We start from the raw sequence: 72089 nt of genomic DNA, 5'->3' as shown, positions 1-72089 counted from the left end.
TTATTTCCTTATTTAAAAGAAAACTTAATCATTTGAATCATTTCTAAAAGAATTCAAGGATGATACTATGGTTTGAATTTTAGTATTTTCTCCAAAATTCATTTTGAAACTTAATCTCCAATGCAGCAGTATTAAGAAATGCAGCCTTTGGGGTGCCTTTGCAGAACACTCATTAATGGGATTAGCATCCTTAAAACTGGGATTGAAGTTGGAGTTCTCTCTTGTCCTTCCGCCTTTCAACATTTGAGGACACAGGAACAAGTTGTTATCTTGGAGGGAGAAAGCAGTCCTCACCAGACACTATTGTCAGCACCTTGATCTTGGACTTCCCAGCCACCAGAACTACAAGAAATATATTTCTGTTCTTTAGAAACTATCCAGTCTGTGGCATTTTCTTGTAGCAGCAAAAAATAAATAAATAAATAAATAATAAAAATAATAATAATAATAAGACAAATTATTATCCATTTTCCCCTGATTAAGTTAGGAGTTGCTTTATTTATTCAAGAACATTTAAGTCTATTCTCCCATGAGCCAAATGCCCTCTTGAGAATTAGGATATAGGCAAGGTGCCGTGGCTCATACCTGTGATCCCAGCACTTTGGGAGGCTGAAGCAGGTGGATCACTTGAGGTCAGGAGTTTGAGACCAGCCCGGCCATCACGGTGAAACCCTGTCTCTATTAGAAATACAAAAATTAGCCAGGCATGGTTGAGTGTGCCTATAGTCCCAGCTACTTGGGAGGCTAAGGCAGAATAATAGCTTGAACCTGGGAGATAGAGGCTGCAGTAAGCCGAGATCATGCCACTGCACTCCCCTGGGCAGTAGAGTGAGACTGTCTTAAAAAAAAAAAAAAAAAAAGACAGAATTAGGATATATAAAATGGCCTACACATTGACCTGCTATTTCCCATTCTTGCCAGTGATAAACTTAATTGCAAAGAAGAGATTTCTGTATTTGAATTTATGTAACTGAATAGAACTCTCCTCTTTAACGAGGCATTTGTCTGACACATCCAAGATAAAGACCCAGCTGGCTAATCTAAGCTCATTGCAAACAATCTAGAGGAAGACAGGAATATCACAGTTAAAAGGGTATTTGCACAATATGGAAAAAGGCTTTGTAGGCAAAATCTTTTCGCACTACAGAGAAGTTTTTGCATTGGATTCCAAGTTCTAAACTACTAACATTTCTTATTCTCTTCTGCTAAATGTCTTACATTTTGAATGAGTTCTTAGAATGGATTCCAAACTCCTCCATAGCATGGTTTAGCCCCTGCTTATCTCTCTTACTGCATTTCATACCACCCTCCTCTCTGTTCTTATATACCAGTTACACTGACCCCCTTTTTTTCCTTCAGTTATACAAGGCAAGCTCATTGCTCCTCAGTTCCTTGACAAATGCTTTACCCTTGGGTCTTCCCTTTATAAGGATGACTCCTTCTCAGTTTGCAGGGATCAGCTCAAACCATATATCCTTCAGAGAGGCCTTCTCTATCTTACCTAAATTATAAAATAATGCAGATCACTTGTATTTTCCCCTTGTAGAGCTACACAAAAATATATCTTAATAACTTATTTTATTGATGTATTACTTGTTTACCCAAACAGAATGTAACCTCCTTGAGTTCAGAGGACTCATCTGAATGGTTCACCGATGTGTCCCCAGAACCAAAAGCAAAGCCTGGCATATGTCATGCTCTCTACAAATGTTTTCTAAGTGGCTGAATAAATGAAAGGATTTATCTGGATTTATATTTCAGCTTCATCACCTTCTATAAGTCGTGTGGTCTCAAGCAAGTAATTGAACTTCTATATACCAGTTTTTTTCACCAGTGAAGTAAAAATACAATAGCTACCCTAGAATGTTGTCTGGAGAAAACAGGGTATTAGCAAAAATGTTAGTTAATAATATCTAGTATTCTAATTTGTACTAGTGATATTAAAGCTAAAACAAATTCCGTAAAGCCATAAAGCTAAACTAATAAAAGTTGTCAAGATAATAAAATATTTCCCCTGACCAACAAATGGAAAAGGAGAAACTCAATATTGCAAAGGCATATTCCTCTCCCCATTCCAAGTCACTATCAGGCTTCATTATTGGGATAGATAACTTCCCAAACACAGACTCTCTTCCATCGGGAAATTGCCAAAGTGAATTTCTTATGTCTACATTTTTCTCAAGTATATTGTGGGCAAAAAGTTCGCTTGAACAGTTACTTTCAACGTGTTTTATTTCTTTGTTTTTTTTTTTTTATTGCTTCTTTCTTCCTTAATCAAATCTTACTATAAATGCCATACTTACTACCCTTCATATTTTAGTCTTTACAATGTTACTTTCTCAGTCTCTACTATTAAGTAAATTAGATAAATCTGCATATTAAAATTCTTGATAATGTTTGGCCTGGTGCAATTGTGCTGCAATTTCATGTATCAAATGGTTGTTTTGCCTTGTGCCTTGTACCTCTATTACCAGGAAAAATTATAAAGAGAAAGGAACAAGTCTTTTTCTCTTTTCATTAAACACAAAAGCACTGCTTTGGATAAAGTGTAATAATGCCAACTCAAGTCAAATTCTTACTAAACACAAGTATTTTAAAACATCTTTTAAGAAGTTGGCTGTTTTAGGCTCTCCTTATATTACTTCCATTAAAATATAAATTCTTAGAAACCATCTATCAATAATATCAATATTAAGTCTGCCTCAAAGGAGTCAAAATACTTGGATACTAGGCTTAGCTCAATTTATTTAAAAGTTGTGAAATGTTGAGTAGGTTACTTACTCACCCTGAGCCTTAGATTCCTTACAAATAAGATTCCCAACTCATTTTAACTACCTCAAGGGGCTAGCTTGTAAAAATTTGATGCAAATTACAAAAACTATACAGTTGTAAATTATTTTTGTTTCTGTTTTCGCTATCATCATTGTTAATAAAGCCATGGGACTAACATAATATCTTAACTAGCTCTGTTTCTTGAATATGCATAAAAATAATAAAGTTGAGCCTAGAGAATATTATGTTAAGTGACATAATCCAGGCTCTGAGTGACAAATACCATATGATCCCATTTATAAATGGAATTTTAAAAAGCCAAATTCATAAAAGTAGAGGGTAGAGTATAGGTATCTAGAAACTTGGTGAGCAGTGTATAGACGGGAAATGGGAAGCATTGATCAAAGGGTACAGTTTCAGTTAGAAAGGAGGAATATATTCTGGCAATCTATTGCATAGCATGGTGACTACAGTCAATAATAATGTAGTGTATATTTCAAAATAGCTAAAAGAAAAGATTTTAAATATTGTCATCACAGAGAAATAAATATTTAAGGCAACAGATATAATATTTGAGGTTAAATTGATTTGATCATTTCACAATATATACGTGCACCAAAACATCACATTTTATCACGTAAATATATATTATTATTGGTCAATTAGAAATAAAATAAAACATTACAAAGTAAAGAAGCTGGGCATGGTGGCTCACACCTGTAATTCCAGGACTTTGGGAGGCCGAGGTGAGAGAATTTTGAGATCAGGCTGACCAACATGCTGTAAAACCATCTCTACTAAAAATACAAAAATTAACTGGGTGTGGTGGAGTGAGCCTGTAAACCCAGCTACTAGGGAGGCTGAGGTAAATAAGCAAGAAGTAAATAAGTAGAAGACAGCAAAGCTAAGTTTTTAATATTCAAAATGAAACTCTAATTCTATTAAATCAGATATGTTTCTGAGAACTTATAAATGAATTCTCATAGATGTGTGAGCAAGAGCTTCAGAAAAAATCTTCAATTCATGTCCCCATGGAAATAGTCACATATAAATCTTAACAAACGTTGCCTCTATTCATCCCACCTACCAACCCTCATTCAAGCAATTAATGAGGAAATATCTACTTGGAAGAGTTCCTCACCATTTGGCCTGTCATCACCTAAATTCAACAGTATTCTTTGTGTTATCATGAATAGTTATAGTATTCTTTAGACTTAATTAAAATTTTAAGTACAATTAAGTTATAGATTCACTCATTAGCAAATTATAGATAGCTGCTAATAAAAGACAAATGCTTAAATGCAAATCATATCTAAAAGTAAAAGACACTGGAACACATATCTGCTTTTCATGTGGTTAATCTCAGTTTTACAAAGGTTTTGGATAGGAGTTCCATTGTACTATGAGTATTGATAAATTGTAGATTTCATCTGCTACAAAACTCTTTTTTTTTTTTTTAATTTTGAGATGGAGTTTCACTCTTGTTACCCAGGCTGGAGTGCAATGGCGCGATCACGGCTCACCGCAACCTCCGCCTCCTGGGTTCAGGCAATTCTCCTGCCTCAGCCTCCTGAGTAGCTGGGATCACAGGCATGCGTCACCATGCCCAGCTAAATTTTTTGTATTTTTAGTGGAGACGGGGTTTCACCATGTTGACCAGCATGGTCTCCATCTCTTGACCTCGTGATCCACCCGCCTCGGCCTCCCAAAGTGCTGGGATTACAGGCTTGAGCCACCACGCCCAGCGCAAAACTCTTAATTAGAAATAGAACATTAAAACAAAGTTAACCTAAGCTATTTTGTACCAAAAAATAAAAAAATCAAATCAAATAGGAGTTTCCCTTTGTAAATAAATACATGTCTGTTTATGTTGACATCTTCAGGTTTCATGTCCAGTCAGAAGCAGCTTGGAACTTACTCAACCCAAATATCTAGCTAGTATGCAATGAGTTTGAATGTAGATATAATAGAAAAAAAAATCAAAGTTATTTCCTTTCTGCTAGGCAAATATCTGGGGCTTTCACAGTAGAAAATCCTATTCAGAATTTTTTATTAAGAAAGAAGCCTTAAACAACAATACCCTGGAAGAAGCAGTACAGTGGCTTTAATTGAAATAGCATTATCAGTTAATGCTACTGGCCACTTCCTTGAGAATAAGATGGGTTAGGTGACTTTGAGAAGAAAATAGGGATATGGGAGACAGAAGGGGAAAAAGCCCTAGAGACAGAATTGAACTGGAGAAGGAATATTATGACATCACCTAATTTATCTTCTTTAAAAACTTTTCTGGATCCGATCTTGCTTGTGCCTCTTGTTTCTTAAATTTCCCTGGAAAATTATTTTTATGGAGAATTCAAATTTATGCAGAATGCTTACAGAATGTAGTAGGTAACTCTGCTCCTCAAGAATCAAAGAAATAACCTGGCTATTACAAGATTTATGAGCTAAACTGTGAGTACAGAATGCTCACTGAAATATTAGGCTAATAGATGATGTTTGTTTTATCAAGAATTTTGAAGAAAGCAAAAGTTGTCCAACCAAATAAGTATTGCCTTTTTAAAGCCTTCTAAGGAGAAGCTCTGCCACTGTTTTTTGATATTTTTTAAATGACCTAAGTCTATAGGACATTCTTTAGAACATTCTCTTCACATGTTACTTTTTTTTTTTTTTTTTTTTTTTTTTGAGACGGAGTTTCGCTCTCGTTACCCAGGCTGGAGTGCAATGGCGCGATCTCGGCTCACCGCAACCTCCGTCTCCTGGGTTCAGGCAATTCTCCTGTCTCAGCCTCCTGAGTAGCTGGGATTACAGGCACGTGCCACCATGCCCAGCTAATTTTTTGTATTTTTAGTAGAGATGGGGTTTCACTATGTTGACCAGGATGGTCTCGATCTCTTGACCTCGTGATCCACCTGCCTCGGCCTCCCAAAGTGCTGGGATTACAGGCTTGAGCCACTGCGCCCGGCCCACATGTTACTTTTTCATCAGTTTTATTAGAAAATTCTAATTCCTCTCTGTAACCACTTCTGATTTTCTTATTTGAATAAGATGTTTATTCTAAATATCAAATGAAATGAATATATATTTAGACAGTAGCATCAATATGTCACAGTGGTAAGCAGAATGCCCAGAGGGGCACCTGCCAGATGCCAGTCAGAGCTCTCCTATATGCAGTATCTGTTGACCCCTGATGGGAAGTTTCTCCCAGTCAGGAGTGACAGGGGGCAGGGACCATCTTGAAGAGGCAGTCTGTCCCTTTGCACAGCTCCAGCACTGTACTAGGAGTTCTGAGACTGAGGATCAACTTAATGAAATAAAGCATGAAGATAAGATTAGAGAAAAAAAGAATGAAAAAGAACAAACAAAGCCTCCAAGAAATATAGAACTATGTGAAAACAGCAAACCTACATTTGATTAGCATACCTGAAAGTGACGAAGAGAATGGAACCAAGCTAGAAAATACACTTCAAGATATTATCCAGGAGAACGTCACCAACCTAGCAAGACAGGCCAACATTCAAATTCAGGAACTACAGAGAACACCACAAAGATACTCCTTGAGAAGAGCAACCCAAAGACACACAATCATGAGATTCACCAAGGTTGAAATGAAGGAAAAATGTTAAGGGCAGCCAGAGAGAAAGGTCAGATTATCCACAAAGGGAAGCCCATCAGACTCACAGTGGATCTCTCTGCAGAATCTCTACAAGGCAGAGGAGAGTAGGGGCCAATATTCAACATTCATAGAGAAAAGAATTTTTAACCCAGAATTTCATATCCAGCCAAACTAAGCTTCATAAGCAAAAGAGAAATAAAATCCTGTACAGACAGGCAAATGCTGAGAGATTTTGTCACCACCAGACCTGCCTTACAAGAGCACCTGAAGGAAGCACTAAATATGGAAAGTAAAAATTGATACCTGCCACTACAAAAACATACCAAAATGTAAAGACCATCAGCACTATGAAGAAACTGCATCAACTAATGTGCAAAATAACCAACTAGCATCATAATGACAGGATCAAATTCACACATAACAATATTAACCTTAAACGTAAATGAGCTAAATGCACCAATTAAAAGACAAGGACTGGCAAATTAGATAAAAAGTCAAGACTCATTGGTGTGTTATATTCAGAAGACCCATCTCACATGACACACAAAGGCTCAAAATAAAGGTATGGAAGAAGATTTACCAAGAAAATGGAAAGCAAAAGAAAGCAGGGTTGTAATCCTAGTCTCTAATAAAACAGACTTTAAACCAACAAATATCAAAAAGGACAAAGGAGGGCATTACAAAAATGGAAAAGGGATTAATACAAGAAGAAGAGCTAACTATTCTAAATATATATGCACATATATGCACCCAATAGAGGAACAACCAGATTCATAAAGCAAGTTCTTAATGACCTACAAAGAGACTTAGACTCCCACACAATAACAGTGAGATACTTTAACACCTCACTGTCAATATTAGGCAGATCAACAAAACAGAAAATTAACAAGGATATCCAGGACTTGAACTCAGCTCTGAACCAAAGAGACCTAATAGACATCTACAGAACTCTCCACCCAAAATCAACATAATATATTCTTCTCAGCACCCACATCACTCTTATTCTAAAATTGACCACATAATTGAAAGTAGAACACTCCTCAGCAAATGCAAAACAGTGGAAATCATAACTAACAGTCTCTCAGACCACAGTGCAGTCAAATTAGAACTCAGGATTAATAAATTCACTGAAACTGCACAACTACATGGAAACTGAACAACCTGCTCCTGAATGACTACTGAATAAATAACGAAATGAAGGCAGAAACAAATAAGTTCTTTGAAACTAATGAGAACAAAGATACAACATTCCAAGAATCTCTGGGACACAGTTAAGCAGGGCTTAGAGGAAAGTTTATAGTACTAAATGCCAAATGAGAAAGTGAGAAATATCTAAAATCGACACCCTAACATCACAATTAAAAGAACTATAGAAGCATGAGCAAACAAATTCAAAAGCTAGCAGAAGACAAGAAATAACTAAGATTAGAGAAGAACTGAAGGAGTCAGAGACATGAAAAACCTTCAAAGAATCAATGAATTTATAAGTTGTTTTTTGAAAATATTAACAAAATAGATAGACTACTACCAAGACTAATTAAGAAGAAAACCGAGAAGAGTCAAATAAACACAATAAAAAATGATAAAAGGGAAATCACCACTGACCCCACAAAAATACAAACTACCATCAGAGGATACTATAAACACCCCTACACACACACACACACACACACACACACACACACACACAACCCTAGAAAATCTAGAAGAAATGGATAAATTCCTGAACACATACACCCTCCCAAGACTAAACCAGGAAGAAGATGAATCTCTGAATAGACCAATAACAAGGTTTGAAGTAGAGGCAGCAATTAATAGCCTACCAACCAAAAAAAGCCCAGGTCCAGACGACAGCCAAATTCTAACAGAGGTACAAAGAGGAGCTGGCACCATTCCTTATGAAACTATTCCAAAAAACAGAAAAAGAGGGACTCCTCTCTAACTCATTTTATGAGGCCAGCATCATCCTGATACCAAAATCTGGCAGAAAAAAAGAAAAAAAAGAAGAAAATTTCAGGCAATATCTCTGATAAACATTGATGCGAAAATCCTCAGTAAAATACTAGCATACTGAATCCAGCAGCACCTTAAAAAGCTTATCACCATGATCAAGTCAGCTTTATCCCTGGGATGCAAGGCTGGTTTGACATATGCAAATCAAGAAATGTAATCCAACACATAAACAGAATCAATAACAATAACCATATGATTATCTCAATAGATGCAGAGAAGGCCTTTGATAAAATACAACACCCCTTCATCCTAAAAACACTCAATAAACTAGGTGTTGATGGAAACATAAGAGCTATTTATGACAATAATAATAGCTATTTATGACAAACCCACAGTAAATATCATACTCAATGGGCAAAAACTGAAAGCATTCCTTTGAAAACTGTCACAAGACAAGGATGCCCTCTCTCAGCACTCCTATTCAACATAGTATTAGAAGTTCTGGCCAGGGCAATCAGGCAAGAGAAATAAATAACAGTATTCAAATAGGAAGAGAGAAAGCTAAATTGTTTCTTTGCAGATGACATGATTGTATATTTAGAAACCCAATCTCTGAGCCCAAAAACTCATTCCATTGATAAGCAACTTCAGCAAAGTATCAGTATACAAATACAATGTGCAAACATCACAAGCATTCTTATACCACAATAATAGACAGAGAGCCAAATCATGAGTGAACTCTCATTCACAATTGCTACCAAAAAATAAAATAAAATACCTAGGAATACAACTTACAAGGAATGTAAAGGACCTCTTCAAAAAGAACTATAAACCACTGTTCAAGGAAATAAGAATGGACACAAGCAAATGAAAAAACATTCCATGCTCATGGATAGGATGAATTAATATCATGAAATTGGCCATACTGCCCAAAGTGATTTATGGATTCAATGCTACTCCCATCAAGCTACCATTGACTTTCTTCACAGAATTTTTTAAAAATCTACTTTAAATTTCATATGAAACCAAAAAAGAGCCTGACTTCAAACTATACTACAAGGCTACAGTAATCAAAACAGCATGGTACTGATACCAAAACAGATATATAGACCAATGGAACAGAACAGAGGCCTCAGAGGCAATGCCACACATCTACAACCATCTGCTCTTTGACAAATCTGACAAAAACAAGCAATGGGGAATGGATTCCCTGTTTAATAAATGGTGTTGGGAAAACTGGCTAGCCATGTGCAGAAAGCAGAAACTGGACCCTTTCCTGACACCTTACACTAAAATTAACTCCAGATGGATTAAAGACTTAAACATAAGACCTAATACCATAAAAATCCTAGAAGAAAACCTAGGCAAAACCATTCAGGACATAGGCACAGGCAAGGACTTCATGACCAAAACACTGAAAGCATTGGCAACAAAAGCCAAAATAGACAAATGGGATCTAATTAAACTCCAGATCTTCTGTACAGCAACAGAAACAATCATTAGAGTGAACCTGCAACCATCAGAATGGGAAAAAGTGCTCACCATCACTGGTCATTAGAAAGATTAGAGAAATGCACACCCAAACCATGTTGAGATACCATCTTACACCAGTTAGAATGGTGATCATTAAAAGTCAAGAAAGAAGAGATGCTGGAGAGGATGTGGAGAAATAGGAAAGCTCTTACAATGTTGGTGGGATTGTAAATTAGTTCATCCATTGTGGAAGACAGTGTGGCAGTTCCTCAAGGATCTAGAACAGGAAATATCATTTTACCCAGCAATCCCATTACTGGGTACAACCCAAAGCATTACAAATTATTTTACTATAAAGACACATACACATGTATGTTTACTGCAGCACTATTCACAATAGCAAAGACTCGGAACCAACTCAAATCCCCATCAATTATAGACTGGATAAAGAAAGTGTGGCACATATACACCATGGAATACTAAGCAGCCATAAAAAAGGATGAGTTCATGTTCTTTGCAGGGACATGGATGAAGCTGGAAATCATTATTATCAGCAAACTAACACAGGAACAGAAAACCAAACACCATGTGTTTTAACTCTCACTCAAGTGAGAGTTAAACAATGAGAAAACATGGACACATGAAACAACATCACACACTGGGGCCTGTCGGGGGATGGGGGGCTAGGGGAGGGACAGCATTAGGAGAAATACTTAATGTAGATGATGGGCTGATGGGTGCAGCAAACCACCATGGCATGCGCATACTATGTAACAAACCTGCATGTTCTGCTATGTATCCTAGAACTTAAAGTATAATTTAAAAAATCTGCAAAACAACAATAACAAAAATCCAGGTTGAAACACTTACAGCATTTTACTACCTTAAAATCCTTTTAATCTGATATGATAAATATTAATTTTTATCAAATTTTTGTTTAAATGGAAAATTGTGTTCAGATTCCTAGGGGTGAAAAGTCTATCATTTTAAATGTCACCTAATAACTTTAAGTAACAAAAATCCATAAAGAGGCCAGTGTTATGACATATAAAAGTTATGGCACATGTTCTAATAAATATGGTATTAGGCCTTGTACTTGTATCATCATGTTCATCCCTGTCTTTCACAGTGTTTTCTTACACTTTTCTCCCTTATTTGTTATTTATTATTGTTTACTCCGAGTAATACCCAAGGAATTGCTTAGCTAAACCAAGATCATTGATTAAAAAGACACCTGTTCACTGCAAGAATGCAATTAACTTCAAACTAGATATAGTGACTATATTCCATCTTGTTTCATGTAGTTCCAATGTAGTTCAATTGGTGTTGAAGATTCCACATGAAATTGGTTTCAAGGAAAAATACTATGTATTATTTCAGTCATAAATGTTAAATGTTTAAAATAAAGAACACCTCATGATGAATAAGGTTAAAATTAGAGGTAACCTCAGGAGGACATATGTATGCAGTCATATTTTAATAGAGACTGGGAGATGCACAAGTATTGGCTGGAATTGCCAGGCATAGGCAATATCAGTATGAAGACACTCAGCAAAGGAGGTCCCAAAGCAGCAAACCTTGAGTCCTTAGGACCCACTGATGTCTAGGGTTGTCATGGAGGACCAAGACAATGAGCCTGTAGGACAACAATTTCCTGTTTACCCAAAGTGAACTTCAAAGATGTGACTGTGAACCTCACTCAGGAGAATGAGACAATCCAGCACAGAGATGTGAAGCTGGAGAAACTCAGGGATTTGGTATCTTTGGAAGAAATCGTCAAAGTCTTGAGTACTATTCAATAAGCCAGGCCTCAGATTATAAACCAGACATGATATTCAAGTTAAAGCAAGAAGAAGAACTATGGAGAGAAAGAAGAAATTAATCTGGGTTCTAGAAATGATTATGTATCAGGAATTTCCCCCCATGAAAGAAAGAAATAAATGACTACTTATAATTTATTATGAATGGGGTCTGTGGAAATGAGGAATTTAAGAAAGAACAAGTCATCTCCCATAACAACTACCCAGCTTTTGCAACTAGTGTTGAAAGGAGACAGCTATCTTCTAAGCAGAGCAGTTTTTATAAATCCCTCTTTCTGAGTGAAAATAGTCAGATTGACAAGAGATGAACCCTTGTCATTGTCATGCAAAATTACCCAAGGGTGGTAGGATCAGTCAGAGAGGCACTGGGAATTTACGGGAAAGATGTTTGAAGGAAGTGCTACTTATCCAAATGAAAGCATTATCTCACACTTAAATCTGTAGAAAGGAGAAATTTAAGAAAAAGAATGGTATGATTTCCAGTCTTCCTGTATCCCATATACAGCAGACATTGGATACTCACAAGGATGAGAGAGTAGGGTGGTGGGGGTGGGGAATGAGAAATTACTTAATGGATACAATGCACATTATTTGAATAATGATTATACCAAAAGCCCAGACTTCACCTCTATGCAAAAGATACAGGCCTATTATTTTATAACTGATAACACTGACAAGAGATACTCATTTTACTGGAGTCATTATGTCAATATACTCTGAATCTCTGAGAACGCTTAACAAATATTTTCAATAAGTTTAAAGAAAAATCAAACAGATTTTTTCCCACCTGACCATGATAAGATAATTAATCTGGGTTCTACAAATTGTTTATCAGGTATTTTCTCCCAGTGAAAGAAAACAAATGAGTGTTTATAATTTATTATGGATTATCATAAAGCCCTAAAATATATTTAATACAAAAGTTGAAAAAAAAAACTCTAAAGAACAAAAGATGGTTTTAGAAACAACACTTTCTAGAAATGGCTATTTTTCAAAAAAGAAAAAGACTTCTAACCAATCTATGTGCTATCAAGTTAAGTGTTATTTCCTTGATCTCAGGAATGTTTCAACAAAATATTCATCAAAAAATAACAAAAGCAGAGATAAAATAGAATAGATAATCTGAAATAAAGCTAATAAAAGGAGGAAAATTGAAATTGTAAGTCAGAGCAAGAAGAATCAAATAATTGGAAATTGACAATTGAGATATGAAACACTGAAAAAGAAAGGTAAGTTACCATATTTTCTGACATGGTACAAAGGGCAATATTCAAAGCAGATGCAGGCAGCATTTTAATCAATCATTTGAAGATGAGCTTATAAATAAGAAAAGCAAGATAAAAAGAAACCCAAAAAGGTACTAACAAAAATTATGCAAAACTGGCTTTCAATATGCACTTAAAACTCTACTAACTTTCTTCAATTCTGAAAAGATTTTTAAAGTACACATTTCATCCAATACTGCATTTTTAAGTACATATTTTTCCACTACAAAACACCTGGAATAATAGCTGCACCTAGTGGGTACTCAATAAATATTTGACTGAAGAACGAATTTAGATGATCATTATACTTCACACATATATTCATTTAAGCAACAACTACCTGAGATATTTTCTTAATATCATTCTACTCATGCTGCCACAATCTGAATAATTATGTTCTTCGCATATCCATCAGCTCCAAAAAGGGTTGGTGTGTAGACTAGAAGAAGCACTACTTTATAATGTCTTTGATAAATTATTTAATGTATGTCTAAATCACAACAGTATTATGGTATTGATATAAAGGTTGTTTATTTTACTCTGTAGTTTTTAGAATATAACCTAATTACAGAAGCCTAAAAATCTTGAACAATCTTTGTTCTTTATACACAGAGATATTGCTGTTCAGTAGATGCTACATAAACAAGCCAAATAAAGTGTCTGAGGAGTTCTGTCATTGGCTTTCTGTGTAATCCCAGGTGACTTACTTAACCTGTCTCTGCTCCTCATTGGCTGATCAGCAAAATTAAGATTAATTAGGCTGTCCTAATTTGAGGTTATTTTGATACAGATGATGACCAAATACTTTTTCAAGATGAAGACTGAATACAACGCTGTGATTTTTCAATTCCTAATTTCAACTTAATTTAAATTAGGTCTAGTTTTTCAAATGCAAAGATGGGCATGAATTTCAAATGACTTTTAATGATAGTGTTGTGGGAAAACTTGAACATTTGTGGAAAGCAGCCCTGTTTTTCACATGATGAGAAAGTATGGGAGGGACATCAATTTTTATATGTTTATAAAACTCTTAGAAATATTTTAGTAATAAGCAAAGACTTCTGTTTTGTAACTTAACAACACAACGCCTACAGAATGAAGTTACCACAGAAATAATCTTTGTATCCATGGCAAAATCAGAGGTTCCTACCTCTGATCTTTGATCACAGACTTATTTTACTATGTGACTGAAGACAAGAAAAGAAATAAACCTCAATATTCCCTGTTTTGAGACGGTGTCTCGCCCTGTTGCCAGGCTGCAACACAGTCGCAGATCATGGCTCACTGCAACTTCAGACTCCCTGGTTCAAGCAATTCTCCTGCCTCAGCCTCCCTAGTAGCTGGGACTACAAGCAAACACCACCATGCCCAGCTAATTTTTGTATTTTTAGTAGAGATGGGGTTTCACCATGTTGACCAGAATGGTCTCAATCTCCTGACCATGTGATTCCCCTGCCTCAGACTCCCAAAGTGCTAGGATTACAGGCGTTAGCCACCATGACCAGCCATAAACCTCAATTTTCTTATTAACAACTGTATACATTAGATTTAATGGCTAGTTTTCATGACATATGCTTCTGAGCCGTAAGGCGATAAGGAGCCTATATGAGGTAAAGGGAGAAGAGATGCAGAAGGCCTGGTTTGTAGACAACGTAAAGTATCAATTATATTTATATTCCACTGCATTGCTCAGATTATCTTGTGGCCCAGTCCAGAACTCTCTCTTGTAAGAGAGTTCTGGGGAGAAGGGGTGGGGGAAGAAATATGTCAAAGGTCTGTGTCTTCAAAGTTTCTTCAGAATGAGACAGGAGAAAAAACACATGGAAACAAACAGGTTAAGAAAAGAAATGAAATATGATGTTTGTTGAAGTGGAGCAAAAGAATAAGCCAATTTCATCAGGAGCAAATTCTTACATCTGTCCTGATCTGGAAACCAACATGATGATGAAAGAGACACATGAAGAACAAATTCCGAAGTGAGCATAGTGACCAGAGAATGAAGGGATTAGGTTTTGAGTGGCAGAGGAAAAGGTAAAAATATAAGGTGGAAAAAATTGATAGTCACACTTGCTTGCAAGTACACTTTGACATTTGAGTTACTCCCTTGAACTAGTAAGGAAACACTGAAGTCTGCTATTTTCAGCTATTTTTGCCTGTGGCAGCTAAATCACAGAGATGCAATTCTACCATCATTATTATTACTCTATTATATGGAATAGCCAGAGAACAAGAAGCAAAGGCAGTAAGGACAAACTCTTCTCTTATTTTGAGGTTTTGCCCAGAGTGATTTGTTTACTTACCAGGTGGTATATAAAAATCATTATTTGGTACTGAGGCTCCGAGCCTCAAAAATGTAGGTTTTATCTTAATGACCAAATAAATCTAGGAAAGTTTTTTCTTCTTTTTTCTTTCTTATTTTGGTAAGGCATCTGCCTTGACTGCTGAATCTAAGAATAAAATAAACTTACCCAATTGTGAGTTCTCACAAGTCTATTTAGTTATACCTCCTAGTTCTTCAAACTAATTATCCTGAATTATAAAACCCAACTTCTATCAAGCCTGATGATTTAATATGCTTTATAATTAATTTTTCTACTTAGGCAATTGCCTCATCCTTTGAGAAAGAACAATTTAATGTAAGTGACAGAGGCTTTTCTCATGTGGCTCCTTTTAATGTCTGTGCCTGGATAACTCTTGCACTTCTTATCATTTCCACTACAGTAGTCAAATATCTGTGGAAATCTGATTTTTAATGAATTTAACAGGGACAGAGTTTGGAAAATAAATCAGTTTGACAAATGCATCTTTAATGGATTTTATGACCATATCCATAACTCTTCAGGAGATGGTCTTCAGGAGATAGAAGAAATAAGCAGAGAATAAATATACTATTAAAATTCAAATGCTGGATACTGAGTGAATATAAAACATCTAAGGGCTTGTACAAGTTGTGGAGAAGAGCAATAGAAATGAAAAAGATGAGAAAAGTCCTTGGAGCCTGTTATTAACAATAAGACAATTCATCAAGAGGATAACAAAGTAAGGATATACAAATTTAAGAAGAGATTCTCCTTTAAGATGCCACGTTTAAATTAAGCAAAACAAGTAACAACTGCCTTATATCCTCAAGTTCAACACTGATGGAGAATGACATCCAAAGAACTGATAGTATTTATAGTCAGCGCAGTTAAGAGTGTAACCTACCTCAAGATCAGATGGAAAACAAATGAAAATAAATGTTAGAACTCTCTACAGGGATAACCCAAGTCCCAAGCAGAGGAAACCTTCTATGTTATTTTCACACTGATAATCAAAAATGGCAGTACTGTTTTCCAAGTGGAAAGAAAACATTTGGTTTTGGTCACAGACTTGACTTATCCTTGAAGTAAAGCAAGAAAAGAAGAAAATTATTCTTTTATACTATGAAGGAATGAGTTGGTTGCTGAATTTTTATGGATCCCATGAAGATTTTCACATGAGCCAGATTCCCTTGCTTTCTGAAAATTTCCCTGTAGCTATTCACTTTGAACTATGTTTTGCATGACTACTCTAGAATTTCTTATGCTCACATGAGACTGTGCTATTAATTTAGACTATGCTAAGTCAGGCAATGTGAAGAATTTCTAACTTGAATTTTTAAAACTTCTCTGCTCAATCTATTTCTTGATCTTATCAAATTGTTTTTTTCTCTGTGAAAAAGTCAGTTTATACTGTTTTAACCTAATTATGTTTCTATTTTTGACCTTTTCAGAATGGATACAACAGACAAATCTAAATAGCTAATTGTGTATTTTTTATAAAAGCAGCTCATTTGTTTTCTTACATCATTTCAATCGGTAAATAATTCAACAATATTTTAAAAACACATTTTCCTCTTATTTATATCAGAAACATTGAAAACTTGTAAACTAATTTCTTTTGGGTTGAAAATTTTTATGCCCACCCAAGCAATTGATGGGGAAATATATATAACACAGGGCTATGGTGTGGATGTTTGTCCCCTCCAAATTACGTGTTGAAATTTGATGCCCAGTGGTTGAAGTAGGACCTAGTAAGAGGTGTTTGGAGTATGAGGACAGATCCTTCAGGAGTAGATTAATGTCCTCCCTTGGAGGTGAATGAGTTCTCGTTCTATTAGTTTCTGAGAGAACTGGTTGTTAAAAGGAACCTGGAACCTCACCTGTCTCTCTTGGTTCTTTCTCTCACCATATGATCTCCACAGACCCTGCTCCATTTCACCTTCTGGCTTAAGTGGAAGTAGCCTGAGGAATCTTGAACTTTCCAGTCATCAGAATTGCAAGCCAAATAAACTTTTTTTTATATATATAAATAAATTACCCAACTTCAAGTATCTCTTTATTGCTACAGAAAATGAACTAAAACACATAGCAAGAGAAAAACTAGCCACATTTGCATACAAATGAAGCTTTAACCTATGTGCTAGTAATTTTCTTGTGGTAAAGAAGAAAGACAACTGTTCTATATCTCCTTCATCTTTCAACTCTTACTACATAACAGCTAGTATGCCCTTCCAAAAGTAGGACTTTCTTTCATAGCTATCATCACAGTCTAAATTCTGATCAATTTTATCTGTACCATTCTCTTGCTCCTAGCAACAGCTGCTGCTCTCTGACAGTCTTGGTGCTGCTGGATAACTTAGCACTGCTACTTCTGCAAGAGAGTTTTCTTCTGCAAGCAAAAGAAAAACAACTGAATTGTAATGGAAAAGATCCTGCTTTTCAGTGAGTTCTGAAGTTATCCTTGCTAGGATTTATAATGTTGCTCTTGTAGAATCCTTAATTAATCTGAAGCACATGTTACTAAAATCTCTATAATCCTGGTTCCTTAAATACATGGTTCTATATTTTTTAATCTAACAGGAAAATAATTTTTCATGCTATTGCAGCTTTCGCTAATTGTAAATAACCATATCCAGTGTACAAGTTCCCCTGCTGTTTTAAGCTCCTTACCCTAGCATGATTTTATTCTACTTGCAGGAAATTGATACTTATTTGTATAAAAAGAACTCTCCAATGAAAAAGTAGTAGTCAATCTTTTAAATTTAGTTCCCAAAGTTGCAGAAAGCAAGCCAATCTTCTACGAGTGAATTTATCAAAAGTCAATTCATTCAATACCTACCCAGCTTCTGAAATAAACTTTCCTCTTGATCTTTTCCCCCAGATGAAGGACCCCCTTTCTCTGTCCCATCTTCCACCAAATTTGCCTGTGGGCCAATAATAGAGGCAAATGGAACAAACCTTACAACAAACCTTAAAAGGTTGTTAGTAAGATGAAATGAGAAACAGATAACTAAACATTACGGAGATCTTCAAAAGTACAAAAACTAAACAATCCAATAAAATTACTATAAATTTTATAAATATTTAAAGAAACCTGCAAATTTAGCTAATACATCATTCAGAAATTCTCTAATTGATAAACTGGATTTTGGCAAATTCTATGGTTTTTCCTTCTTTTCAACTTTTATTATAGGTTCAGGGGCACACATGCAGGTTTGTTACATGGGTAAATTGCATATCACTGAAATCTGTTGTACAAATAATCCCATCTCCCAGGTAGTAAGCGTAACACCCAATAGGCAGTTTTTTAACCTCTGTACTCCTTCCATCCTCTCCCCTCTAGTAATCCCCAGTGCCCATTGTCTACTGTTCCTATCTTTATGTACATATATATTCAATCTTTAGCTCCCACTGGTAAGTGAGATCATGCAATATTTTATTTATTGTTCTTGTGTTTCTTTGCTCAGGATAATAGCCTCCAGCTGCATCCACATTGCTGCAAAGAACATGATTTTATTCTTTTTATGGCTACATAGTATTCCATAGTGTATATATACCACATTTTTTAAACCCAGTCCACCACTGATAGACATCAAGGTTGATACCAGGACTTTGCTATTGTGAATAGTGTTGCAATGAACATGTGAGTGCATGTGCCTTTTTCGTAGAACAACTTGTTTTCCTTTGGGTATATACCCAGTAATGGGATTGCTGCGTCAACTGGTGGTCTAAGTTCTTCGAGAAATCTCCAAACTGCTTTCCTCAATGGCTGAACTAATTTACATTCCCACCAACTATGTTTAAGTGTTCCCTTTTCTCTGCAACCTCACTGACATCTGTTATTTTTGTCTTTTTAATAGTAGCTATTCTGACTGGTGTGAGATTGTATTTCATTGTAGTTTTGATTTGCATTTCTTTAATGATTAGTAATATTAAGACTTTTTCATATATTTGCTGACCACATGGATGTCTTCTTTTGAGAAGTGTCTCTTCATGGATTAGATTTTGGCAAATGGATTTATATTTGAGGCTTCAAGGTGTTGGTCAGGCACAGCTCAGAATTTGGGGGTTACCACTGTGCTATCAATAAAGTCATAGTAATGTGTCAAGGTGAGAGTAGGGTACTTGCCCTTTCTCTATACTTAGGGGAATACACAATCCATTTCCCCTATTATATGAAGACTAAGTTGAATTAGAATATTAATTTAATATGCATGGCCTGCTATCTATCTATCTATCTATCTATCGATCTATCTATCTATCTATATGCATGGCTTGCTCTGTTTTCCTAGTACATAAACAACACAGTTCACTTAGCTTCTAAGACAAGGCTCCTTTGAGTTAAAGCAGAATCAGTTGGAAGCCTTCTAGCTCAGTTGGGAGGCAGAGACCCTAACAGCCAATTGCACAGCTAATTTCTATAGCCTGATCCCTTTGGTTTATTTTAACTACTCCTCATCCTGGGCTTTTTCCCCTTCCTGGCTCTTCCCTGACTTCACTTCCACTTCTCTAGTGTATATAAATCTTAATTCATTATACCTCCAAATTATCTAGTAATAGGAATGCCATGTCCATTGCAGCTACAGATCTTACCAACCAGTGGCCCCTCAGTTGTCCTTCGCATAGCAAGGATACTTCATACTGAGCTCTTACGCTGTATTAATCCATTAATTTTGGGAAGTTGTAATAACATGGTTATTATCCATAAATGTTACTGCAAGAGAAATTTAACATTCAAGGGAATTCATCTCAACTCTTGTGAAAAACAGTAATTGCTACTATTGAGTAACTATGACCTAGTAGATGTACAAAGGAGAATCTTCATCTGGGATGAAAACAGGAGGGATTTGTGACAAATATGCTCCTGAGTTCTAATTAATGCTTTACAAAAGCAAAGTTAACCTGAAGATTATGATTGAAAGCTGTTAACCAGAGAGAGAGAGAAAAATAATTAGTCTCAAGTGCTATTAAGCTTTATCAAGAAAAACAAACAATTGAACCTTGTAAAAATTAGTCTTTGTTTCTTTGTTTGGAGAAGAAGATGAGTCAGAGGAACAAAGAGAAAGAAGCAATGAATATTAAACAGGTACTATTAGACCCAGCTTTGGGCAAAGGCTATGGCTATGGTTGGTGCAGTTCAAATTTTATTTATTTGTATAATATTTTGAAATTGAAGAATTACTATAATTGTATCAACCACAAAACATATTCATTGGAAAAAGAGAAATGCTCAGACCACCCTATCCTACATTATGACCAAAGCAGGAAATAGAAAGATGGTCTACTCCACTCCAAAAAATAAGTCTCTGTTGTGAGATCCTGGGTAATATTAGGGCTTAATTTGACTGGTTCCAGCATTTGGTTAGGGGTGGACAAACGTGATTCTCCTACTTCTGGGACAAGTATGTCTTTTTGGAACGAGGTATAGGGAATTTTTAAACTTCCTAGAGAGATCAAATCCAGGCTATCTTTAGTCCAACCAAAAATAAATTACCAAAGTGAGCCCTATAATGTTGGAATGACAAACTAATGAAATTACCACATGAAAATTAATATATAGAATTAAGCTAATGTAAGAGCAGATGCAAAAACTAACACCTGAAGTTCTTTTGGGTTTGCAGGTGCCTTTCATCTTACTCTCTCCTCACACTTATTTCCCTGAATAACTATGGAGAAATCAAGGAACAGCCAGGAATAATACCAAAAGCTTAATGCATATTAGATAATAATTATCCAAGATAAGTATTAGAGCCTCATTTGTAGATAACGTAACTACAACACAGGAAGGTTGGGTAGCTTTCCCTGGGTCACACAAGGAGTAAGAGCCAAAGTCCCTATTAGAAACTAGGTCTGAATGAATCCAAAGCCTGTAGTCTAAGCTTAGCTTTGGTCATCTCATTTGAGGTCCAGGACCATCTAACTGAGATCCTTTGTAGTCTTCCTCAACAATAAAGGCAAATATATTTAAGGCAAAGTTTCAAGATCTTTTTTCATCAAAAATATTATTATTTGCTTGTGTTACTGGCATCCATCTCCAGCTAATAAACAATTTCCCACTACTAGACTAATGTGAGCCTGCTGCCAGAAGACACATCAGTGGTTGAAATAGACTTGCATCTGAACATTTCACTTTCTTAAGGATCAAGTAATGCCTGTGGCTCTGATGGTGATAACTTGTCTGTTCTGACACTAAGAAAATGTCTTCCAATTCCTTCGTTGCTGCAGGTAAGGTAAAAGGTATTTAGTATACACAATGTGGAGCACAATGACCCCGAGAGAAAAAGGAGCTATTTGATTTCCATCAACATCAGTAACTGGAAATCTTAGAGACAAAAGCATGTTAAAAACATTATTTTCTGATCACTTTCTAAGACTATCATAAAATAGGCTTCACTTGGTGTTTCCAATTTCTCCCTGATTGTTTAAAGAGACTGCCATATTCCTCCCCAAAAGATAATCTGGAAATGCAAGGAGAGTCAGTAAATGTTGAGTTGTTATACAATTTCAGAACTCAAAGCTTTTGTTTTAGGTCATTTGTGAGTGAAAACAGTTCTTTCCTGACCTGTGCAATTGAAGCAGAAAATACTGTATGTTTGCATTGCGTCTTCTCTCTTCAAAACTGTTATTTAGGTAATATCAAAATACTACACAAACATTTCCATTCTTATTTCACTTACTGTGGACATGGGTTTCTCCTTAGGTCATGCTATTGAGTTCAAGTTTGATGATATATAATAAACTAGACAAATGTTACATGAGTAAGACACCAGTAGAATCCACAACTATCAACTCAGTCTTACAAAGTTACATCAACAGAAGAACTTCATCTAAATAGGCACAGTAACCTTACAAAATCCCTAAGATACCAGACGAAGGAGTAGGAAAAGTCCAGTTAAATGGACGTTTTATCAGACAGGAACAGAATATAAGTGTGGGAGTGTTCACAAATGTAGGAAGAAGAAGAGATAAAGAAAATTGGGTTAAAAGGGATGGGGAAATATTTAATTGAGGGAATTAGTGAATGACTCTCAATGAAAAAAAATAGTTCTTTATGTATTATAGAAATGATAAAACAATCATCTATAAATCCATTCCACTTACAGCTTTTCTCCCTTAGCCTGTAAACATGAGTGCTTTTCCCATCTTAAAAGCAAAAAAAAAAAAAAAAAAAAAAACTACATCCCTCATTTGTGAGGTTTCTTTATACTTAATGTCCTCTATCTTCTTCCCATTTGTTAAGCTTCTTGAGAAATATTTATCTGCACTTCTATTTCCAGCCCCTTTCCTGCTTGATTTACTTTCTTTCATCCTTAAGACCAATTCAAATTTCACGACTTCTACATGACCTCCCTCAGGCTCCCTGTAGAGTCATTTGCCACTCCCATAGGTAATACAGAGCACATTTTACATTGTATTAATCAAAATACCTTGGGTTCTAACTTTTGTTTGTAAGTCTATTACCTCCTAAACTGTGAACTATTTGGAAGCTGTGACTATCCCGTCATTATACCTATCACACCATGCATAGATGAAGCACTTGCAGACTGTTGGAGGAGAGAGATGCAAACAATCAAGCATAACACAATGCATTACAAGAGACAAATGCACTATTCCTGCATATTATGCAGCTAGTGCTTTTGTAACAGATATGGAGGGGCATAATTAAAAGTCACCCACTCTTCTCAGGAAAGTCACGCTTATGCTTACAGATCTCATATTTAAGGATAATAGTTCAACTGTTTTAAAACAAATAAACATGCACGGGCTTTCAAAGAAAAGAAAATTCAAGTGTGGAAAAAAGGAAACATGAGACAATCAGAAGTCTTTTAAGTCACTGTGGTGGCTGAAGCATAGATTGAGATGAGGAGAGGAGCAGGAGGCAGGAGGTCTATAAAAGGAGACCAGGACCTACTAGGTTTCTGACAGCATTGTAGGCCTGACAAGGAGTATGACTTCCTCCAAGAGGCAGTGAGAATTACTGAAAGACTAAGCAGGATAAAGACATGTGCCAGGTTTTGAGTGTTAGAAAGATCATTCTGGCAGCATTGTGGAGAATGGAGTGAAGAAGAGCAGGACTACAGACAGAGAGATGAGTAAAATATTTTTGTCTCATGAGGGTTTGAGCTAAACAGTAAAGCTTAGAATAAAAAGATTGATTACAGATATGAGAAGTTACTAAAGTCAGTCATCATTCTATTTATTATTTACATTAATTATTAGAAAAACTCACTGAAGTAGGAGATACTGTTTTCATTTTAAAACAAGAAACTTGGAGAGCTCTAAGTAAATTGCCAAATCAGAACTCTAACCCAAGAAAGCTAATAAATCTAAAGCCCAAATTACCTTAAGAATACCAGGGGAAATACTAATAGAATCAACAGGTCTTAATAACTGATTTGATTAGAGGTAATTTTAATAATTTCTGTTATACAAGTTGTTTTCAGAAGACAGTCTTTTCTGTGAATTTCACAACAAAATGTACCAATTCACTAACTCTACAGTTCAGTGGCAACCACTTTAATACCTAGAGAGAGAAGATGTAAAATTAGGACTCATTTGTCTGCTATATACGCTGTAAACACAGTAAAGTAAAAATAAAATAAAATGCACAGAACATGTGGGACTATGGTTGAGCTTGCCTAACTATAAACACTGGCCTGAAGCCTTTGTATGCCCTGCTCCTCCCTCCTTCCAGGAGCCAGTGCACAAATGAGTACTGCTCAAAGAGCCATTGCATTTCCAAAAGAATATATTTTAAATGAATTTTAACAAAAATGGTATTTACATAATGCATTATATTTCTGTCTCTACTTTTCACATACAGCATGCACTCCAGAACATTCAGAAAGATTATTTATTTTAAAATACTAAAAATGTTCAATTATATATATATATAAAATTTTATATATATATATATATATATATATATATATATATATGCACAGTAGCAAGTAATAAAATGCACACATGGGAAAATGCTAATAATAAGAACTTGTCTTCTAAATATTACTAGTTTAGCGTAGAACACCCTCCCACCGCAGGGTCTCATGCTCCATCACCTGGAAACACTGAACCAATGTGTGTTACACTTCGTGATGCAGCTGGGGAAGTCTAGCAATTCCATTTCCAGAAGATACCTCTTTTCTACAATTTATTGTTAATTAATTTTTTAATTTACTTTTTACAAAAGGGCATTTGCAAAATATTTACTGTACGTAGGCAACTTCTTTACATCTACAAGGAGGTAAAGAAGGATGAAAATGGAAACATGAAACAATCAGAAGTCTTGTAAGTCATTGTGGTGGCTGAAGCATAGGTTGAGAGGAAGAGAGGAACAGGAGACAGGTCAATAAAAGGAGACCAGGACCTACTAGGTCCTGGCCACATTTTCTTTATACAGTCTATCCTTGATAGGCATTTGGGTTGGTTCCAAGTCTTTGCTATTGTGAACAGTGCTACAATAAACATACAAGGGCATGTGTCTTTAGAGAAGAATGATTTATAATCCTTTGGGTATATACCCAGTAATGGGATTGCTGGGTCAAATGGTATTTTCAGTTCTGTATTTTTAGGAATTGCCACACTGTCTTCCACATTGGTTGAACTAATTCACACTCCCACTGTCAGTGTAAAAGTGTTCCTATTTTTCCACATCCTCTCCAGCATCTGTTGTCTCCTGACTTTTTAATGATTGCCGTTCTAACTGGTGTGAGATGGTACTTCATTGTGGTTTTGATTTGCATTTCTCTAATGACCATTGATAATCAGCTTTTTTTCATGTTTGTTGGCTGCATAAATGTCTTCTTTTAAGAAGTGTCTGTTCATATCCTTTGCCCACTTTTTGATGAGGTTTTTTTTTCTTGTAAATTTGTTTAAGTTCCTTGTTGATTCTGGATATTAGTCCTCTGTCAGATGGATAGATTGCAAAAATTTTCTCCTTTTCTGTAGGTTGCCTGTTCATTTTGATGATAGTTTCTTTTGCTGTGCAGAAGCTCTTTAATTAGATCCCATTTGTCAATTTTGCCCTGTGTTGCCAATGCTTTTGGTGTTTTAGTCATGAAGTCTTTGCCTGCCTATGTCCTGAATGGTATTGCCTACGTTTTCTTCTAAGGTTTTTACAGTTTTAATACGTTTTCTTTTTAAAAGGCTGGGGAGGAAGTTGACAGATACTTTTGCATAGCATGTACACAGGTCAGAAAATCTTTCCAAAGGCTGGTGGGCACTTACTGATGGCCATATGTGGTACTTTGCCCTTTCTTTCAATGTCAAGGTCCCATGGAACAAAGCCACTGGGTGCTGACCCAGTCACCTTCTGGGCTCCATTCACCCTCAGGCCCTGATGACGTCTTTGTCCATGGAAGTGGTATCTCTTCCAGTTGGAGCACATTGGTGGCCAGCCCCTCACACCTTCACAGGCGTTTGCAAGGCCCCATCTGCCTCTCCTGCCACATCGCAGCTAGGAGTATTCGGTATTCGGGTGGGAGATGTGTCCTAGGCTCTTGGAAGCCGCCGCCCCCACAGCCACCACCACCATTAGGTCACCAGGAGAGGTCGCCGGTGCCTGGGCTTCAGGCCACTGCTGCCTTGATGCAGCCCAGGGAAATCGGCCTGCTCTGCTTCTCCCAGCGCTTCCTGTGGGAATCAGGCCTAGGTGGCTTTTTGTTTTGTCTGTTTTTGTTTTTTGTTTTGTTTTGTTTGAAACGGAGTCTTACTCTGTCATCCAGGCTGGAGTGCAGTGGCGCGATCCCGGCTAACTGCAACCTCTGCCTTTCAGGTTTAAGCGATTCTCCTGCCTCAGCCTCCCAAGTAGCTAGGATTACAGACACCCGCCACCATACTGGTTAATTTTTGTATTTTGAGTAGAGATAAGGTTTTCCCATATTGGCCAGGATGGTCTGGAACTCCTGACCTCAGGTGATCCACCTATCTCAGCTTCCCAAAGTGCTGAGATTACAGGTGTCAAGTGCCACACCCGGCCCAGGCCTTGGTATTTTCAAATCACTTACTGAATGGTTCCGGCAATGGTGCTATGCCTAGTAATGCTGATGATGATTTATTCTGTAAGCATGGGTACCAGGCTAGACGAATTGGCTTCCAACTGCTCCACCCACATAGAAGGGAACAGAGGGATTCTGTGGCCTCCATCAGCGGATGCATCATAATCACTGATTTGAAGCAGACCCGAGTTTAATTCCCTACATCCCTATTCTAGGTGTGGGACCTGAAAAAGTTGCTTAATCTTTGTTTCATTGAGTTTCTCACATCCAGTGACTACAGTAAGAACGGTTCAAAGATAAAATGAGGCACATTATCATTTCTAAGAGTTTATTTGAGCAGAGCGATGCACAAATTGGGCAACTACAAACTGGAAGTGGTTCAGTGCTCCACAGAGGGTACCAGGAGAAGGTTTTTATAGGATGAATGGGAAGCAAGACAAAGAAGATACTGGATTGGTTACAGTGGAGCAGTAGCTTTATTTGGATCATTCCAGTAGAAAGTTCTTAGTTGAGTGGGGTATGGGAGAGAGAAAAAGAAAAATAAAAGTCCTATTAAAGAATGTTGCTATTCTTCTAACCAAATTCATTATAATTCAGATTTCTTATTTTGGGATGCAAATCCTCTAATTCTTCAGCCTATTAGCAGAAATCATTTAGGTAACATTATTGTAGTCTCATATTTACTTTTGAGTGCCAGCAACTATGCATCTACATACAGATATTCTCTTACTTTAAAACTTTCCATTTCCAGAAAAAGATCAAATTCACAAAGTCAACAGGATTTAAGACTTTAGTGTCCAATGATTCTTTCTGAATCTCAGTTGTTAAACTCATTACGAAAGCCTTGATCCCCTTGCAATACTATCAGTGAAGTTCAAATTTCTATCCTGCAGCCAAGTTCTTCCTGCTGAGGAGGCTGGAGTTGATTGAAGTCAGTACGAGCTGGTTGGGTATGTGTAAATGATGGCAGCTTTGCTCTTAGAAGATGTTCCATTTTCTCTCCACCCAAGAAATTATTTCTCCCCTTTCATCTTAAGACACAGGCACAGAATACTGACGTTCCTTGTCTTCAACCCACCTCAGCAATTAATTCTTGGAAAAATTATTTGGATTTTGAACACATGCATGCTGCACTTTCTGCACAGTCAAATAATCTGCCAGTTTCCTTTCCTCAGAGAGAATGAGCTAATGAATTACTTTAGATTTCTACCATTTGCTCCACTGTGCTGTGACTTGTCTCGTTTTGCTTCTCCAGCTCCATTTTTATGAAGTACTTTTTGAAGTTTGACAAAATAGTAAAGGATTCAAATTGAATACCACTGAAGAAAGCAGAGAACAACAAAATGGAAACGTTACAATTCTAATATATAAATTCAGTTTTAGGTCTTTGTCTTACATTATCTTTTCAAGAGAAAAGCAGAGACACTCCTCTAAGGATTGTGTCAAAGACAATAATAACAGGTAATTTTCTCCTCTTTGAATGAAAAATTTAAGAAATGTTCTATATTGCTACAGAAGAAACACTATTGAATGAGACCATACTATTCAAAACAGCCAAAATATAAGCAGCCCTGGATAAATTATCCTGTATCTGGTCCCTATCAATAAAGAGTAGATGTGTGGTTAGTTTGAAAAGGGATTAAAAAGGAGCCAAGAAAGGGTAGGCATACATTTTTAGCTGCACTTGTGAGACCCACAGAATTCTGCAACCATTCAAACTGCAATCACAATATGAAATGTATCTTCGAATAGAAAGTATATTCTATGAATGTTTTCTTTAGTAATAAATGGTCTATTCTGATTTTTAAATGTTTTAATCCTAAAGGAAATAGGATTAAAATGTTTCATGTAGAGATCAGCCCTGGCTTCTGTCATCCCATACATCTCAACCACAGAAAACACATCTTTCTTGATTGATGAGAAACAATATACCACTGTCTTGGAGAAAACAAATTTCTACTGATGTTAAATTATGATCTACACTACCATATCTCTGAAGAAGCATTGCCAAAGTGGCATCTTGAATGATTATGCCTGGTAATCAAAATATATATGTAGTCTAAGACAAAAATCATTAATTCTATTTTTGTTCCATGTTTAGCATTCCTCTAATGTTCAGCTTAAATCTCACCTCTTCCATGAAACATTCTATATTTTTCCTAACATTGAATGTGAATCTTTTCGTGTGTAAAGGCCATATGAATTGATAATGCCTTTTATAAAATTATTGTTTATCCATTCATCAATTGATGAACACGTTGGTTCTTTTGCATAATGCTACTATGAATATTTGTGTGCAAGTTGTTACATAGATATATGTTTTTAATTCTCTTGGGTTTGCCAGACATTGTTTTATATTTTTTAGTATTGGATACATATATACGTGTGCATGCCTTTAAACATTTGAGGGGGCTTTATTCTGGGATATAGTCAAATTACTTGGAACAAGTATGATTCTTTCTCAACTAGCTTGTAAGCCTTGTTGGAATGAGTCTAGAATAGTTTTAGTCTAGGGATAATTTGGCTAACTACTGAGGCAATATCATGCTGAAGGCCCTCCTAGATGTCTCATACATTTAAGATTTTTCAAATCTGGCTAGTGGGAACATAAATTATTCCTACCTCTGCAGGGAGTGTTTTGCCCACTCCTTTCAGTCTTTCTTTTCTCAGCATCAGAAATTTCCTCACATACATACATAGATCAGTACACAAAGATTCAAGGTCACCCCTGTCTCCACAATGTTTTCTGTATCTCCTGGCCAGATTAAGTGCCTTATATATTTCCTTTTGATTGAACTCATTTCAATTTTTTTATGTGATTAACTAAGTATCTTGTCCAAAAAAAAAAAAAAAAAAATTCCCCAAGTGCCAGAATCATTGAATGTTGTTAAGTAAGATAAAAATACTTTTAATTGGGTTTTTCCCTACAGTGAATATAATCCTGTATCAAACACTGATTTTTCAAAATGTTGCCTAGAAGATACACCAAAACAAATATCTATAGTATTCCTAAAAATCTGATCTGAGTTTAAAATGTCTCTTTCTGGCTGGTTGCAGTGGCTCACATCTGTAATCCTGGCACTTTGGGAGGCTGACGCGGGTGGATCACCTGAGATCAAAAGTTTGAGACCAGCTTGACCAACATGGTGAAACTCCATCTCTACTATAAATACAAAAACTAGCTGGGTGTGGTGGCAGGTGCCTTTAATCCCAGCTACTTGGGAGTCAGAAGCAGAAGAATCACTTGAACCTGGCAGATAGAGCTTGCAGTGAGCCCAGACTGTGCCACTGCACTCCAGCCTGGGGAACAGAGAGAGATTCCATCAAATAAAATAAAATGCTTTTTTCTTCCACTAAGTAGTGCTGGAGAAGTTTGAAAGAAACCTTAGGTCCCCTTTGCCTCTCTTGATTACAAACAAAAACAGCTCAAGCCCTTTCCCTTTTCTCTATCTCTGCCTGCATCATCAAATGTGAGAAAACTTTATCAACCCAAGGTTTCAGAATACTCCTGCACATTCAAGAGGGACTTTCTTCCTTTACAGAAAACTATGAGAATTTAAACTGTCCATATCCCCTAGATAAATAATCCCTATACTCTTCTAGCGAAGATCTAGCCTTACTGCTTTCTCCATTATTCCCAATGCTATAATTTCAGAGAAGATGAGGACTTTTCATTCATCGGGCAGTTTTCTTCTGTGTCTCTCTTCCCTTGGCATGGCTCTCATGATACCAAAGATTTCTGTTCTATTCTCTAACTCATCAACTTTTTCCAGCTCATTATTTGCTACCTGAACTTTAAATGCTAGAGATTTTATGGCTCAGGCCTAAATCTTTTTTTTTTTTTTTTTTTTTTTTTTGTCACTCTTTCGTACCCAAGATAATCTCATGGATCCAAGTTCCTTAATGACATTCATGACCCTGTTTAATTCCAGATTAATATCCCTAGACTATCTCTCTTTTCTGAGCTCCAGGGTATGTCTGGCAATGCAATATGACATCTTCCTTTTGGCATCGTATATCTCTAACAAGTACAAAGTAAAACTCTTTCTTAAAACAAGTTCTCCACAAATGTCCCTCAAATCAGAATGTCACTACTCTATATTCAGAAATCTAGGCATTATCCTTGATACTTATCTCTAGTTACTCTCCCCGTCCAACAAATCAAATCTTATTCAACCTTCTATTTACCTCTCAAATCCTTACATTTTTATCCACATCACCACCAAGACTCTAGTTCCAGCTGCCACCCTCTCACGATGTGACTGTTGTAACAATCTCAAAACAGGTTTTTCTGTATCTACTTTTTTATCCCTCCAAATCATTCCCTATGCTTCAGCCAGAGAGAGTATCTTTTAGCATTTACATCTGTTTATGTCATTCTCAATGTAATTAGCTCCTCCTTCTAATATAGGGGTCAAAACCTTCAAGTTCATTATTTGTGACCTGGTTGTTGCAGACTTTATATTTTGTCATTTTCCCCCCTTTCTCACTATGTTCCAGCCAAACGGCCTTCCTTAAAGTGACTATTTTCTTGTTCAGTTGCTCAAAAGTTCTGAAGTTAGGAGCCCTAGAACCATTTTCTAGGAAAGACTCAGGGCTAAACAAGCAGAGCACCAACCCACCAGCCCTCCCCATCAAGCCTTCGAAAGCTTATTACCCATGTTGGGGAGCCAAGCTCTGTAATAACAAAAGCATAAACTCTGACTCTTCCTTACACTGAAAGTCTCCTTTGGTGGGAGTAGGGAGAAGGAAGATGACAGGGTTTGTACTTTTTTTCTCTTATACACCAGAAACAAATGTTTTCTGGGAAACAAAATGCCATTATGGAACAAAAACATCACTAAAAAGCAATCACCATACATTTTTATAGAACTATAAAAAAAGTTTAAACAATTTGCCAAATTTATCAACAGTGGGATTTACTGAATGTCTATTTTCTGCAGGAACTGTAGTTATTGTTTCTTGGGTGTTTTCTCCAAAATCATGGTAAATAAGTTGCCTTAACGGCCCCATTTCTTTATGCCTCTATAAATTCAAATTATTTTATGTGACTTTTTAGTTCTTCTCAGTAAGGAAGTTGTGCCTGTTTTGTCAACCTTTTTATCCTGATTCCCATGTAACTTGCCAGTAGAAATTCGGCAGTGTGCCATATCCAAGACTAGGCCTCGAGAGGGTTTGTGTTTCTTTTTACTCTCTTCTACCTTTGCCATTGTTATTGGCATAAGAATACATCTTCTGGAAAATGAGAAACATGTAGAGCATAATCAAGGGGCACCACTCCCTCCTGCCAGGGCTCTCCTGGGCCAGCTGACCCCATCAAAGATTGCAGATGCCTGAATCATCCCAGACAAGATCAGCTGAGCCCTTGTCTTGCAATTTGTAAACTATGGTAATAAATGATTGTGGTTTGTAGCCACTGAATTTTGCAGTTGTTATTCAGCAATAACTAGCTGATACAAAACTAGATGCTGTGTTCAAAATTTAATACATATTATGTCAAAAACTCACAATAGCCATATGATATAGTTTTCTTTGCCATTATACAGTTGAAGAAACAAGCTCAGGGATTAGTAACTTTATAAAATACACAGTAAATCAAAATATTTAAGCTGAACTTGTAATCCCTTTTTTTAAAATAATTTATTTTACTTTAGGTGCATACTATATCTGGCATTTCTTCCCATGTTATCCCTCCCCATCGTCCCCTCGCTCCCCATTCCCCATTGTCTCTTTCCTACCCACCCCCAACTATCCCCTGTGTGTGATGCTCCTCTCCCTGAGTCCACGTGTTCTCATTGTTAAACACCCACCTATGACTGAGAACATACAGTGCTTGGCTTTCTGTTCTTGGGTCAGTTTGCTGAGAATGATGGTTTCCAGATTCATTCAAGTCTCTACAAAAAACACGAACTCATCGTTTTTTATGGCTGCATAGTATTCCATGGTATATATGTACCACATTTTCTTTGTCTAGTCTGTCATTGATGGGCATTTGGGTTGGTTCCAGGTCTTTGCTATTGTACACAGGGCTGCAGTGAACATACGTGTGCATGTATCTTTATTGTAGAATGATTTATAGTTCTTTGGGTATATACCCAATAGTGGGATTGCTGGGTCAAATGGAATTTCTATTTCTAGATCCTTGAGAAATCGCCACACTGTCCTCCACAATGGTTGAACTAAGTTACAATCCCATCAACTGTGTAAGAGTGTTCCTATTTCTCCACATCCTCTCCAGCATCTGCTGTCTCCAATTTTTTTAATGATTGCCATTCTAACTGGCATGAAATGACATCTCGGTGTGGTTTTCATTTGCATTTCTCTAATGACAGCGATGATGAGCATTTTTTCATGTTTGTTAGCGTCATATATGTCCTCTTTTGAAAAGTGTCTGTTCATATCCTTTCCTTCACCCACTTCTGAATGGGGTTGTTTGTTTTTTTCTTGTATATCTGTTTTAGTTCTTTGTAGATTCTGAATATTAGCCCTTTGTCAGATGAGTAGATTGCAAAAATTTTTTCTCATTCTGTTGGTTGCCAATTCACTCTAATCATGGTTTCTTTTGCTATACAAAAGCTCTAAAGTTTAATTAGATCCCATTTGTCTATCCTGGCTTTTATTGCCATTGCTTTTGGTGTTTTAGTCATGAAGTCTTTGCCTATGCCTATGTCCTGGATGATTTTGCCTACATTTTCTTCTAGTGTTTTTATGGTGTTAGGTTATATGGTTAAATCTTTGATCCGACTGGAGTTAATTTTAGTGTAAGGTGGCAGGTAGGGATCCAGTTTCTGCTTTCTGCACATTGCTAGCCAGTTTTCTCAAAACCATCTATTAAATGGGGAATCCTTTCCCCATTGCTTGTTTTTGCTGGGTTTGTCAAAGATCAGATGGTTGTAGATGTGTGGTGTTTATTCTGGGGTCTCTGTTCTGTTCCATTGGTCTACGTCTCTGTTTTGGTACCAGTACCATGCTGTTTTAATTACTGTAGCCTTGTAGTATAGTTTGAAGTCTGGCAATATGATGCCTCTGGCTTTGTTCTTTTTGCTTAGGATTGTCTTGGCTATGTGGGGTCTCTTTTGATTCCATATGAAGTTTAAAGTGTTTTTTTTCCAGTTCTGTGAAGAAGGTCATTGGTAGCTTGATGGGGATAGCATTGAATCTATAGATTACTTTGGGCAGTATGGCCATTGAACCTATAATCTCTTATTCCAACAGCCCTCTCTTCCCATACCACTGTGTAAAAAGGAACTGTTCTGAAACCAAATTGCTTACTGTCTTTGTACTTCTACTAATTTTGGTATCCTGGCTGTAGTCCGATTTTCAGTGTTGTTACTTGAGGTGCCCTTATCATCATCATCACTGGCTCTGTACAGGAAGAAAGATGTCATTTTCTGATAATTGTCAGATAGCATCTGCATTCAACATCTATCTCTTTAATCATTTCACTAAAGTATACTGCTGAATGGAGTAAAGAAATCCCATTGAAATCTTAATTTATATTCAGGTACTGAATACCTAATTCTTTTTATTTTAGGATCATTAAGTGACCTAGCTTTTGTCCTGCCTGGGGCACAGTTACCACAGTTACATTCATTTATAAATATTTTCTACTCCATAGGAAGTTAAAAAAGTAGTGGCAAAAATGCCCTTCCACTTGTTTTCTCTCTGTGTCCTTGTCTCTGTTTTTATGCACCTTCTTAACAGAAAGGTGTTCAAATATTTTATTTATTCCATATATTTTTATATTAACTTAAATATCCAAACAAGTGTCATTTTCATTATTTGAATTCATTTTGTTTATTTTACTTTGTACTTTTAGAATTAGAATTTCTCTCACTTAATGTGATATTTGAACAAGAAATCACCAGTAGCCACGTTCCTAATTTGGGAAGAAAAATCAAGTTCTCTTACTCTTATGAGCACCTGACTAAAAAACACATTTTTTTAATATTTGACTTTAAGTTCTAGGGTACACATGCAGATCTTGCAGGACTGTTACACAGATATACAGATGCCATGGTGGTCTACTGCCTCCATCCCCCCATCACCTACATTCAATAGTTCTCCTAATGTTACTCCTCCCCAATCTCCCCATTCCCTGCTATCCCTCCCCTAGGCCTCCATCCCCACCCCCCAACAGACCCCAGTGTGTGTTGTTTCCTTCCTTGTGTCCATGTGCTCTCATTGTTCAATGTCCACTTTTGGGTGAGAACATGCAGTGTTTGGTTTTCTGCTCTTGTGTCAGTTTGCTGAGAATGATGGTTTTCAGATTCATCCATGTCCCTGGAAAGAACATGAACTCGTCCTTTTTATGGCTGCATAGTATTCCATGGTGTATACATGCCACATTTTCTTGATCCAGTCTATTGTTGATGGGCATTTGAGTTGGTTCCAAGTCTTTGCTATTGTAAACAGTGCCTCAATGAACATACTTGTGCATGAAAAGATGCATCATCTAAGACAAAGTACATCTTCTAAGACAAAGTAGGGGCTTCAAGAAATCACTGTCTGTAGCTCCTGCCATGGCCTCTCTTCCACAACAAGGTCATAGTTCACCACATGGATTCTCCTGCAATTTTCAAACTTCAAAGTCTGAAATATAGTATTTTGCTATTTCTAATTTATTAAGGGTTTGTCTCCATTTAATGATGACAGATTCTAAAAGTCTGATTTTTAAACTATTATAAAATATTAATTAATACATATATTTTTCACACTTGTCAGTGATCCATATTGTTCATCAACTCATTAATGACTGCTATATATAGTAAATCATTTGGGCTGTCAAAAATGTTATACACACTCCTGTAATAATCTGGCACCTCTTTAACCTAAAATTTCCAGATACTGCATGTTTTGTACACATTTCTTCACAATTTGCTAATAGTCATCTAGTCATTCGAGTGTATATTTAGTAACAGCTACATGCTCATTAATATGCTGGGCAACAAATGGAGGTAAAGTAAGAATCACAAAGAGGATTAGATCCAAAAGTGCAGCACTAAAATTAGAACATTGTCTTAATAAATTATGTTGCAAAATACCATGTTGTAGAACTATTGCCAGAGATGGCATTTCTTCATTACAATTGAGAATAGTTATTCATTCCATTTATTCATTCATACACACATACATACATGTGTACACACATTGGTTAAATCAATACTTATGAGCACTTTCTGTTTTAAGCCTGCTTGTTATCTTAAAACTCACAAAAACTAAATGAATAAGACACTTTTTTAACTTTTAGATTCAGGGATGCATGTACACATATGTTACATAGATAAAATGTGTCATGGGGTTTAGTATAGACATTATTTCATCACTCAGGTAATAAGCATAGTACTCAATAGGTAGTTTTTCAATCTTCACCCTCCTCCCACACTCCAACCTCAAGCAGACCTTGGTGTCTGTTGTTCCCTTCTTTTCATCCATGTGTACTCAATGTTTAAGTCTCACTTATAAGTGAGAACACGTAGTATTTGTTTTTCTGTTCCTGCATTAGCTCACTTAGAACAATGGCCTCCAACTGCATTCATGTTGCTGCAAAGGACACTGACTCATTTTTTTGTTCTAATGGCTGAGTCATATTCCATGGTGTATATATACCAAATTTTCTTTATCCAGTCTACCACTGATGGACGATATTTAGGTTTACTCCATGACTTTGTGAATAGTGCTGCAACGAATACACATATATACATCTTTGAGAATATACCCAGCAATGGGATTGCTGGGTCAAATGGTATTTCTGTTTTAAGTTCGTTGAGAAATCTTGAAACAGCTTTTCACAATAGCTGAGCTAATTTACATTCCTACCAGCAGAATATAAGCATTTCCTTTTCTATATAACCTCACCACCATCTGTTATTTTTTTAATCTTTGATAATAGTTTTTCTGACTGGTATAAGATTATAACTCTTTGTGGTTTTGATTTGCATTTCTCTAATGATTAGTGGTGTTGAGCACTTTTCTACATGCCTGTTGGCTGCACGGATGTCTGCTTTTGAGAAGTGTCTGTTCATGTTTTTTGCCTACTTTTTAATGGGGTTGTTTTTTTACTTGTTAATTTGTTTAACTTCCTTATAGATTCTGGATATTAAACCTTTGTCAGACGTATAGTTTGCAAAGATTTTCTCTCATTCTACAGGTTGTCTATTTACTCTGTGGATAGTTTATTTTGCTTTGTAGCTCTTTAGTTTAATAAGATCCCAGTTGTCAATTTTTGTTTCTGCTGCAATGCTTTTAGAGGCATCACCATAAAATCTTTGCCAAGGCCAATGCCCAAAATGGTATTTCTGAGAGTGGAAGATTTGACCTTGCTTCCAAAACCCAGGTTCAGGTGTTTTCACTGAGCCTCTATAGTGAAAGATTTGAAAATGTGGTGTCTGTAAGCTGTTAATGGCCCAGGCAGAATACAAATGTTATAATTAAAGCATGAGATAGCTTATTTTCTTTTATTTCACCAAGAAAGTTGTAGATGAGAAAGAAAAAAAAGAGAGAGAGCAAGCAAGAAAGAGTATCTCAATATACCCCAAAGTATTTTTAACCATGATAAGGGGAGCTACAGGGTAAGTAAACGGGACTATATAGAACTTAATTCAGATATCTCAAAGAAATATCAGTTGCAATGCCCATGAACCAGATAGGAAATTGTGTACACTTCAGCAAGTGTCATCACAGGAGGCAGACAGAAACAGATGACCAGGTAAGTAGTAATTTAAATGGCACTCAAGGTACAACAAATGAGAAAGAAGAAATAATCATTAACTAATTACATGTAAACATCACTAGATCTAGCTAGCATAGACCAAAATTATATGGTTTGGGATCAGGCAAAAAAGGTACTTAATAGATGTCAGATTAGTTTACAAAAATACAAAAAACCACTCAGAAACTACAATGAACACACAAACTAGAAAATCTGGAAGAAGTAGATAAATTCCTGGAAATGTACAACCTCCCAAGACTGAACCAAGAAGAAACTAAATCCCTTAACAGACCAATAATGAGTTCCAAATTGAATCAATAATAAAAAGCCTGTCAACCAGATAAAGTCCAGGACTAGACAAATTTTTAGCTGAATTCTACCAGCTGTATAAAGAAAAGCTGGTACCATTCCTAGTGAAATCATTCCAAAACACTGAGGAAGAGGGACTCCTCCCTAACTCATTCTGTGAGACCAACATCATCCTGATATGAAAACCTGGCAGAGACACAACCAAAAATGAAAAGAAAAGAAAAAGTCCAACATCTTTGATGTAGATACATGCAAAAAACCTCAACAGAACACTAGCAAACTGAATCCAACAGCACATCGAAAAGCTAATCCACCATAATCGAGAAGGCTTTATACCTGAGATGGAAGGTTGATTCAACGTATGCAAATCAAGAAATGTGATTCATCACACAAATGGAACTAAAGACAAAAACCACATGATTATTTCAATAGATGCAGAAACAGGCTTCTAATTAAATTCAACATTCCTTCAATGTTAAAAACCTTCAACAAACTAGGTATTAAAAGATCATACCCCTAAATAATAAGAGCCATCTATGACAAACCCACAGCCAAAATTATACTGAACGGGCAAAGGCTGGAAGCATTCTCCTTGAGAACCAGAAAAAGACAAGGATGCCCATTATCACCACTCCTATTCAACATCTTACTGGGATTCCTATCCAGAGCAATCAGGCAACAGAAAGAAATGAAAGGCATCCAAATAGAAAGAAAGTCAAATGATCTGTTTGCAGACAATATGATTTTATATCTCGAAACCTCATACCTAAAAACCAAGGCCTCTAGATCCAATAAACAATTTCAGCAAAGTTTCAGAACACAAAATCAAAGTTCAAAAATCAGTAGCATTTCTATACACCAATAACATCCAAGCTAAGAGTCAAATCAAACATGCAATTCCATTCATAATAGCCATAAAATAATAAAATACCTAGGAATGCAGCTAATCAGGGAAGTAAAAGACCACTACAATGAGAATTACAAAATTCTGCTGAAAGAAATCAGAGATGACACAAATGGAAAACACTCCTTGTTCATGGATAGGAAGAATCAATATTGTAACATGGCCACAGTGCCCAAAGCATTTCACAGATTCATTGCTGTTCCCATAAAGCTACCAATTTCTTCACAGAAATTTTAAAGACAAACAATTTTAAAATGCATATAAAACTAAAAGAGATCTTAAACAGCCAAGGCAATCCTGAGCAAAAATAACAAAGCAACAGACACACAGACAAATGGAAATGCATAGAATGCCCAGAAATAAAGCCCCACACCTACAACCATCTGATCTTCAACAAAGTTGACAGAAACAACCATCGGGGAAAGACCTTTCTATTTAATAAATGGTGCTGGGATAACTGGCCAGCCACATGCAGAAAGTTAAAGCTAGACCCCTTTCTTACACCACATGGAAAAACGTCTACATTGCTGGTGGGAATGTAAACTAGTATAAACACTGTGAAAAACAGTGTGGAGACTCCTTAAAGTACTAAATGCAGAACTATCATTTGATGCAGCAATTCCACTGCTGGGTATCTACCCAGAAGAAAAGAAGCCACTATACGAAAGAGACACTTGAATGCACATGTGCATAGCAGCACAATTTGCAATTGCAATTGTGTCCAAATGTCCATCAATCAGTGAGTGGTATGATGGACTGTGATATGTATGTACATACAATGGAATACTACTCTGCCATAAAAAGGAAAGAATTAATGGCATTCACAGCAACCTGAATGAAAATAGAGACTATTAGTACTATTATTACTATTATTACTATTGAGTCTCACTCTATCACTTGGGCTGGAGTGCAGTGGCATAATATTGGCTCAGTACAACCTCTGCCTCCCAGATTCAAGCGATTATCTTGCCTCAGCCTCCTGAGTAGCTGGGTCTACAGGCACACGCCACCACACCTGGCTAATTTTTTGTGTTTTTTTTTGTTTGTTTGTTTGTTTTAGTAGAGACGAGGTTTTACTGTGTATCCCAGGCTGGTCATGGACTCCCGAGCTCAGACAAGAGACTATTATTTTATGTGCAGTAACTCGATAACAGAAAACCAAACATCGTTTGTTCTTAATCACAAGTAGGAGTTAAGCTATGAGAATGTAAAGGCATAAGAATGATACAATGGACTTTAGGGACTTGGGGGAAAATGTGGGAGGGGGTGAAAGATAAAAGAATACAAATTGGGTTCCGTGTATACTGCTCGGGTAATGGGTGCACCAAAATCTCCCAAATCATCACTAAAGAAATTACTCATGTAACCAAATGCCACCTGTTCCCCCAAAACATATGGAAATAAAAATTTAAAAATATAATTTACAACAAAAAAATAAAAATTAACTCACGAATGATTAAGGGCTTAAATGCAAAACTTAAAACTATGAAAACCCTAGACAGTAACCTAGGAAATACCATTCGAGACATAGGCCTTGGCAATCCATGACAAAGACTCCAAAAGCAACTCCAACAAAACAAAACTTGACAAATGGGACCTGATTAAACTAAAAAGCTTCTGTACAGCAAAAGAAACTATCAACTGAGTAAACAGACCACCTACAGAATGAGAGAAATTATTTGCAATCTATGCATCTGACAAAGGTCTAATATTCAGGTTCTATAAGAAAATTAAACAAATTAATAAGTAGAAAACAAACAACCCCATTAAAAAGTGGACAAAACAAAGGAACAGGCACTTTTCAAAAGAAGATGTAGATGCAGCCAACAAACATATGAAAAAATTCTCAACCTCACTAATCATTAGAGAAATGCAAACCAGAACCATAATGAGTTGCTATGTCATAACTGTCATTATTAAATTGTCAAAAACTAAAAAATGTTGGTGAGGTTGTGGAGAAAAAAAAAAAATACCCACTGCTAGTGGGAATGTAAATTAGATCAGTCATTGTGGAAAGCAGTGTGGCGATTTCTCAAAGTAAAGCAATCCTGTTATTGGCATATTCTCAAAAGAATACTAACTGTTCTACCATAAAGACACGTACACATATATGATCACTGTGGCAGTATTCACAATAGTAAAGTCTTGGAATCAGCGTAAATGATTATCAATGGTAGACTGCATAAAGAAAATGTGGTACATATACACCGTGGTGTATACACACCCAAACAAGATAATGTCCTTGGCAGCAACACTGATGGAGCTAGAGGCCATAATCCTAAGCAAACTAACACAGGAACAGAATCTGCATGTTCTCACTTACAGGTGGGAACTAAAGATTGAGTACACGTGGACATACAGAAGGGAAAAGCAGATACTGGGGCCTACTTGAGGATGGAGGACAGGAGGAGGGACAGAGATGAAAAAATCTACCTATCAGGTACAATGCTTACTACCAGGATGACAAAATAGTCTTTACACCAAATCCCTGTGATTTGCAATTTACCTATATGACAAAACTGCACATATACTCTAAATAAAAAGTTAAGAAATAATAATCATTACTTTTTTGCATACCTGGGTGCATGACATAACATCTAAACATTTTTGAACCAGAAAATCTTAAAAGTTGTCTCCTCCAAACATTTTTCATTTCTCCAATAAAAAAGAAAAGGTCTGGTGTGGTTAACACACTTGTCTAAACTTATCTATATAATTAGTGGCAGAGTTGGAACCAGGATTCAGTGATGTTTCTAAGTTTAGGCTTCTGTCTGCTAGATGAGACTGTCTCACTGCCACCATAAAAGTTTTATTAGTATTTCTGTACTACAAATTATTATTTTAAAATATAAGCAGTTCCATGTGAATTGGGATTATACTTATGTAGGGTTGACAGGTGTGCAGCTATCTAAGTCTTATCAGTTTATTATTCTCGCTTTCAATGAATATTATATCATATGAATATGATAAGTAATTTTGCTTCAGGTGTGCTAGAGGCAAGAAAAAGAAACTTTATTAATACTCCACAAAACAATAGTTATATCCATCTTTCAATATTTGATCACAAACCTATCTACTATATACTTAAAAATTAAGTGGAAAACCAATCTAGAGTAAATCTGGCTAAGTTTATTCTGACTAATACAAGCATAGTGCAACCAGAAAGAAATTTTAGCAGACAGTTTTTAGACATATTTTTCAATCTTTGATTTTGATATAAGTGCTTTCATATATGCTATTTCAGAGTTTTGTTATTATACTGGTTGCTCTTGGTAATAGTAAAAAATCCTTTGCACTCTAATCTTTGCTTACAATTTTATTTCATCTTGAAAGCAGAAGTACGAACATGTGCAAAATGTCTTGTAAATTTTGTTGCAGTAGCTTATATTTCATTAACTTTGGTAAGATTACTGATCTAATAAACTTCATTTCCTAAAATCAAATCATTTTATTACTTTTAAGCTTCATACATTCTCAGCTATGTAGCCTTTGCATGCCTTTTTTTTGAGAATTGATAAATGGATATTTCGTATATAAGCATTATCATTTAATTTAACTGTTTTGGAACATTCCTACATATTCCAAATAGTCATCTTCTTATTCTACTACTCACAGCACCAAAAATAACACTAAATGGACATTAGTGTTTGCAAAGGGTTTTCATAAACATTAGAGCATTTGGTATTTAAACAATACAGTGAGATGTAAGTCATTAGAAAATAAGGGTAATTATATTAATAATAGAATAGTATTGGTAGGAAAGTTTACCATTCTCATTTTAAAGGTGAATTTTTGAAAAATCATCAGAGAGTTTAAGTTGTCCAAGATAAAATAGTTAGTATTCCTTCTATATCTCAACTTAAATATTAAGAGAATTTTATTGTAGAATAAAATTATTTTTAGTAAACACTTTAAAAATATTTTATAGACGTACTAAAAACTTAAGACAGTGTTATCTAAGCATACGTGGAGAGAAAAACAAGATGGACTTAACTGTATTACCCTGAAGATGTGTGACCAGCTTTCTGACTCCTGCTGAGGAACTAAGAGAAGTAATAACACAGAAATAAGAGAGAATTTAGACAAGTTCTGTCATCCTTTTATTTTTCATTAGAGTGACTTGGTGATATTAGGTGCTAACGAGAAAAATGAAGTCAATAATATTCTGAATTCAGACTCCTGGGGGGTAATGTTCTAAAATAAACACTAAGATATATGTCTATACAGACAGTCATTATAGCTAATTGGTTGGATGTGAGTTTAACTTTTCAATTCCTTCGATGTGTTTTGAAAGAAGCTGGCATAAGGAGTGGATTGCTAAGTAAGATGTAGTGAGATCTACATCTCACTATAAGGCTCCCTCTGCTGAAAAAAAATAATAATCATAATGAAAAACAAAAATTTAAAGACAGCAGAGAGCTGTGAAAGCAATAAGGATTCAAACTAAAATTCAAGAAAGGGAAGATTAAATGTGATGAATAAAGATTATAAACAGTCTTTCATGAAGTCAAGTCAGACTTTGTGAGCAGATGAGTTAGAAAAAAAAACCTGGTAAAAACTAAGTTTTAACTTTTTTAAAAAAGTGTTCCACTTCATAATTATGCATAAGAGAATGCAGAGCTATACTATATTTTCGTTCTTGTCATTAATTGTCTGTCTGCCCTCACGTACTGTTTTTCTTCTTTACCAGTACTGAGTCATGAACAGCTGAGGACTTGTCAGCTCAGCTCATTTGAGAACATTCAGATATATTGAGAAGAACAACTGCAAAAGTTTCATGTAGATGGAGCCTGGATAATTATGATAAAATGAAATTTCTTACATTTCCTATTTGAAAGGGACAATAATCATCCTCATGGATGATCTCTATAAGTGCTCTTCATTTAAAATGCACTACTTCTTTTTAGGGACTGGTGGTTTATGAAGAGAATATTGTAAATTGCTTGTGTGGAAAAAATGCAAGGAACAGGGGTCATCCCAATACACAAATATATGCTAACAGCTCATCTGATAAGAGAAAATGGAAAAGAATGTAAAATGTAAATTGAATCCATTTAAAAGACATTTCTTAATAGAAATATTCAGCTTTTTATGAAATTGCAATTTTGTATTGAATGAGATCCTGGGAAGTCTGTTAGGACTTATGCTTAAATCACCTGGAGCGGGGGAGAAATCATTATAGAAATCAATTTTTAAAATAAGCATTTAAATAAGCACAACTTCTAAAATTACACCAATCAGCAAGTCTTCATTTCACCTTGTGGTATGACAGAGTGTACAAGAACCATTGCCAAGAGGTATAAATGAAGACGATGTCCCTGATTTATGAGATTTTTTAAAAAAGCAAAAATAACATAAGAACATTATCAGTTGATGGCTTAGAGTAATGGGAGCACATTCTTCCAGTAATAAGAAGTGAGACAAGAACATCATCAGTGTGATCTCGTGAAGAATCCTTGGGACTTTATTAGAACCTTTAGCGATGCTCATGAAGTGGACAAGTTGAAGCTATGGAGAATAAAACTTCCCAATGAAGGGAAAATTATGTGCAAATACTTTTCAGTGGAATCAAGTATGACAGACTTCAGCAGCCCATGTGAAAAGCAGCACTCAACTTTGCTTTCAGGTGTGACTAGGGTGGGAAAAAATTACTAGAAATTAAGCACTTTCGTCGTCAGATTATTCCCAGGGATTGTCACAATGCTTTGCCCATACTTAACATTCTTGCTAGATAAGTGGCTTCCAGCTGAACAAATAAACTCTATATTCTATTTGCCAATATAATTATTTTCTGATCACACTGGTTTTGAGGAGAATCAATGGAGAAAAAATACAGAATAGCTTTGAGTCATTATTTAAATAGCATCTTCCTTGTGATGCTGCCCATATTTACAAATATCATCCATTGCTTATGAGAATATCCCCAATGCCTTATACTCCTCCACACACCCCTTTAGTTATAAAACCCAAGCAGAAATCATGTGATGGGAAAGAAGCAATGCAATGTAGACATAAAGAGTATAGCCTTTGAAATTTGACAAACATGCCCCTGCCCAAACAATACTCACTGAATAGTAAATGATTTACTTTCTCAAACCCTTAATGTATCTCATATAATAATTATAGGCAAAGAAAATAAAGCACTCGAAAAAGAGTCTGGTATACAATATAAATTTAATATGTGTTAGCTGTTAGTATCATCACTGTTAATCACTGTTAATTGACTCTATTGCCAGTGTTGTTCAAGAAAATAATATGTAATGATCTACAAATATTTTAAATTTCATTAGCAACATTAAAAGTATTACTGATAGAACTGTAATTATGTTGACATTTTAATAATTAACAAAGTCTTACATAATTTTCTATTTCACACACAAAAAAACTTATTTTGAAATTAAATATTTGTAATTCTACCATATAGGGCAAAGATGAACTTATCCCTGCTGCAACCCCTTATCTCGTAGCATGCTGCATGAAGTTGCCTATATGCAAAGCAACTTCTTCATAAATTGACCTCTGCAGATAACACATCTGCCTTTGTGACTTACCAATGCTCATGGCAAACCTTGAAAATTGTGTTTATTTTAAAGGAAATGGATAGTGTGAAGAAATCAATGATAGTGGATGTTGCTGCAATGATCATTTCCTTACATTGCATCCTGCTGAAATTTCTTTGGGAGACCATGGCGCGGGTGGATCACCTGAGGTGAGAAGTTTGAGAAAAGCCTGGCCAACCTGGTGAAACCCCGTCTCTACTGAAAATACAAAATAGCCAGGTATGTTGGCACATGCCTGTAATCCCAGCTACTGGGGAGGCTGAGGCAGGAAAATTGCTTGAACCAGGGAGGCAGATGTTGTAGTGAGCTGAGATGGTACCACTGCACTCCAGCCTAGGCAACAAGAGTAAAACTCTGTCTAAAAAAAAAAAAAAAAAAAAAAAAAAAAAAAACCCACCAGGATATTTCTCTTTTAATAAACATTTTTATTTCTGGGATATTTGGGTATCAGCTCCAATTTGACCTTTCAAGTAGGAAAGTACAGTGCTTTCAGGACTTGACAATAATACCAAATTCTCAAACTTGAACACAGATTTCTTAGAATCCTGACTTTGACACCATAATATGTAGAACATGACTTGCCTAATACAAAGGAAATATCCTTATAGATGGACTACAGTTTCCACTGTCAAAGACCAAGTGTGCCTTATACCAGCAACCCTCAATAGAGGTATATTATACCAATATACCTCTATTGTCCTACGGTCCTCTGAAGTGAACAATATATATGTTATATAGCCCACATTTTGTTAGAAAATCTCAATTATACACATTAAACCTTTTGACACAAATCTATCAATTTTTGTGTGCTGTAATGTTAAGTAGAAAATAAATTTTAATTACATAGACAATAAAGATCACATTATATTCTACCGCTTCATGTAACCCTCAAGGTATGTTTCAAGAAGGATACGGAATTTCTCGTCACAGTTATGAAGAGAAGTAGGATTTATGATTTCTGGTTTCTGAAGCCTTTAATTATTTTTAAATATAGTAAAGAAAAATTAGTACTCATAGACTTCTTTTAATCTGCAACCAATGCCTTTACCACCTATAGTACTATGTTGAACCACTGCAAGATTTTTCCTTGGTTAACAATGACTCTGCCAGGATCATTCATAGAAAAATATAGCAACGAATTAGGAACAATGACATTTTCCACTGGCTTTATGTTGCTAATCCTTTTCCAAAAAGGCTCTGTGGCAGCTGCTTTTGGATAGTCTCTTTCGATATACAGAGGAGCTTTAACTGATTCTTATTAGAACTTTACAATAACTTTATGAATGTATGTATTATTACTGTGATGGAGGAAATTGTCTTGGTGTGGTTGAGTGACTAGATCAAGACCATATGGGACTTCCAGGTCACAATCAGGACCAATTAGTACATTTCAGATGCTGCATTCTCTCAACTTCAGCAAACTGCCTCCTGCGAGCAGGAAGAAGTAGAGAAGATTTTTAAGAGATACAAAATGGCTTTTCCTATACAATTAAGTTTATCACCAGACTGCTCAGAATTATCAAAAATTTGAGACCATGCTAAATTTGTATGCATCTTTACTCACAAGCCTGAGACCTTACGTTGTTCCAGATCTTAGGGTCAATACAGAACAGGAGGCACCAAACTCATCCACTACAGCAGCAAAGCCTGCTCTTGAACCACTCAGAAGCCCTTATGATACTAGTATGAACCAAGAACACCAATCTATCAAAATAGAACAAACAGAACCCTATAAAGTGGAGTTCTTCATCTAGCGCATTTAGATAAGAATCAGATTGCTTCTACCTTTTTTGAGCCATAGTAGTAGTATCATTAGTGGCATTAATGCCTCAAAACAGTCTGAAAGACCAATGCCAGAAAAATAATATATATTGCTCTTAACAATAATGACAAACACCAGGCTGGTGATTACACTCAGGCACAAGAAGCTAGTGTCCTCGATGATCCTGAACAGATTATTTCAGGGAAGATATGGGTATACATTTTTGTTCTTTAATTTGCCATGATTGAAGACTCAGGAATTTCCCCACAATGTAGAGTTAACATTCTTTATTAAAATCATACATAGAGGAAACATTCACTAAGATAGACCACAATCTGGGCCATACCTTAACAAATTTACAGGAATACATACAATGTCTGCTGTCAGACCACAGTGGAATTTAACTAGAAATAAATAACAGAAAGATAACTTGAAAATATCAAACCAAGATGTCGAAAATATCAAAACAGATGTCGAAAATATACACCTCAAAATAATAAGAGCCATCTATGACAAACCCACAGCCAACTTCATACACAACAGGCAAAAGCTAGAAGCATTTCCCCTAAGAAGAGTAATCAGACAAGGACATCCAGCTTTACTAGAGAATAGGATGTCCACTCCTATTCAATACAGTATTAAACGTCCTAGCCAGAGCAGTCAGGCAAGAGGAAGAAATAAAAGGCATTCCAACAGAAATAAAGAAAAAGTCCCATCTGTCTTCACCGGAGTCATATTTCTCTTCACAAATGATGTAATTCTATACCTAGAAAATTCCAAAAGATTCTTTCAAAGCACCTCTAGTCCTGATAAATAACTGTGGCAAAGCCTAAGTACACAAAATTAATATATAAAAATCAGTGGGATTTTAACTGTATTCAAAAGAATGAAACTGGGCCCTTCCCTCTCACCATATACAAACATTAACGAGAGGAATTTGAGACTTAAGTATAAGACTTCCAACTATAAGAATCCTAAAAGAAAACTTAGGAGATTCCCTTCTTGACACTGGTGTTGGCAAAGAAATTGTGACCAAGTCTTCAAAACCAATTGCAACAAAAATAAAAAATGGCATGTGAGACCTAATTAAACTAAAGAGCTCTGCACAGCAAAAGAAACTACCAACAGAGTAAACAGACAATCTCTAGAAGGAGAGAAAATATCACAAACTATGCATGTGAAAAAGAATTAATATATAGAATCTATAAGGAACCAATGCAATTCAACAAGCATACAACAAATAATCCCATTTAAAAGTGGCCAAAAGACATAAAAAGACATTTCTCAAAAGAAGACATACAAGTGGACAACAAAAATATTTTAAAATGCTCCATATCACTAATCATCAGATAAATGCAAATCAAAACCACAAGGAGATACCATCTCACACCAATCAGAATGACTATCATTAAAAAGTCAAAGAATAACAGAAGTTGGTGAGGCAGCAGAGAAAAGGGAATGCTAGCATACTGTTCATGGAAATGTAAATTAGTTCAGCCACTGTGGAAAGCAGTTTGGAGATTTCTTAGAGAACTAAGAGTTGGACTACCATTCGACCCAGCAATCTTACTACTATTTACCCAAAGAAAAATAAATTATTCTACCAAAAGCTCACGTACACTCATATGTTTACCACAGCATTATTCACAACAAAAAAGACATGGAGTCCACGTAGGTGCCCATCAACAGTGAACCAGATAAAGAAAATTTGGTACCTATATATCATGGAATACTGTGCAGCTATAAAAAATGAAATCATGTCCTTTGCAGCAACATGGATACAGCTAGAGGTCATAATCCTAAGAAAATAAACACAGGAACAGAAAACCAAATATCACATGTTCTCACTTATAAGTGGAAAATAAGTATTGGGTACACGTGGACATAAAAGTGGGAAAAATAGACACTATGGAGTACAAGAGGGGAAAGGGTGAAGGAGGGTAAGAGTTTAAAATCCCACTACTGCATCATATGTTCACTACCTGTGTGATGAGTTCAATCATACTTCAACACTGAGTATCATACAATATGCCTTTGTTAACAAGGCTGAAAGTGTACCCTCTAAATCTAAAATAAATTTTTTAAAAAATAAATGAACTATCAAGCAATAAAAAGGCATGAAGAAACATTAAGGTGAAAAATGCTAATCTGAAAAGGCTATATACTGTATAATTTCAATTACATGATATTCTGGAAAAAAATAAAACTGTGGAAACTGTAAAAAGTTTCCAGGGGTTGCCAGGGATTAGAGCAGAGAGGGATAAAAAGGCAGAGCACAAAGCATTTTTAGGATAGTGAGCTGTCACATTTTATGATATCAGAATGTTAAATACACATCATTATACATTTGTTGAAACCCATGGAATATAAAATACAAAAGTGAATCAAAAATGTATACTGTGGACTTTGCGTGATTGTGACATGTCAATGCAGGTTAATCAACTGTAACAAATCCTCCACTTTGGTAAAAGTGTAAATAATAGGGGAGGCAATGCATGTGTGTGGGTGGCACAGACATGTGCCATCATGTTAATACCTTCATCTTAATTTTGCTGTAAACCTAAAACTGCTCTTGAAAAATAGTTTCGTTTTTTAAAATTATAAATACACTAAATTGATTTAGATTAGAGAAAACAACACCTAGTTGAATAATGAGCCAGCATATAAAACCAAAGAACCTTGCACCAGTTTCTTGAGGATAAATCATGAGAGGAAACAAATTAGTATGGGAAAATATAAGGGAACTAAAACTTCAGCTCTGAAGATACTTCTTTGTGTCTGAAACCTAAGTCATATTTTTAGGTGTAAATCTTCTCATTGTCAAGGAGTCTTCTAAACTGTACTCTAACCTAAAAGCTCTAAATTTTAAAAAACCCTGTGTAGGTATGTAATGTCAGAGAGACCTAGATTCAAAATAAAAATGTCTAATTTCCCAACTTGGACAAGTTATCTAGTTGTACTGTGTCTCTTTTTTTCCCATCTGAAAAACAGAATGAGAGTTGATAGCTTCTATCCTAAATATATACAGACAAAATACAGGAACACCCAGATACATAAAGCAAATTCTTAATGACATACAAAAAACAGACTCCCACACAATAATAGTGGGAGACTTTAACATTCCACTGTCAGTGTTAGACAGATCAATGAGACAGAAAATTAATAAGAATATCCAGGATTTGAACTCAGATCTGGACCAAGCAGACCTAACAGATATTCACAGAGCTCTCCACCCCAAAACCACAAAATACACATTTTTCTCAGCACCATATCACATCTAGTCTAAAACTGACCACCATAAATGGAAGTAAATCACTCCTCAGCAAATACAAAAGAACGGAAATCATAACAGTCTCTTAGCCCACAGTGAAATCAAATTAGAATTCAGGATTAAGAAACTAACTCAGAACCACACAATTTCATGGAAACTAAACAGCTGGCTCTTGAATGCTGACTGGATAAACAATGAAATGAAGGCAGAAATAAAGATGTTCTTCGAAACCAATGAGAACAAAGACACAATGTACCAGAATCTCTGGAACACATTTAAAGCAGTGTCTAGAGGAAAATTTATAGCAATAAAGGCCCACATGTGAAGCAAGGAAAGATCTAAAATTGGCATCCTATCATCAAAAATTGGCACCCTATCATCAAAAATTGAAAGAGCTAGAAGAAGATCAAAAAAATTCAAAAGCTGGCAGAAGACAAGAAATAACTAAGATCAAAGCAGAACTAAAGGAGATAGAGACACAAAAAAAACTTCAAAAAATCAATAAATTCAGGAGCTGGTTTTCTGAAAAAAAATCAGTAAAATAGACAGGCTTCTAGCCAGATTAATAAAAAAGAAAAGAGAGAAGACTCAAATAGATGGAATAAAAATTGATAAAGGGGATATCAGCAATGATTCCATAGAAATACAAGCTACCATCAGAGATGACTACAAACAACTCTATACACATAAACCAGTAAACCTGGCAGAAATGGATAAATTCCTGGACACTTATACCCTCCCAAGCCTAAACCAGGAAGAAGTGAAACCCTGAATAGACCAATAACAAGGTTTGAAGTAAAGGCAGCAATTAACAACCTACCAACCAAAAAAAGCCCAGAACCAGATGGCTTCACAGATGAATTCTACCAGACATACAAAGAGGAGCTGGTACCACTCCTTCTGAAAATACTCCAAACAATCCAAAATGAGAGAATCCTCCACAAATCCTTTTATGAGACCAACATCATCCTGATACCATCATCCTGGCAGAGACTCAACAAGAAAACTTCAGGCCAATATTCATGATGAACATAGATGCAAAAATCTTCAATAAAATACTGGCAAACTGATGGCAACAGCACATCAAAAATCTTATCAAGTAGGCTTGATCATTATCAAGTAGGCTTCATCCTGGAGATGCAAGGCTGGTTCAACATACGCAAGTCTCTAAACTTAATACACCACATAAACAGAACCAAAGAGAAAAACCACATGATCATCTCAATAGATGCAGAAAAGGCTTTCAACAAAATTCAACAGCACTTTATGCTAAAAACTCTCAATAAACCAGGTATAGATGGAATGTATCTCAAAATAATAAAAGCTTGTTGTAAATACAACAAACTCACAGCCAATATTATACAGAATGGGCAAAAACTGGAAGCATTCCCTTTGAAATCTGGCACTAGACAAGGATGCCCTCTCTCACCACTCCTGTTAATATAGTATTGGAAGTTCTAGTCAGAGCAATCAGGCAAGAAAAAGAAATAAAGGGTATTCAGTTAGGAAAGGAGGAAGTCAAATTGTCTCTATTTGCAGAAGACATGATTGTATATTTAGAAGACCCCATCATCTCAGCCCAAAATCTTGTGAAACTGGTACGCAACTTCAGCAAAGTCTCAGCATACAATATCAACATGAAGAAATCACAAGCATTCCCACACGCCAATAACAGACTAAAAGAGAACCAAATCAAGAGCAAACTGCCATTCACAACTGCTACAAAGAGAATAAAATACCTAGGAATACAACAAAGGATGTAAAGGACCTCTTCAAGGAGATCTCAAACCACTGCTCAAGGAAATAGGATACAACACAAACAGATGCAAAAACATTCCATGCTCATGGTTAGGAAGCATCAATATCATAAAAATGGCCATACTGCCCAAAGAAATTTAAAGATTCAATGCTATCCCCATCAAGCTACCTAGGACCCCCTGGAAAAAAACGCCTTAAACTCTGTATGGAACCAAAAGAGAGCCCACAGAGCCAAGACAATCCTAAGCAAAAAGAACAAAGCTAGAGGCACCATGCTACCTGACTTCAAACTGTACTACAAGACTACAGTAATCAAAACAGCTTGGTACTGCTACCAAAACAGAGATATAGACCAATGGAACAGAACGAAGGCCTTAGAAGTAACATATACAGCCATGTGATCTTTGACAAACTTGACAAAAACAAGCAATGGGGAAAGGATTCACTGTTTAATAAATGGTGTTGGGATAACTGGCTAGCCATGGGCAGAAAACAGAAACTGGACCCCTTCCTGATACCTTAAACTAAAATTAACTCCAGATGGATTAAGGACTTAAACATAAGACCTAACACCATAAAAACCCTAGAAAAAAACCTAGGCAAAGCCATTCAGGACATAGGCATAGGCAAGGACTTCATGACAAACACCAAAAGCATTGGCAACAAAAGCCAAAATAGACAAATGAGATCTAATTGAACTTAAGAGCTTCTGCATAGCAAAAGAAATAATCATTAGAGTGAACTGGCAACCAACAGAATGGGAAAAGGTTTTTGCAAGCTACCCATCTGACAAAGAGCTAATATCCAGAATCTACAAAGAACTAAAACAGATTTACAAGAAAAAAAACAAACCCATTCAAAAGTGGGCAAAGGATATGAACAGACACTTTTCAAAAGAAGACATATATGACGCCAAGAAACATATGAAAAAATGTTCGTCATCACTGGTCATTAGTGAAATACAAATCAAAACTACATTGAGATACCATCTCACACCAGTTAGAAGGGCGATCATTAAAAAATCTGGAGATAACAGATGCTGGAGAGGATGTGGAGAAACAGGAACACTTTTACACTGTTGGCGGGAGTGTAAATTAGTTCAACCACTGTGGAAGACAGTGTGGCCATTCCTCAAGGACCTAGAAATAGAAATTCCATTTGACCCAGCAATCCCATTACTGGGTATATACCCAAAGTATTATAATTTTTTCTATTATAAATACACATACACATGTATGTTCTTTGTGGCACTGTTTACAACAGCAAAGACCTGGAACCAACCCAAATACCCACTGACGATGGACTGGACAAGGAAAACGTAGCACATATACACCATGGAATAATATGCAGCCATAAAAATGATGAGTTGTCCTTTGCAGGGACATGGATGAATCTGGAAACCAGCATTCTCAGCAAACTGATGCAAGAACAGAAAATCAAATACATTTTCTCACTCATAGGTGGGTGTTGAACAATGAGAACACATGAACACACAGTGGGGAGCATCACACACTGGGGTCTGTTGTGGGGGCGGGGGAGGGACAGCAGGGGTTGGGGAGGTTGGAGAGGGATAACATGGGGAGAAATGCCAGATATAGTTGAGGGGAGGATGGAGGCAGCAAAACACATTGCTATGTATATACCTATTCAACAATCCTGCATAATCTGCACATGTACCCCAAAACCTAAAGTGCAATTTAAAAAAAAAGAAAAGAAAAGAAAAAGAGTTGTTAGCTTTCACTATTCTTGTATTTATCATGCACAACATATGGTAAAGTTTTGGCAAATAGCAGTTTGACATTCTGCCAAGTCACAAAGAAAACACTGTCTTTGGTCTAAAATTCGCTGTCAAAGTTATAGCATAAACATTAGAAAAGATTTATTCTTGAGAATAATAAATAAAATTGAAAGTGAAAGACTGCAATTTTTGAATATGAAAATCTTATATTACTGTGACAACTTGATGTGTAGTATCCTCAGATCAAAATAACTACAGTCTCCATTTACCTTTTTATATATACACCAAGTAAATAAAGACTTTGTACAAAATTAGATAGTTTACTAATCCACCTAAAATCCTGTCAACCCTGAGAAATGAGATGCTCCTTGATCAGTTTTGGGGAATCCTCCTATCTTCTAAAATATATGAAAACTTATGGTTTAATCCCCAAAGGCTCCTCACCTTGTGCCTTTCTGGAACTGCGACAGCCAAAAGGGATAGGATAATGCAGGTGTATCATGACTGCTGCTAAAGCTGGACAAAAAGAACATATTCATGTAGTACAAACAGTACGTTTTTAGATATCATTAAGTGCCCTCCAGGTTTCACACATTTCACAATAATCTTTTTAAATAATTACTACCATTTGAGTAGTACTCTCAGAAAATTACAAGGCTGTCAATTTATTCTCCAGCTTTTAAAATTCTATCACCCATTTCCCTAAGGTAACTGGTTGTAATGCCTTAAATCTCCAAAGAGGAAGTCACATTTATATTATACATTACATTGATATTTTCCTCACTTCCTTCGTTTTTTAGAAAGTAAGTATAGACTTTTAGTTCAGTTTAATGTACTATATTATTAATTCCTCTCTACTTCATCTGGAGTTTTTTAATTGGCAAAATTAATGTCAATGTTGAAAGAGGTCCAGTAGTATACAGCACTATTACATTAATTTGCCAGAAATGATATTTTTTATTACTTAATACAAAGGAAAGTAGTGTTTTCCTAAAATTTTGAGACTGCAAGTTTCCTTTTCAAAAGTAAATTTTAACTGAGCATTTGGTTTTCAAATTTATAGTGGAAGCACTTGCTAGAGTATTTTTTTTTTAATAGTGTGTACATACTGGCTATATGAGGTTTAATTTTAGATGACACCTATATAAGATTCAACAATACTATTATAAACTTGCATCCCCAAAATCTTAAAATTTCACTTGATTTTTTTCTTTCATCAGCAATCAAGCATGCAAGTGAAAATCTAGCAAAAGTAAGTAAGGCCAAGCTTTGTAAAAACATTAACTCTCTATTTGGTTCACGTTCTCTTTTGCCTACAATAGATTGTGAAATGTCAAGTAAATAATTTGTGAGTGCCATATGTCACTGAAAATCCTGGAGCGATATTTATCCCAAAACATTAAGAAGATATGTCTGAACATAGTTTGTCTCTAAGTATCTGTTTTCCCTCTTTCTTAATATATTAATGTATTAAACCATACTCATGTTACTAATAAAGATATACCTGAGACCAGGCAATTTATAAAGCTAAGAGGCTTAACTGACTCACAGTTCCACAGAGCTGGGAAGGCCTTGGGAAATTTACAATCATGGCAGCAGTAGAAACAAACATGTGCTTCTTCACATGTTGGTAGCAAGAATTGCTGAGCAACGTGTGGGAAAACCCTTTATAAAACCATAAGATCCTGTGAGAACTCATTCACTATTATGAGAACAGTATGGAAGTAACCACTCCCATGATTCAACTACCCCCCACTAGGTTCTTCTCACAACACATGGGGGTTATTTTAACTACAATTCAAGATAATATTTGAGTGGGGACACAGCGAAACCATATCACTCTGCCCCTGTCTCCTCCCAAACCTCATGTCCTAACATTACAAAACCAATCATGCCTTTCCCACAGTTCCCCAAAGTCTTAATTCATTTCAACATTAACTCAAAAGTCCACAAAGTCTCATCTGAGGCAAGGTCAGTCTATTATACCAATGTGCCTGGAAAATCAAAAGCAAGTTAGTTACTTCCTAGATACAATGAGATTATAAGTACTGGGTAAACACACTCATTCCAAATGGGAAAAACTGGCCAAAACAAAGGGGCTACAGGCCCCATGCAAGTCCAAAATCCAGCAAAACAGTCAAATCTTAAAGCTCTGAAATGATCTCCTTTGACTCTATGTCGTGCATCTAAGTCGTGCTGATGTAAGAGGTGGGCTCCCAAAGCCTTGGACAGCTCCACCCCTGTTGCTTTGCAGGGTACAGCTCCCCTCCTAGCTGTTTTCATCAGCTGGTGTTGAGTGCCTACAGCTTTTCCATGTGCACAGTGCAAGCTGTCAGGAGATGCACCATTCTTGGGTCTGGTGGGCATGGGGTTGTGCAGTTGTGGGTTCTGCTAGGTTAGTGTGGGAGGGAAATGTGCAGTTGGAGTGCCCACATGGAATCCCCACTGGAACATTGCCAGTGCCTCATTAGGGCATTGTCAGTGCTCCAATAGGTAGTGCCCCAGTGGGGACTTTGTGTAGGTGCTCCAACCCCACATTTTCCTTCCACACTACCTTAGCAGAAGTTCTCCATAGGGACTTTGTCCCTGCAGTACACTTTTGCCTAGACATCCAGTCATTTCCATACATCCTCTGAAATCTAGTCAGAGGTTTCCCAACCTCAATTCTTGACTTCTGTGCACCCATAGGTTCAACACCATGTGTAAACCACCAAGGTTTAGGGCTTGCAACCTCTGATGTAATAGTCTGAGGTATATCTTGGCCCCTCTTAGCCACAGCTGGATCTGAAATAGCTGGAACACAGGGAGCCAAGTTCCTAGGATGCACATAGCAAAGGGGGCAGCCTGGCCTGGCCCACAAAACCATTTTTTCCTCCTATATCTCCAGGCCTATGATAGGAGGGGCTGCTGCAAAGGTCTGACATGTCCTGGAGACATTTTCCCTATTGTCTTTGTGCTTAGCATTTGGCTCCACACTACTTATGCAAAGTTCTGCAGCAGGCTTGAATTTCTCTCATACAATCTTTTTTTTTCTTTTCTACAGCACCATCATGCTGCAAATTTTTCAAAATTTTATGCTCTACTTCCTCTTGAATGCCTTGCCACTGAGAAATTTCTTTTGCCAGGTACCCTAAATGATCTCTCTCAGGTTCAAAGTTCCGCAGATCTCTAGGGCAGGGGCAAAATGCTGCCAGACCCTTTGCATAGCAAGAGTGACCTTTGCTCCAGTTTCCAACAAGTTCCTCATCTCCATCTGAAATCACCTCAGCCTGCACCTTATTGTCCATGTCACTATCAGCGTTTTGGTCAAAGCCATTCAACAAGTCTCTAGGAAGTTACAAACTTCCCCATATCTTTCTGTCTTCTGAGCCCTCCACATCTCTAGGAAGTTGCAAACTTTCTCATATCTTCATGTCTTTTGAGCCCTCCAATTCTCTAAGAAGTTCCAAACTTTCCCACATTTTCTATCTTCTTCTGAGCCCTCCAAACTGTACCAACCTGTCGGTTACCCAGTTCCTAAGTTGCTTCCACATTTTCAGATATCTTTATAGCAGCACCTCACTACTTGATACAAATTAACTGTATTAGTTCATTCCCACACTACTAATAAAGGCAAACAGTGACTGGGTAATTTATAAAAGGAAGAGGTTTAATTGACTCCCAGTTCTGCAGGGCTGGGGAGGCCTCAGAAAACTTATGATCATGGCAGAAGGGGAAGCAAACACATCCTTGTTCACAGGGTGGCAGCAAGGAGAACTGCTGAGCAAAAGTGGGGAAAAGCCCCTTATAAAACCATCAGATCTTGTGAGAACTTACTGTCATGAGAACAGCATGAAGGTAACTGCCCTCATGAATTTAACGACTTCCAACCAAGTCCCTCCACGACACATGGGGATTATGGGAACTACAATTCAAGATGAAATTTGGGTGGGGACACAGTCAAATCATATTGCTTTAGCAAAATAAAACCTTTTTCTATATGAACATTCAATCACTCAGAACAAAAGTACATTTTTCTACCCTTCTTGCAGCTATTTGGGGGCATGTAACCAAGGTCTGAACAAAGCATGTAAGCGGAGCAATCATATGTGAATCCTAGGGTGAAAGAGGAGTATGTCTCTTCTTTCCTCCTTATGCCCTAGTATATTGAAATGTGACAAGGTGCCTAGACCTTGCATAGCCATCTTAGTCCATTCAGTGATTAGTAGAATGTAGGCTAACCATGTGGCTGTTAATTCAGTTAATATATACACTTAAGTAAGATGGAAAAGTGAATTATCAAGATAATGTAAAGCAGATACTTATTTCCCAATTTCTCTAACCTATCTTGTGAATATGTTTATATGGTGGAACATTAAAAGATTCAAACACCTGTTTCAAATCTACATTTCAAATCATGTTGCTGGACAACATGATAGGCAATCAGACAAAATATTTAGTCAGAAATGAGATATCTAAATAATGCCTATTTTCTTCATCCAGAAGAATATTTTATCTATGTAGAGAGCTTAGTTTTCAATATACTAGACAGTAATCTTAAACATAATTCCACATAAGCTCATGATACTCAAATTGGTACCAAGTGCAGCTGCCAATATTCCTGAGATCCAAACCTTCCTGGATTTTCTCTCCTTTTCAATCCATCAAACAATATTCCATGAGTGCTCAAATAATTAGTGCCTATATTTCGTCAAAATTATGTACAATACTGATACAAGATATGAGAAATCTGATAAAAGGAAGCTGAAAAACCAAAGCTGATAATCTAGAGACACATCTCATGGAGAAAATAAAACTTTAAAAAATGATAATATATTATTTGAATCATGAGTGTATTTATGGTCATTCATTAGCACTTAACTTCAGTGTTCTTAATGACTTAGATAGCATTTATCTTTCCACCATTTCTCTAAATGGAATATCCTAAGAGCAAAGAGGATATCCTGTCCTCATTTTCTAGAATGCAGTATCCAGAACACTCTGAAATACACTTTTCAAAAATGAATCATCCTCTAATGAGTAAATTAATCATAGGAAAAGTGATTAAACAACCAGATTTTTTTTTACTCCAAATACCTTACACAAATGCCTGCAATACAGTTTTTATTTATTATTTGTAGAATGGTTGAGTTACAGAGCCAAAGAAGCAAGTGGCAAAGAATCTCAAGTGCATAGATGTTGGTCAAAAGTTTAAGTAAGAGGTGTCCGTGAAATCATATTTGGCAAATAAGCAAGAATCAAAGTTAAGAAACAGAAATATGATAACAGCAATGTCTTACACTATGCACTACTTCATTTATCCCTGTAATTGCTCCATCAACTCATACTCTCATTCCCATTTCAAAGATGAGAAAACAGAGCTATTGAAGGGTTTGAATGTGCCCAACCTCACACAAGTTGTCGGAATTGCAATCCCTATGATAATACCGTGTTGGGACTGAGAAATGGCTACCCCAAAATATGGCATTTTTGTTACTAAGGAGAGCAGATATACAGTTCTTGTCTAATTTGTGTCAGAGATGCTTAAACCAAAGTGGTCTGTCTTGAGTAGGTGATGGATAAAATGGGGCTAGGACCTGCTGGGCTACACTCCCAGAAGGTTAGGCATTCTTAGTCACAGGATGAAGCAGGAAGTTGCAGAACTGGAATCAAAACATACAGGTCACAAAGGCCCTGCTGGTAAAAAAGGAGGTAGTAAAGAAGCCAGCAAAAACCACCAAAACCAACATGGCTACTAAAGTGACCTCTAGTCATGCTCACTGCTCATTTTACTTATACATTACTTAAAATGCATCAGCATGCTGAAGACACTCCCATCTATCAGCCCATGAAAGTTTACAAACGCCATGACAATGTCTGGAAGTTACCCTATATAGTTCAAATGTGGGAGGAACCTTCAGTTCCAGGAATTTCCCACCCCCTTCCTGAAAAACTCATAAATAATCCCCTCTTGTTTAGCATATGATCAAGAAATATCCATAAAAATGGCCAACCAGCAGCCCAGGGGGTTTATGGAGTAGGTATTTTTGTTTGTTTGTTTCCTTGCTTCTCTAATAAATTTGCATAAATTTGCTTTCACTTTATTCTGTTGACTTGCCCCAAATTCCTTCTTGTGCAAGATCCAATAATCCTCTCTTGGAGTCTGGATCAAGGCCCTTTGTGGTAATATTTGAAAGAAAAAAAAATATCAACTAAGAGACAGCACAAAGATAACATAGAATTTATTTAAAAGAAATATTGTTCAAACACCTTCTTGCAAGAAAAAGTAGATATGCCCAAAGGGAGAAGTAGGATGATCCTGCAGGAAAACAGCACGAAGGGACATCTGCAGGGAGTTTAATTACGTTGAACTTCTTTAAATTCCCACCTCTGTCTCAAGTCTCCGCCCTTTCCTTTGTCTAGTTTTTCCTGGTTCAGCCTTAAATTCCTGCCTTTGCTTCACCTAGGCTTGTGGAACCCTAAGTTACTGCTGTTTAACGTGCATGTGCAGGGCTGGTGATCAGGATTCCTGCCTGTTGGTGGCCTTGCTTCTTACTCCCACCCCATGAAGGTTACATAGTAATCAAATCTATACCTAGTATTCTTGGATATCTCTTTGGAATGTTCTTATCTGCTGTAATCCTTACTTATGGTGTGAAGGTTTTCTTAGGAATGTCCCCTTTGCCCTCTTTATCAGCATATAGCTGGAGATCTGGCATTTTAACTGCAGAATCAATTATTACTGGCCATCTTAAGATGTGTTCTGGGGCACTTTGTTTCTGTCTATGTACCTCCTTTCCTTCTTATCCACATTTGACTAAGTGCCCACTCACTCCAGCAATGCTTTCATGTTCGAATTTTGGGTGGTCCCTCTGGAATGAGCCTTCACAGACTTTTTCTTTCTCAGGTGCTCCCCTCACCTATTCATATCTTGCTGTTTTACCCATTTCTTCACTTTGAAATAAAAGTAAAATAACTACCTTCTCTATGTCTCTCTGACCTCCTCCCACACCCATGGTCTCTCCCATAGATGTTGAAGTCCTTTTATCTGCCTAAGAGCAAAACTGACCAAGGAGAACAATTGTTTTTCTTTCCCTCTTTAATCTCATTGCAGAAAAGATTAAGACTACGACCACAGCTCAACAGCCTCTTTTATAAGTATAATGATCATCTCAAGAATTATTTAAATTCCCAAGACTACTATTTACAAATTAATCTCTGATTCTGGATGCATTCACTATCCCTAGTAATCCCTTCAACACTCTTCTCCTCCAACCTCCTATAATCCATTTTACCAGGATTCAAGCCCTCATTGCTTTTATAACTTCAAGATGTTATATAAGCTTATCTACTTCATCAGGAAGTTAAGGCTTTTTCTGAAGGCTCCTACATATGTATGTGTCAGGTTTGCCACCTTCGGGGTCTGTTCTGCAGACCTGGACTCAACAACAGATGAATAAAGTACACTCAAACACAGAACACAGTGAATGTACAGGCTGGGTGTCTGTGGCTACTTACAGGCACTTGAGAAGAAGAGAGTGCTGTAAAGAGATAGTAGCCACGGGCCCTGACATACTGGCTTTACTGGCCTTTATTTAGCACACGTTAAATGACAAAAACTCTGAGGCAATACCACCAGAGGTTAAAGATTAAAGGAAATGTTCCAATGACCAAAGCAAACACCATTAGAGGGTAATCTCCTTGGTCGACCTCCCTGCAAGAAGGCCATCTGGCTCAAAGGTTAGTTTTAAGACCACACAAATAAACAAGTTAGTTAGGTAAACTCTCCACATTCCTTTGTTTCTACTCTATTTAACTAAGGGCACAGGGCTGTCTTCAGCAAAAAACTGTAGGAAAAACCCTTAGGCCTTCCAAAAGAGTTTGAGACTATATCCCATAACTTTCTCTAATATTTTTCCTTTAATACTTTTGCCACCTCTGACTGAATCTCTACATATATGTTACATAAATTTTTATGCCTTTTGTCCTAATAATCAGTCTGCTTCATGTCAGTGACTTTTCAGTGAACCTTTGGGAGCCAAGAGACTGAATCATAAAAACAACAAATGAAGAGCAAGTAACAAGACAGACACAAATTTACAAAGATCAGGTCAATTCTTTAATGATCTTTGAAATAACTAACAAAAATGCCCAAGGCCCATTGTTTAAATTCTGAAGAATTTGTCACTGCACTTCCAGACTAGACTGTGCTCTTCCAGACTGAACTAACAATAGATTTGAAAAATGTATAACTAAGCCTATTATTTTATGAATGTCTTCACTTTGGTTGAAATATAAATAAATTACCTTCTATGAAATGTTCAAAACATTCATATTACTCTATTAAAATATTTGAATTAGTTTAATAAGTTGCAATGAAATCCCTTTAAAATGTATCAAAGCACAATTCAGACAAGCTTAATATCTGCTTAGAAATGTAACAATTGTTGGCTGCTTCAATAGGAAGTACTATACTATGTTTCTCTTTTATTTTATTTAATTACTGAAACGAGAGTTAAGAAGGAATTACTTAGGCAGATAGCAAGGGTATGGGAGTCCTAAGTAAGGTTTTTATTTTTAACAAAAAGTAGCCCCAAATCATTTTCTAGCAAAGAGCAGCCTATAGGCTGGGAGCTTGCACAGGTGAATGCCAGCAGGCACTAAAGGCTAGACATTTTCAAAATGGCAGCTCCATATTCCCTTCTCTGCCAGGCAGCCACATGTATTATAAGGAACAGACAAGATGGTACGGATCAAATAGAAAGCCCATTTGCCTAAGAGGATTAGAGTGTGACAACCAGCCTTCCCCAAGTGCTATGCAAACATCATACTTGATTGAACCAATCTGTGAGCCCTACATAAATCAGACACCACCTTCTCAAACCGGACTCTAAACTCAGTGCATTCATCACCAGTTGGTCTCCTCTCCACTCGGAGATCCCTTCCTGCATAGAGAAAGCTTTTTCTCTTTCTCTTCTATATATTAAACCTCTGCTTCTAAACTCCTTGTATGTGTCTGTGTCCTTAATTTTGCTGGTGCATGACAACAAACTCCAGTTTTATACTCCAGACAGCATAGCCATTTCATAATGGGGGCTTGCTCGGGATACCAAGGTACAACATTCATTGAAATGGTGAGTAGAGTAGACTACAACTCTGTCTGCTTTCATTCAGAGGTTCTCGGCCTCCATTTTAGACCTTTCATGAAAGACTTAGCCATTGCATGTGGCTGGAAGAAGTCCTTGGGCAACTGAGGATTTCTGGCCAGGGATACCATCAGGTGTTATGCAAAGGCTTCTGGATTGACCCCAGCCTCCAACCACCCCAATGGAATGTTGCCACAGGATCTCCAAATTTCCTATTATAATTTCCTCCTTTCCAGTCCATGACTTATATCTCTTATCTTCTCTATGTATACAATGTGCAGGATATTTTACAGTTTGGGAAAGTAATCTTGTCTGGCAAGATCAAGGAATGTCATAATAACTGGGGCTAAAACTCGAGGGAAGATGTCTTTGTGATTTTCTAGGAACAGAGGGTTTTTTCCCCTCCCAACAGTGAGCATCTCTCTCTCTATGTCTCTCAATCACTGGTCTGGAAAGCATATGGCATTTACGGGTCTCTCTGCCCTTGATTTGAAGAACACATGGCATTCCTAAGTCTCTCTCTGGCCTTAGTATGGAGAGCACAAGGTGTCTCAAGGTCAACAGCTCCACCTAGTAAAATAGGAATCCTCACCATGAGCCACATCGTTGGTCCTTTACTGAAATACCCAAGCTTTCAAATTCCCTTCTGTTTCTGGGTCTCTCTATTAGGAACCAGACGTTATGCTGCTTCTGTACATGGGAAAATTCTACCTTCAACAACTAGAAGTAAAATATCCTTCAAAGCTAAATCTTAGACTTGATACTGTCCCATCAGCAGGAAAACAGTCATTGGGTCCCTATGTTCTTTTAAGGCACCTATTCTGCCTTCAGTTAGAATGGTACTTAATTAGTAAGGTGATTTTAAGCTCAGAAGTTAATCAAAACCATTCTCTAAAGGTAAACACTTCAGCACAAGCCATAATAGCAGGATACAGAGTTCAATCTAGCACTCCTCCTCCATTAAAGAGGTTTTGCCCAACTATTATGTAGTTCATCTCAAGATCTATATTTTAGGGAGCCAGGCAGGTCACACAAGTCTGGGAAGTCAAAGGGGAAATCACAGGCAGAGAACTAGAGCTACTTGCTTGAGCATGACTAACCCCAATCGCTTAGTTCCTCTGGTTCCATGGCTGGGGGTTATGCCTGAAACCATGGGTAGCACTTTCAACAAAGTACCAAGATCCAGGAACCACTAAGGGAAAATAGGAGGGGGGATGCCCCACTGTCTTCCTCTTTATCCTGGGTCACACCAAACAAAAAAGGAAACTAAAAGGATTCTTTTCTTTTTTTTTTTTTTCCACTTTTTTTTCTAGATACGTACCATCTTCAGCCTGCACTTCCCTGGAGTATGTTAAGAAGCACAAGGACTCCTTTGACCCTGAGGTTTTAAAGGAAAAGTGGCTTATTTTCTTTTGTACAAGGACATAGCCTTTTGGCTAGACCTTTTCTAGCATTACAAAACCAATCCAGCCCTTTTAGCAATAATATTGGGCAGGCCAAAGAAAATAATTCTCCAAAATTAGAAAGCAACTTTCAGAGGAACCATCTGAGGCAGCTACTGGGTGTCCTAGCCCTTGAAGCCCTTCTTATTTGGGGCCACCTCAAAATACACCACCAGCTGTTCCACCTCCACCATCTCCATAATTTCCCACTCCCCTACCTTTGCTCTTACTCCTACAGGAAATGCCCAATGGAGGTGATACCACAAGGGTTCAAGTTTCCTTCTTATTTCAGGTCCCTAGGCAAATAAAAGAAAGCTTGATCTGATTTTCTAAAGATCCTGATAGGTATATAGAAGCTTTCCAAAATTTAACCTAGGTGTTTGACTTCTCATGAAGGGATGTTATGTTGCTTCTCATGAAGCGATGTTATGTTGCTTCTAAGCTTAAACCTAACTGCAGCTGCAAAGCAGGCAGCAGAGAAATTTGGAGATGAACAATATGTCTCTTATAATAACCCTAAAAATGAAAGAGAAAATAAAGAAGAGGAATAAATAGGAAAAACACCATTCCCAATAGGAAGAGAGTCTGTACCTTTTGGCAACCCTAACTGGTATCCCCAATCTTTTCTATGGTATTTTTCCTTCTTTCAAGGTGTACAATGGCTCCTATCTCTTCTTTTATAATGTTCCTCCAAACTAGGAAAAGTTAATTTCCCCAAACCTTAAAATACCTGGCTTAGAGTTGAGCTAGGGGGAAAGGAACCCAGAAGCCTAATACGCTGGCAAAAGGGTAAAAAAAAAATGTTTTTTGTTGTTTGTTTTGTTTTACTAGACAAATTTTAGCTTTTCTCTCCCCATGCAAACTAGTAAAAGGGATAATAAGGATTATTATTGTTTATATTGTCTGTAAAGTTTTAATTAATAAAAAAAAAATTGTGAGGTTGGTCTTAAGGTGTAGCTAATCTGGTGTGTTTTGTGTGTCGTTCTGTATGGTCCTGTCAAAAGAAAGGGTAACTTAGGTTAGGATACAGCCCCAGGACCCATAAGCCTGCTATTCAAGCCAGCCCAACAAAATGGCCAATAACAAACATGGCTGTAGGCCTCCATCTTGTTTCATCTCCTTGCATGGCAATACTTCATTTTAGTCTCTGCCATTTAAAAATGGTTGCTGTCTCCTTGTGCTAAGTCAGTTCCTGGGTAGAGACTACAAAATCAGATAAGCCAGTTTGTTGATCTGGATGATGTCACTTGATCCACCAAGGGCAGAGTTTACAGAATATCTTAAGCACTGATCTCCACAGCAGTTGAAGGAGCATCAAAATCTTGTAGCTTCCTGCTGCATGTTTCCAATCTTGTGGCTAGTTTCTTGGTCTGGTCCCAGGCAACAGAGAAATATATCTTAAGAATGGGCCGCTATCATATTTGTTTTGTACTATAAACTCTAAACCAGGGTCCTCCCAAAGTTGGTTTGGCCTACACCCAGGGATAAGGAAGGACAGCCTGGGGTTTGGAAACAAAATGAGTTGGTTGGGTTGGATCTCTTTCACTATCTCAGTCACAATTTTGCAATGATGGTTTCAAAAGCTGCCTATCACCCCTTTGAAAATACCTTGTACACTCATTAAGTCATAACCTAATTAAGGCTTGTTAGTTTCACATATGAGGTTACTTTTTGTAAAGTTCAAAAGCTGAAAATATTAACTGCTTGGTGTAGCTAAAGTTGAGTAACAAGGGATTTAAAAGGATTTTCTGAAAGAGCACTCAGCTTAATTAAAAGTGGATATTCAAGTTATTGGTGTATTTAAAAGTCCTTTATGCTTTTCTCTTCTTGGATCTTGTTTTTCCAGAAAAAGATGTTTTCTTCTCATTCAACTAAATTATTTTTCTCCAACTTTTTTCTTGCCACTCAGACTACATGCATAAGAGGCCCTAAGATAACTTCTGGTAACATGGGACTCCTTGGGAAAAACAGAGGAGTCACCACAGATACCATTCTTGGAGGGAAAAAACACCCCTCTTTTTTCCTCATGAAACCCGAGGAATTAAAAGTAAATAGTTCCCTCTCAAACTCAAAGGCTCTGTTCTGTTTTGCATTGTGTTATTTGACAGTTTTGAGCTTTGGGAGTAACAAGTTACTTTCCATTAATAGAGGGATTTGGTGTGTAACAACTAGATAGGAAATAGCTATATAGAAATAGGGATAGCTAATAGTAGTTACAAATCAGAGAAGCATGATCTTGGTCACCTGAAAGATATGGAAACATCCCCACACCCCAGTGAGAGATGAGACTACGATGGTGGAAGGGCTGATTACAAGTAAGCCAACTAGCTTTATGTTGTCATCCAATGAAATACGTGGTAGACGCAATGCACTGTCTTCTCACATAGTATCTCCTTCCTTTTGGGGATCCCAAATCCAGTATACAAAAAGCACCCTTAATTTTGGGAATCTGTCTTTGTCTTCAGCTGTGCCTGTTATGCCCTGGAAATGCATGCCTTCCTGGCCCTGTAAGAGCTCCACCCTGAAACCAGTAATCCAATTAAGAAATTCGCAAATGAAAAGTCTTACAAATGCTGAATCTTCTGTTTGTGTTGCTATATATGTGCTGTGTGTAATGTCTATAAAAAGAGCTCTAATTGATTGGCTTATAGAAAAATCAGCACATATATTTTTAATTTGTGACTTTAAATTTTAAGCAATAAACAGACTTAAGGATTATTGGTAAAATGCAAGTGTCATCAAAAATGCAAATAGTTGGTCTAAATCATACAAAGTAGATACTAGATTTGCTAAATGTTCTAAGGTTGTATACTGCCTGGTTTACAGATAGGTAAGGCCTGAGACATGTGGACTTAGATGCTAGGAGTCAGGTCTTATTGGCACTTCTGTCTGGGTCCTGGGCTTTATAGCTGATACATAATTAAAAGTGCTTACTAACCAGATTTTTCACCAAATGTAAAAGTTGCTAAGAGTTAACAGTGCAACATGTATTTGAGATTACTAAATAGTATTATATGCAAGGAATATAAGAACAGTAAACTGTGTCTTTTTAGTAAAAGAATATAAGAAAGTACAGGAATGTAAATTTTGCCCAGGGAACAAGGGATTATATTAAATTTGATAAGATAAAGCTAGAGGTCTAAGCAAGTTATAGAAATATTGTAAAAAAAAATCTTGCAAAAATGTGTAAATATTAACTAATTCAAAAGGATATATTATATGGTCTTTTCCATAAATTTAGCATTGAAATAAAAGCACACCAAGGTTGTCCTAAGATGCTAATCTGCCCTTTAGCAAAAGGGGTTATAAAGGTTTTGTAAATATTTCACCTCATAGTCAAATTGGTTAAAATTAGATGGGATTATCTATAGGGTTTCATTTAAACAAGTTGGGATTAACATTAATAAACTAATGCAGAGTAAAATTTGGCTTTGAACAGGATTTTCATGTAATAGTGAAGACTAACAAAAGGTTTTCGCCTTTTGAGTCATCATTTTGGAAAATAAATAAGTTATGGCAATCTGGAATTCTATTTCACAAAATCAAGTGTTTTAAACCTCTAACATTTCACAGGTGCTGCAGAATCACACTTTAAGATTCAAAGTTCTCTTTCCTGATGTCTGGCTTTTTGGATGTTTCAGAGGGCCCTTGAAACATTCAGAAAAGAGATGAACAGGATTATTTGACATGTTTAGTCACAGGAGATGGCCAAAATTACATCCAATCTTCTTTAAGTTATATTTTGGTGAATAATATTATGTTCCAAAATTATATGGGATTTCTAAAATTCCAATGCATGAATAAATGGTATCAATTATAATTAAGGGTAAAGTTATTATAAGTCACAGAGATAACTAAACTTCTTTGTCAGTAATGTTTTCAACTGTAACTATCCCGGAGATTTTGTCATTCACAGACCATTGTTATCTTTCTTTGTTTCTTCTCAAAAGATGGGTTATAATCAAGCTCTAAGACTTCAACAGGTCTTCTCAAATGCAAGCTTTTAACAGCTTTGAAGATTGTAACATCGGAATAGAGAAAGAATGTATGCAACTTAAGAAGAACTGTAATGTTCACAAATGTCAAATAAAACAAGAGTTAACTAAATGGAGCCCTAGGTGCTGTTCACAATGCACCTTTTCAGCAGGAAGTAGCCAAAAAGAGTTATCACCCAATACCCCCTAACAGCAGTTAGGGTTACCACCCCAGAGCAGGGAATGATATAGGAGTTAAAAAGGAATTACTTAGGCAGATAGCAAGGGTATGTGAGTCCTCAGTAAGGCTTTTCTTTTTAACAACAAGCTCCCCCATATCATTTTCTAACAAAGAGCAGCCTGCAAGCTGGGAGCTAAGGACTAGACATTTTCAAAATGGTGGCTCCTTCTATCTATCTATCCTTCTCTACCACTCACATATATTGTAAGGAACAGACAAGATAATACTGATCAACTAGAAATCTCATTTGCATAAAAAGATTAGGATGGGCAACCAGACTCCCCTGAATGCTATGTAAATGTCATACCTGTTGAAACTAATCTGTGAGCCCTGCATAAATCAAATAACACCTCCTCAAACTTGACTGTAGAACTCAGTGCATTCACCACCAACTGGTCCTCTCTCAGCTCAGAGATCGCTTCCTCTAAAAGCTGTTTTGCTTTCTCTTTTCTTCTATCTATTAAACCTCCACTCCTAAACTCCAACTGTGTCTGTTTCCTAAATTTTTCTGGGGCATGATGACAAACCCCAGGTTTATATCCTAGAAAATGTAGCCGCTTTATTACCATGTTTGGAAGTGCCTCATTTATAGTATACTCACAGAGGTAGTATACACTAATGGTTAAGAATACAACCAGATTATCTGAGTTTTAATATGGGCTTCACTGTTATAGTAGGTATTAATAGTCAGACATGAGCAGGGGAGAGGAACCCTCCACCCCCAATACCAGGAATGTCAAACAACTATCAGGCGATGATCAAGCAGTTGTTAAATTGTCTCTCTCAAATAATAATTGGTGGCAGCCAGAGCCAGGGAAAGGCATTCTCCCAACAGACAGAAAACACTTGAAGCTGGTGATCAGTAGCTTCCCAATAAGATCAATAGTAGGGCAAGTGAGCTAAAACATGCTCACTAACAGGCAAAATGGCAGAGTTTAACTGGTATATGACCCTCCTCTAGGAGCACTCAGCTAGTAAAAGAAAAACACCTGAATTAACCATGCATACAACTTCAGTAAACACTGAACATGAAGCCCCTCCCAAATGCTGGCAGGCCACTGTGCATCAGGCCAGCCCACCCAAAGGGAAGAATTAGAAGAGAAGGAACAAAACCCCCAGGGAGTGTGCCAACATATAAAACCCAAAGTGAAAAGTCAAACCATGCACTTGAATCTCTCAAGTCACCCACTTGGCCCTCTTCTAAATATACTTTACTTCCTTTCATTCCTGCTCTAAAACTTCATAATAAACTTTCACTCTTCCTCTAAAACTGAGGAGGCAAGAATTGATGTTGCTGCAGACCTATATAGATTTGCCACTGCTAACATCACTACTTGGCAGCTATGTAAAACTAGCAAAATCTCTCAACTTTTCTGAACCTCAGTTTCTAATTTGTGAAGAAAATAAGAATGATTATTCCACAGAATAATTGAGAGAATTATGTACATGAACATAAGTAAGGTACTTATAACAGGATGCGATATCTTTTAAGCACTCAGTAAATTTTAGCAACTATTATAATTATTAACCAATGCTATATTATAATGGAATTTTGTTCTGTTTCTAAAACACAAATGTGCTCACTAGCATTAAATAATACAGGCTATTAAGATGTAGAATATTGGTATATCCACAAAAAAGTACCATCTTGGAAGTACGGTATATAATTTCTCCATCTTTATTTTTGTATATTTTTGCTATATAGAAGAATAAGGAGAGGAGAAAAAGGAGGACCAGCTGAGAAATTGGCCATGTGTAGCCAGACATAGTAGCACATGCCTGTAGTCACAGCTGCTCAAAAGACTGAGGCAGGAGGATGAGTTGAACCCAGTTTGATCCTGCAGTGAGCTATGATGACAACAGTGCCCTCCAGCCAGGTGACAGAATGACACATGCTCTCTAAAATATTATTTTTTAAAGAAGAAATTTTTAAAAAAGGGAAATTGTCACAGTGAGAACTGTCAAAGGCTAAGAGCATTCTATTTAAAATGTACTGACCCTTCATCCACTTGGTTTTTTTGATAAAACTGAAATTTTGAAGTCTTTTTCAAATTATTTTAGGAATAAAACAATAAAAACTATACACACACACACACAGCTTTATTACTTAAATTATATATATATATCTCATATATATGTTATATATATATATATAAATTTGTGAGTTAAACCATGTTTTAGTTTTATCACAAAGTGCCCTTCTCCTTCAATCCTCCCTCAATCCTTCATCCTGCTTTACATACCTCATAAGTTTGGGATAATATTATGTATCCAATGTTTTCTTAGGAAGGAAAATAAAATGTTCATGTATCAGAGAGTGATAGACCAACGCCTGTAATCCCAGCATTATGGGAGGCCAAGGTGGGAGGATTGCTTGAGCTCGGGAGGTCAAGACTAACCAGGAAACATAGTGAGACCCCATCTGTAAAAATAAGTAAGGCATCTGCCAATGGCCTCAAGCTGCTTCCACTTATGGCAAAAGGAAAAGAGGAGCCAGCACAAGACAAGAAGCAAGAGAGAAGAGCAGGGCAAATGCTAGGCTTTTTTTGTAACAACCAGTTCTTGGGAGAACTGTCATGGGAACTAGTAAAGCAAAAACTTGCTTAGTTCTCTCCTATCAAAGAGGGCATTAATGAAAGTTTCACTATTCATAAAGGATCTACCTCCATCACCCAAAAACTTCCCATTAAGCCCCACCTGCAAAATTGGGAATCAAACATCAACATGAGATTTGGAGGGGTCAAACAAACCAAAACATAACACATGGTATACTCAAAATGTCTGTTTTTCTAAGGAAACAGCTTCAGCAATCTCAAGGCTATCCCTCCTCTTGGCAATGCACATGTATTCTTCAAGTGGTATTATAAAGATATTATTTGTATTGAAAAGCCCACAGCAGACATTTTAGGGATAGCTAAGAATTTTAACCCAAACAGGGAAAGTGTGTGGGTGTGTTTTAAAGGCTTGTGGATTAGCTATTAGGGGGAAAAAAAAAAGCCTTGTGCATGCTTCAAACAGCAAAAAGTAGAACCATCCTAAACTGTCTATAATTAGACTTAAATGATAAAACAATGTCTGAAAAAAAATGGGGTCAGAGTAAAAATCAGGTAAATAAGAATTTAGGAGGCCGGGCGCGGTGGCTCAAGCCTGTAATCCCAGCACTTTGGGAGGCCGAGGCGGGTGGATTACGAGGTCGAGAGATCGAGACCATCCTGGTCAACATAGTGAAACCCCGTCTCTACTAAAAATACAAAAAATTAGCTGGGCATGGTGGCGCGTGCCTGTGATCCCAGCTACTCAGGAGGCTGAGGCAGGAGAATTGCCTGAACCCAGGAGGCGGAGGTTGCGGTGAGCCGAGATCGCGCCATTGCACTCCAGCCTGGGTAACAAGAGCGAAACTCCTTCTCAAAAAAAAAAAAAAAAAAAAAAAAAAAAAAAAAAAAAAAAAAAGAATTTAGGAGATAAAGAATTTTATTGATTGAGAAAAAAGCAATAGAAAAGGTGAAAATATCTTTTGTTTCATTAAAGACAGGGTTCATGTCTTTTTACCAGGTGGGTGTCAAAAACAAATGAAATATCATGGCTTCAAATATATGTTTCCTTACTCTACAATTAACCTAAACCTCAAGGTTGAAACTTGCAGCAAGGCTTTTTTAGAAACTCATAACTATTTCAAACATTTGATATTAAAATTTTAAAAATAACCACAACTCTTCACCCAGATTAATAAAATAACAGTTGACTTCAATTAACCTCTTTCCAGTCTTCTCACCCTAGTCATGTTATTTGAAGAACATTGATAGTTAGCTTTGCAGAAACACAACAGTTTTTGTCTTTTCAGATATGCTTTCTTTCCCAGTTATTTTTAAATGGGAAGATACTTGTGACAGAATTTAGAACTAAAATTAAACTTGAAATTCATTTAAAAAAGGCAGTTGCTAAGAATCCATTAACAATTAAGTTTACTCTCTCTAGCTATGAAATAAGCCAGAAATTATGGATGAGGGTAAGCCAATGATAAAATAGCAGCAGTCAAGACTTCACAAGGATGGTTTTCCTGGGATTGTCAGCCATCTGTTGGTAGAGATAGCTGTTCAGCCC

Source organism: Saimiri boliviensis, chromosome 12, assembly GCF_048565385.1.
Source record: "Saimiri boliviensis isolate mSaiBol1 chromosome 12, mSaiBol1.pri, whole genome shotgun sequence".
NCBI lineage: Eukaryota > Metazoa > Chordata > Mammalia > Primates > Cebidae > Saimiri > Saimiri boliviensis.
Note: the sequence above shows the minus strand (reverse complement) of the source record.